At 34.4% G+C, this 72,089-nt stretch overlaps 2 protein-coding genes and 1 long non-coding RNA gene across 5 annotated transcripts; 1 reads left to right on the forward strand and 2 right to left on the reverse strand.

Annotated features, from left to right (window-relative positions):
- Positions 1-20,725: 20,725 nt before the first annotated feature.
- Positions 20,726-25,895, reverse strand: LOC121216054 (uncharacterized). The gene is made up of 3 exons (XR_005912071.1): positions 25,769-25,895; positions 23,301-23,443; positions 20,726-21,266 (listed from the first exon to the last, which is right to left on the reverse strand). It is a non-coding gene; the product is annotated as an uncharacterized lncRNA (long non-coding RNA).
- On the forward strand, positions 25,763-30,823 carry LOC107899211 (F-box protein At3g58530). Of its 2 annotated transcripts, XM_016824860.2 has the most exons (12): positions 25,763-25,982; positions 26,069-26,128; positions 26,308-26,391; positions 26,698-26,828; positions 26,941-27,016; positions 27,812-27,882; positions 28,199-28,285; positions 28,382-28,454; positions 28,537-28,604; positions 28,690-28,758; positions 29,177-29,282; positions 30,412-30,823. In XM_016824860.2, exons 1-12 carry the CDS (start codon positions 25,818-25,820, stop codon positions 30,475-30,477), a joined length of 1,056 nt encoding a protein of 351 aa, XP_016680349.1. In that variant the 5' UTR covers positions 25,763-25,817; the 3' UTR covers positions 30,478-30,823. The 2 variants fall into 2 exon arrangements, with proteins under 2 accessions (XP_016680349.1, XP_016680350.1); XM_016824861.2 differs by lacking the exon at positions 28,690-28,758 and having other exon boundaries at positions 25,764-25,982.
- Positions 30,824-44,072: 13,249 nt separating this feature from the next.
- Positions 44,073-50,119, reverse strand: LOC107899210 (carbon catabolite repressor protein 4 homolog 1). 2 transcript variants are annotated; one of them, XM_016824858.2, is made up of 12 exons: positions 49,457-50,119; positions 47,045-47,798; positions 46,512-46,598; positions 46,345-46,428; positions 46,183-46,269; positions 45,993-46,079; positions 45,485-45,538; positions 45,297-45,388; positions 45,070-45,184; positions 44,737-44,881; positions 44,469-44,623; positions 44,073-44,387 (listed from the first exon to the last, which is right to left on the reverse strand). In XM_016824858.2, exons 1-11 carry the CDS (start codon positions 49,612-49,614, stop codon positions 44,478-44,480), a joined length of 1,809 nt encoding a protein of 602 aa, XP_016680347.2. In that variant the 5' UTR covers positions 49,615-50,119; the 3' UTR covers positions 44,073-44,387; positions 44,469-44,477. The 2 variants fall into 2 exon arrangements, with proteins under 2 accessions (XP_016680347.2, XP_016680348.2); XM_016824859.2 differs by having other exon boundaries at positions 44,073-44,376; positions 49,457-50,113.
- Positions 50,120-72,089: the final 21,970 nt, after the last annotated feature.

Consider the following 72,089-nt stretch of genomic DNA (forward strand, 5'->3'; position numbering starts at 1 on the left):
ATTTTTGTCCCCGAAAATCTTACCGGTAAATAGGTTTGGGTATCGTTCTTTCATCGAGCTCTCGGTTCCCAAGTAGCTTCCTCGATCCCGTGTTTGAGCCATAACACCTTAACTAACGGAACCCTTTTGTTTCGCAACTCTTTCACTTCACGAGCTAGGATACGAATCGGTTCTTCTTCATAACTCATATCGGCTTGAATTTCAACCTCTGATGGGCTAATTATATGCGATGGATTAGATCGATAGCGTCGAAGCATCGAAACATGAAAGACATAGTGAATCTTTTCAAGCTCAGGGGGCAAAATCAATCTATACGCAACTGGCCCCACTCGTTCGGAGATTTCGTATGGCCCAATGAATCTCGGGCTCAACTTGCCCTTACGGCCAAACCTAAGTACCTTTTTCCAAGGCGAAACTTTAAGGAACACTTTATCCCCACCTGATATTCAATGTCCTTTCATTTCAGATCCGCATACGATTTCTGACGATCTGTGGCTGCCTTCAGACTTTCGCAGATTACCTTTACTTTCTGTTCGGCATCTTTAATCAAATCAACTCCGAAAACTTTACTTTCACCGAGCTCGGTCCAAAACAATGGTGTACGGCATTTACGACCGTACAAAGCCTCGTAAGGTGCCATCTTAATACTTGATTGAAAACTATTGTTGTAAGCGAATTCAATCAAAGGTACATACCGTTCCCATGAACCACTAAACTCGAGGATGCAACATCTCAACATATCCTCAAGTATCTGAATTATCCGCTCGGATTGACCATCGGTTTGTGGATGAAAAGCGGTGCTAAAATGCAGCTTGGTACCCAAAGCTTCTTGCAATTTCTTCCAAAATCGCGATGTAAATCTTGGGTCTCTATCTGACACAATAGAAATAGGTACTCCATGTAATCTCACAATCTGAGAAACATACAATTCGGCTAGTTTATCCAATGAAAAATCCGTACATACGGGGATAAAGTGAGCCGACTTAGTCAGTCTATCGACAACAACCCAAATCGCATCTTTCTTACTCGTCGACAATGGTAACCCAGATACAAAATCCATCGTGACTCGATCCCATTTCCATTCAGGTATCATGATTGGCTGAAGTAATCCCGAAGGCACTTGATGTTCCGCTTTCACTTGTTGACATATTAAACACCTTAAAACAAATTCCGAAATGTCTCGTTTCATGCCCGGCCACCAAAATTGACGTTTCAGATCGTTGTACATTTTAGTACTACCCGGGTGGATAGACATTCGGCCACTATGAGCCTCATTCAAAATCATCGAAATAAGTTCTGAATTCCTTGGAACACACAAACAACTTCTGAACCTCAAACAATCATCATCATCCATTTGAAACTCCGATTCCTTGTTCGGAACACACTCAGCCCATTTTGCAACCAATTCATCATCAACTTTCTGGGCTTCACGAATTCGATGAATCAATAATGGTTTGGCTTTTAATTCAGCTACTAACACATTGTCGGGTAGAATAGACAAGTGCACATTCATCGCTCGTAAAGCAAACAGCGATTTCCGGCTTAAGGCGTCCGCAACCACATTAGCCTTTCCCGGGTGGTAATCAATGGCAAGCCCGTAATCTTTCAACAACTCAAGCCAACGTCTTTGTCGCAGATTTAGGTCTCTTTGAGTCATCAAATATTTGAGACTTTTGTGATCCGAAAATACATGGCACTTTTCGCCAAACAAATAATGTCGCCATATTTTCAAAGCAAATACGATGGCGGCTAGCTCGAGATCATGGGTGGGATAATTTCTCTCGTGTGGCTTCAATTGTCTCGACGCATAGGCCACAACTCGACCTTCTTGCATCAATACGCAACCCAACCCGAGTAGGGATGCGTCACTATAAATGACAAACTCTTTGCCTGATTCGGGTTGCACTAAAATTGGAGCTTCAGTCAAATGAGTTTTCAGTTGATCGAAGCCTTTCTGACATTTCTCCGTCCATTCGAACTTAGCATCCTTTTGAAGTAGCTTCGTCATTGGTGTGGCTATCATCGAGAAACCTTTGACAAATCGTCGGTAATAACCGGCGAGTCCCAAAAAGCCCCGAACCTCAGTAATATTTCTCGGAGGTTTCCAGTTAAGTATGGCTGAGATTTTGTTCGGGTCAACTCGAATACCCGATGCGGATACCACATGACCCAAGAAGCTAACCTCTCTTAACCAGAACTTACACTTACTGAACTTAGCATATAACTTCTTATCCCGCAAAACTTGCAACATTAATCTCAAGTGTTCAGCATGTTCGATCTCATCTCTTGAATAGACCAAGATGTCATCAATGAACACAACTACGAACCGATCCAAATATGGTCTGAAGATCCGATTCATCAAATCCATAAATACTGCAGGGGCATTAGTGAGCCCAAACGGCATCACTAAGAACTCGTAGTGACCGTACCTCGTTCTGAAAGCAGTTTTGGGTATGTCCGAATCTCGAATTCGCAACTGATAATAGCCCGATCTCAAATCTATTTTTGAGAACACTGAGGCTCCCTTCAGTTGGTCGAACAAATCATCGATGCGCGGCAACGGATATTTGTTCTTTATCGTCACTTTATTCAGTTGACGATAGTCAATGCACAACCTCATGGTTCCGTCCTTCTTTTTCACGAACAATACTGGTGCACCCCAAGGTGAGAAACTTGGTCGAGCGAAACCTCTATCCGTCAATTCTTGCAACTGAGCTTTCAACTCTTTTAACTCGGTTAGTGCCATACGATACGGAGCTATCGAAATTGGCGTAGTTCCAGGTACAAGCTCAATACCAAACTCTATCTCCCGAACAGGTGGCAAACCCGGTAACTCTTCAGGAAAAACATCCGGGTATTCACAAACCACCGGCACAGATTCGGGTTTCTTTTCTAACTCTTTGTCATCAAGTACATACGCAAGGTATGCTTCGCACCCTTTTCTCACATATTTCTGGGCCAACATTGCTGATATTACAGCTGGCAACCCCCCTTAAGTCCGTAGACTCAACTCGGATTATCTCGTTATTTGCGCACCTCAAATCAATAGTCTTGCTTTTGCAATTCACAACCGCATCATGCGCGGTCAACCAATCCAAACCAAGAATAACATCAAATTCGTCAAACGGCAAAAGCATCAAATCGGCCGGAAAACAGGATTCTCGGATTATTAGAGGGCATCTCTTACACACTTTATCAACAAATACGCATTGACCCAAAGGGTTTGACACTCGAATTACGAACTCAGTAGACTCAACAGGTAGAGTCTTACTGGATGCTAAGGTTTCGCATACATATGAATGAGTAGAGCCAGGGTCAATCAATGCAATCACATTAGTATCAAAGAGAGTGAAGGTACCAGTGATGACGTCAGGGGAGGATGCCTCCTCTCGTGCGCGGATGGCATAAGCTCTAGCAGGAGTACGGTTCTCGGCTCGAACAGCCGTATCAGAGGCCCCTCTCTGACTACCACCCCTACCTCCCAAAATTCTCGGTGGTCTACCTCTAGTTGTCACTCCACTAGGTCTTGCACCTTGAATCTTATTCTTCTCATCAAGCTCCGTGCAATCTCTAATGAAGTGGTCCTTCGAACCGCATCCGTAACAGGCCCTGTTAGTAGACTTACCCCAACATTCACCTAGGTGTTGTCTTCCGCATTGGGGACATTCAGGTTTCTCTAGACGATTATTGCCCACACTAGCTACCGAAGTAGCTCGGGAGCCCGTCGATGGTTTTGCTCTGATGGAAATTCCCGCAGTCGTCCTCGACTTATTAGTGTCCTCCTTGAACTTCTTTACAGCTGAGAACGGAGCTTTACCCGTCGATCTTTTACGATAGTCTCTAGCTTCAAATTCAGCCTTCTTCTTCTCCTTTCCAAGTTCTTCCGCCTTGCAGGCTCGTTCGACTAGTGTTACGAATTCTTTTATTTCCAAATACCCATTAGTAGCTTTAAATCTTCATTCAATCCTTCTTCGAATCTTTTGCACATAGCAACCTCATCAGCTACACACTCCCGGGCATACCTACTGAGTCTCACGAATTCATGTTCGTATTCTGATACTGTCATACGGCCTTGCTTGAGTTCCAAGAATTCCTTACGCTTTTGATCAATGAACCGTTGGCTAATATATTTCTTTCGAAATTCCGTCTGAAAGAAGTCCCAAGTTACTCGTTCGTTCGGGACTATGGAAATCAAGGTCCTCCACCAATAGTAGGCTGAGTCTCGCAACAAAGATACAGCACACTTTAGACATTCATCAGGTGTGCATGACAGTTCATCGAACACCCGAACGGTGTTATCAAGCCAGAACTCGGCCCTTTCAGCATCATCAGTAACTATGGCCCTGAACTCCTCAGCCCCGCGCTTCCTAATCAAGTCTACAGGTGGCTTACTCAGCCTCACAGGATCAGTAACTGATGGCATTACTGGCTCCGGGGGTGGATTATTCAAATTCGGGAATTGTTGGACAGCCGGATTGGTTCGGGCATACTGTGCGACCCACTCATTCATCATGGTAAAGAAGGCTTGTTTAGCCCCCTCACCTTGATTATTCGCAGATGACTGAGGTTCAATAGGCGGTGTCCCTTGTGCAGGAGCAGCCGCTACACTTTCAACGTCATCCGCTAAGATTCTTTCTACACCGGGATCCATTTACTAATCAAAACATAAATTTTAACCGTCAGAAGTCATCACACAGTTAAACATTAACATTCGGCATGTATAGCTAGACTCATACGTGCTATGGTAGTCCTAGAACCGACTAAACCATAGCTCTGATACCAATCAAATGTAACACCCCGAACCCGAGGCCGTCGCCGGAGTCGAACACGAGGTGTTAACAGACTTCAAACCACTTATTAAAATTTTTCCAGACAAGCTGTCAATCTGCGTACTAGTCGCTTTAAAAATCATATCTTGAGCTCTGGAACTCAAAATCCAGTTCCGTGAATTTTCCCTGAAACTAGACTCATATTCCCATCTACATATTTTTTCTAGAATTTTTTGGTCGGGCCAATTAGTACAGTTTATTAGTCAAAGTCTCCCATGTTACTGGGGTCGACTACACTGACCTTTGCGCATTACGACATGGATATCTCTCTGTACAGAACTTCCATACTGATGCCGTTTGTTTCTACAGAAACTAGACTCAGAGAGGAATCTATAAATATATGGTATGACTCCTAATTATCTCTGGTTAATTTATAATGAATTTCCAAAGTCGGAGCAGGGAATCAAGAAACCGTTCTGGCCCTGTCCCACGAGAACCTGATTATCTCTTAACATACTGTTCATATGATCCTTTCGTTACTTCTATATGAAAATAGACTCATCGAACTTCGATTACATAATTTATTCATCAATTAATTCCACTCCTACTATTTTTAGTGATTTTTCAATCTCTTGTCACTGCTGCTACCAGCATCTGTTACGAAAGCAACTATGCCCACTTCGTGTTTACTCCTTGATCTAACTAATAATTCATCATGCATATCACAAATTATGATCATGACTAACCATGCCAAAGGCTAATCATTGTCAAACTTCCCCCTACTACACTATTGCCATATCATGAATTTTAACACCAAAATAATCAACCATGACGTATGGCATAAAAAGGTCGAATTATCAAGATTTGCGACCTATCGTTATGAATCCAAACCCAACCGAACATTTATGCCATTTTCGCATGGCTAAAAGATTACATACCAAAGTTCAAACACAACATAATAGCCTATACATGCCGAAATGTTCTCCTACGCCAACTAAGAAGAAAGTACCAAAACTTGCTATCCGGTGTGATGACTTCGATGACGGCCCGACCACGCAAAAAGAGACGAGTCCAAGAAACCTAGTATGGGTGACAAGGAAACACCGAGTGAGTTTATAACTCAGTAAGTCATAAGCAATACACTACCATCCATTAATAACATTATCACAAGAGGAAACAAAATGGAACGAGGCTAGTTACTCCGTCCATACCGAACCATACCAGAGTTCCTCCGACCTATCGGTTCAATCTCATACCAAATCATGCATTCACATTCCATATACTCATCAATAGGATATTCGAGGCATTTTCATAAATCATTTTATTTTCGTTACAATCATACAACTAAACGGCCTTTCACCCATTCCATGATAAATCTTATGTACGTGACTTCAAGTATATTCGTCACATGGGTTCAAACTTACCAAGCTCAACTCCAAATATAGACATAGCACCTATTAGCCATGAGCTCAAGATACTTACCCGATCCGCTATCCGTGGACTCAATAGTGTCGCACACTTAGTGTCCATAATGATTCAAGAATATTTATTAAGTCCGCACACTCAGTGCTATATAATCAACTCGCACACTTAGTGCTACATAATCATACTCGCACACTTAGTGCTACATAGTCAACTCGCACACTTAGTGCTACATAGTCTAACTCGCACACTTAGTGCTACATATTCAATTCGCACACTTAGTGCTGCACAATTTAAACCCGCACACTTAGCGCCAATCTCATGGTCATAAATGTTTATACCCGCACATTTAGTGCCGAGATCAACAACTCAATACATCTCACCTCTTTTCTTTTCATTCAACACTTTCATCACCACATACGTACATGCATATATATATATTTATTCATTCCATTCAGCATCATTACATAAACGTTACGACCATTTGAATTAATACCAACTATATGCTTAATGACTTACTTTATGTTGGGTAAAATAATTCCGAGTCGGCTACTCGATGACCTTCGATTTCCCCTTGTTGGACGCCTCTCCTTTAGGTTCTTGAGCTTAAATAATACAAATAAGAGTATTCAATATTTAACCCAATAACATGAATTTATTTATCACATTCGGCAATCACATATCATTAAATTTTCAAACCAAAATGTCATTATATGACCACATATACACATATCCATATACTTAAGCTCAATAATTATAATGTAATATCATGTACCCACTTTAAGTATATTGCCGAATATACTTAATCATACATACACCTAACCAAAACAATTTCCTAAAATCTTTATATCATTTATACACTAAGCCGAATACTCTCACCAAGTTGACCTATATTCTTCAACAATTCCTTCATTGATCAAACACATATTCGGCTAAAGAAATGGAAATTTTAGCAACCTTCGATTTAGTACTTAACTTTTACCACATATCAAATAACTCATTTCCTTACTCATGTGACCACGTATATTCGGTCATGCATACACACATAAAATCAATTTGGAGACTCTATCAATCCAACATACATTCGGAACCTTCATCCACCATTCTACCAAGCATGTAATATTCAAACACAACCAAACTCACATTCGGCCCTAGCTCATAACAAGGTAGCCGATTCTTTTTATAGTTCAAACACTCCTCTATCATCATTCACCTAACTTTAACATGAAACAACAAAACTCACCATTTCTCATCCAAATAACATGAACAACAACCATTTCTTGAACACTTTCTCATGACCGATTGCTCATGTTACCAACAAGATTCAAGATTTGAACATGGGCTATTTAGAACTCAAGTCAATTACTAAAACATGCATGCATCTCAAGGACAACATCAAACATACCTTAGTCTAGCAAACCACCATAGCCGATTTTCTCAAGCTTTTCCCCTTCCTTTCTTTCCTCTATTCGGCCAAAGATGTTCAAGAATGAACACTTTTTTTTTGTTTTCTTTCTTCAATTCACGGCAACAAGGGGGTATGGATGAGACCATATTATTTTTTTTTTCATCACCCTTCCTTTCATTATTTAATCACCATTCTCATTATTTTATTTTTCTTAACATACATCACTAGCATAACATGTTGGAGACATGTTTCCACTCATAGCATGGCCGGCCACTATGCTTTAGTTTGGCTAATTTGACATGCAAGGACAACACTTTCCCACTTTAATACTATTTGGTCCTTACTTATTTACCTATCATAATTTTCCAAGTCTTTCAACTAGATCCTTTCAAGCAAAATTCACATTCCTAATATAAAATTAAAACATCAAATTTTTGTACAAGTACTATCACACATATAAGATATGCAAATAAAATTTTAACTAAATTTTATGACTCGGTTTTGTGGTCCCGAAACCACATTCCGACTAGGGTAAATTTTGGGCTATCACAGTCAGCCAATCCATACCCAGAATCACATCAAACTCATCGAATGGCAAAAGCATCAGATTGGCCGGAAAGCTATAACCCCGAGTCATCAAAAGACAGTTCTTGCAGACTTTGTCGACTAACACATACTAATCTAGAAGGTTTGATACTTTAACCACAAATTCAGTGGACTCAACAGGTAAACTTTTCTTTGACGCAAGGTTTGTACACACATACGAATGAGTTAATCCAAGATCAATCAAAGCTGTAACTTTAGTGTCAAAGATAGAAAAAGTATCAGTAATAACATCTAGAGCAAAAGCTTTCTCACACGTACGGATCGCATAGGATCTATCTTGTGCTTGTTCCTCGTATCTCACAGCTGAGTCCTTAGTCGCACTTCAACTATTATTCATAATTCTAGGGTTCCTTAGCGGTCTCCCTCTCGCAGTTGTATTGCTCGGTTGAACAGTTTGAATTTTTTTCTTTTTCAGGTAACTCAGGACAATCCTGAATAAAATGCTCCTACGAACCACATCTGAAACAAGCTCTGTCATTCATCCGACATTTGCCAAAGTGTCATCGTCCACATCATTGAGAATCAGTTCTTTTGGCCTTAACGCTACCAACGCTTGCTACTGATGTAGATTGAGCTTTAGAACTTGTGTGTTGCTTACCATGATCCCTACTAGGATATCCCACTGAAGTAGTTGAACGATTATGGTAATCCTTTGATCTCTTTGACAATGAATGATATGATTTCCCAGTTGATCTCTTTCTTGAATCTCTAGCTTCAGAATTAGTATTTCTTTTCTCTTTACTAAGCTCCTCGGCTTTGTGTGCTCTATCAACCAAAACAACAAATTCTTTTAGCTCGAGAATTCTGACTAAAAGCTTTATATCTTCATTCAACCCATCTTCAAACTGTTTACACATAGCAACTTCAGTTGGAAAACATTCTCGGGCATACTTACTCAATCTGACAAACTTTTTTTTATATTCAGATGTTGTCATATGACCCTGTTTAAGCTCAAGAAATATTTGACTTATATATTTCTTTCTAAATTCGGTTTGAAAGAATTCTCATGTGATCCGCTCTCTCAGTACTACAGAAATAAACGTTTTCAACCACTGATATGTTAAACCTTTCAATAATGATACAGCACATTTAAAACACTCGATCGATGAACAAGATAACTCATCAAAGACTTGGATCATATTTTCTAACCAAAACTCAGCTCTCTCAGGATCATCATCTACTATAGCCCTGAATTCATCAGCCCCATATTTGTGAATTTTATCAACAGGTGGTGTAACGCCCCCACGCCCGAGACCATCGCCGGAGTCGAGTATGAGGTGTTACTAAGCTTAGTTTAACATTTTTAGAACTTTGGATTATTGTTTCTACATTCACAGCTTTTAAGCTACTTGCGTCACAGTCACAAGAAAAATCATATCTCGAGTTACGAAACTCGAAATTAAGATCCGTAAATTTTACCTGAATCTAGACTCATATACCTATCTTCCAATTTTTTTCTAGAATTTTTGGTTGGGCCAATTAGTACAGTTTATTAGTTAAAGTTACCCCTGTTTCAGGACTCGACTGGTCTAACCTCTGTTTACTACGAACCACATTTCTCTCTGTACAAAATTCATATGACTATGATATTTGTTTCTACTAAACCTAGACTCAATAAGGATTCTGAGGATATAAAATATACCACCTAATTATATCTTTATAATTTATGATGAACTTCTAAAGTTGGAACAGGGGATTCAAAAACTGCTATGACCCTATTTCACTAAAATTCAAATATCTGCTAACATATAATTCCTTTACCTGTTTCATTTGTTTCATGTGAAACTAGACATAATAAGCTTCAATTTGATATGTAGTCCATCACCAAATTCAATTACTATGATTTTTAGTAAATTTTCAAACTTGCGTCAGTGTTGCTGCAGTATTCTGTTTATGGCAAATTTCATCCTTTTATGAGTTTTTATGCACTAAGTATCTTAATAGTTTTCCTTAACATCAAACATAATCTACACTAACCATTTTCATAATTTGTCATTATCAAGCATTTCCTCAACCATTCCACAACCATACCATAAGATCATTTTCACAAAATAGGTATATTGCTATACATGCCATACTTAAATTTACAAGCCATTTACCAAAAGTCTTCCGGATAGTGTGACTGAGCCTTCGACCTATCCCGACTCCTGAGCTGGCTTGTCCAAAACTACAATGAGTAAGAAGGAGTGAGTAAGCATAAATGCTTAGTAAGTTCATATGCAAATAATAAGTAACATAACAAACAGTTATACCAATCAACATTAGCATACATCACTAAAACACATATCACATTTCTAAACATCATTCCTCATCATCTTATTACCTTATAGTGGTTGTATCAACACTCAACCCGAGGGTTAAATACATACCTGTCCAAAATAACCATTTCACATCACTCACCAATACTTCTCTTTACATCTCGAATATTCCTCCATTGAGTAGAACTTTACCCGTTGAACACATCGGAATATAATTCGGATACATGGATAATTTGCATATAAGTGCCACATATTCAATCAAGCAATCATGTAACCCGCCCATAAGTGAACTCGGACTCAACTCAACGAGCTCGAGCGTTCGCATCCATAAGTGAACTCAGACTCAACTCAACGAGTTCGGATGCCTAGTTACATCTCACGAACTCGGACTCAACTCAACGAGTTCGGACATTCGCATCCATAAGTGAACTCGGACTCAACTCAACGAGTTCGGATGCTCAACCATCCTAGTGACATGTCACTTGTATCCTAATCTATTCCTAAGGTTCAAACGGAATTTTTCTCGAACACTTATCCTTGCCGTCTTCCGTAGAATGCCGAAATCAATACTCGGTAACAATTATATTTAACAAGTAGCTCACATAATTTACATATTATTTGAAATTAACCACAAAGCATACATTTCATAATGAAATTCAGCATAACACATAATTAATATCAATAACTTAAAAATAACAATTATGCTACATTATTTACACATGAACTTACCTTGGTACCAAAATACAAAGATTTTGCAATTTAGTCCACAATCTTTTCTTTTCCTCGATTGAGGTCGATTCCACGTCTTTCTTGATCTAAAATAACACATTTAGCTCATTTAATACTCACATTATCAAATTAATCCTTAACTCAAATTTTGGCAAAATTACAATTTTGCCCCTAAACTTTTGCATATTTACATTTTTGCCCCTAGGCTCGGGATTAAACTTTATTCCTTATTCTTATGTTTTACAACATGCTGATCACTTTTCTCTTCTATGGCAACATCAAATTCTCACTCTAACATGTACTTGTGACTATTAGGTATTTTTATCGATTAAGCCATTTTACTCGTTTTTGCTTAAAATCGAGTAGTACAAGTTGTCTAACATAATTTAAAACCCCATATTCTATCATAAAACATCAAAATACACAAATTTCACCTATGGGTATTTTTCCAAATATAAACCCTAAGTTGAATTATTGCTAACATAAGCTTAATCGAGCTACCGGGATTCCAAAAACGTAAAGAACATTAAAAATGGGGCTTGGAATCACTTACTATGGAGCTTGGAAGCTTGAAACAAACCCTAGCTATTGAGAACCCTTGAAATTTCGGCCTAATGGAGAAGATGGACAAAAATTGGCTTTTAATTTTGTTTTTAATTCATTTTAATAACTAAATGACCAAAATACCCTTACTACTCAACTTTCCAAAAATTCCTTCCATGTCCTAATTTTGTCCATGAACTTAAAATTGGTCAAATTGCTATTTAAGACCTCCTCATTAATATTCCAAAACAATTTCATACTAAAAACTTCTAGAATGCAAGTTTTGCAACTTATTCGATTTAGTCCCTACTTTCAATTTAAGCACTTTAGGCATAGAATTTCATCACGAAATTTTCACACAATCATGAAATCATATCATAATCATCAAAATAATTATAAAATAATTATTTCTATCTCGAATTTGTGGTCACGAAACCACTATTCCGATTAGGCCCTAATTCGGGATATTACAACTCTCCCCCCTTTAAGGATTTTCGTCCTCGAAAATCTTACCTGTAAACAGATGTGGGTATTGATTTCTCATAGTTTCTTCGGATTCCCATGTAGCTTCTTCTACTCCATGCCTTTCCCACAACACCTTCACAAGTGCAACATTTTTATTCCTTAGTTGTTTGACCTCTCGAGCTAAAATCTTAATCGGTTCTTCTTCGTAGGTCATATATGGTTGTAGTTCAATTTCTGTCGGTGAAACTACATGTGAAGGATCCGAACGATACCGATGTAACATAGATACGTGGAACACATCATGAATCTTCTCTAATTCAGGTGGTAATGCTAGCCGATATGCTACCGGTCCAACTTTTTCAATTATTTCATACGGCCCAATAAAACGCGGACTTAATTTGCCCTTCCGTCCAAATCTAAGGACTTTCTTCCACGGAGACACCTTTAAAAATACTTTATCACCAACTTGAAATTCAATGTCCTTTCGTTTTAGATCTGCATAAGATTTTTGTCTATCTGAAGCAGCTTTCAAACAATCTCGAATTACTTTCACTTTTTCTTCAGTTTCTTTTATTAGATCAACTCCATAAATCTGATTTTCCTTGAGTTCAGTCCAATACAAAGGCGTTCGACACTTACGACCATACAATGCTTCATAAGGTGCCATTTTCAAGCTCGTCTGATAACTATTGTTGTAAGCAAATTCTACCAACGGCAAATATCTTTCCCAACTTCCTTGAAATTCCAATACACAACATCTGAGCATGTCTTCAAGAATCTAAATTACTCTCTGATTGTCCATCAGTTTGTGGATGAAAAGCAGTACTAAAATTTAACTTTGTACCTAACGCGTCTTGCAACTTTTGCCAAAACCGCAAGGTAAACCTTGGATCTCTATCTGAAATAATTGACAATGGTATTCCGTGTAATCTAACAATTTCTCTAATATACAGTTCAGCCAACTTGTTAAGAGAATAATCGTACGTACCGAGATAAAATGAGCCGACTTAGTTAATTTGTCAACTATTCCCAGATGGCATCTTTCTTTCCTGGAGTCAATGGTAATCCTAAAACAAAATCCATAGTAATCCGATCCCATTTCCATTCAGGAACCATAATAGGCTGAAGTAATCCCGAAGGCACTTGGTGTTCAGCTTTCACCTGTTGACAAATTAAGCATTTGGACACAAACTCTGATATATCTCTTTTCATTCCATTCCACCAATACATTTTCTTCAAGTCATTATACATTTTCGTACTACCCGGATGAATCGAGAAATAACTACTATGAGCTTCCTGTAGGATCTTTTGAATCAATTCCTCATTCTTCGGTACACAAATCCGATCTTTAAACATTAAGCACCCATCAGAACCAATTTTGAAATCTGACTCTGTATCAACTTCACACTGTTTTCTCTTGGCTTGCAAATCTTGATCATCTTTCTGAGCTTCAGAAATCTCTTGCAAAAACATTGGTTTTGCTCTTAACTCTGCTAGAACCAAACCATCATCTGACACTTTCAACTGAGTGTTCATAACTCTCAAAGCAAACAACAACTTTCTGCTCAAAGCATTAGCAACCACATTCGCTTTTCCCGGATGATAATCAATAACAAGCTCGTAATCTTTCAATAATTCCAACCATCTTCGTTGTCTCAAATTCAAGTCTTTTTGTGACATCAAGTACTTAAGACTTTTGTGGTCGGTATATACCCGACATTTTTCACCATACAAATAATGTCGCCAAATTTTCAAAGCAAACACCACCGCAGCCAATTCCAAATCGTGAGTAGGATAATTCCTCTCATGAGGTTTTAACTGCCTCGAAGCATATGCCACCACTTTTCCTTCTTGCATGAGCACACACCCCAAACCATTTAGAGAAGCATCACTATACACCACAAATTCTTTAACTGATTCGGGCTGTACTAACACTGGTGCCTCTGTTAATAACTTTTTCAATTCTTCAAAACTCTGTTGACATTCTTCCGTCCATTCAAATTTAACATCCTTTCGGAGTAATCTAGTTATAGGAGCAGCAATTATAGAAAATCCATTTACAAACCGCCGATAATACCCAGCTAGCCCCAAGAAACTTCTAACTTTGGTTACGTTTTTCGGTGGTTTCCAATCAACAATGGCTGAAATTTTACTAGGATCAACCCGTATACCATCACCTGAAACAATATGACCCAAAAATCCAACTTCTCGAAGCCAAAATTCACTTTTACTAAACTTAGCATACAGCTGCTTATTTCTCAAAGTTTGCAAAACTATCCTCAAATGCTCAGCATGCTCTGTATCATCTTTTGAATAAATTAAAATATCATCTATAAACACCACAACAAATTTGTCCAAGTATGGCTGAAATATGCGATTCATTAAATCCATAAACACAACAGGAGCATTTGTCAATCCGAATGGCATAACTAAAAATTCATAATGACCATACCTTGTTCTAAAAGCAGTTTTAGGCACATCCGACTCTTTTACCCGTAGTTAGTAATACCCAAATCTCAAGTCAATCTTTGAAAACCATGTCGCTCCTTTTAGCTGGTCAAACAAATCATCAATTCTTGGCAACGGATACTTGTTTTTGATTGTCACCTTGTTTAACTGCCGATAATCAACACACAACCTCATAGAACCATCCTTCTTTTTCACAAATAACACGGGAGCACCCCAAGGTGAAAAACTCGGTCTCACAAAACCTTTATCAGTCAACTCTTGCAACTGCGACTTTAATTCCTTCAACTCTACTGGTGCCATTCTATACGGAGCAATCGAAATCGGAGCTGTTCCCGGTATCAAATCAATACCAAATTCTACTTCCCTGACTGGAGGCAAACCCAGCAATTCTTCTGAAAATACGTCCGCAAATTCACACACAACCGGCACTGATTCAACTTTCTTTTCAACTTCTTTTGTATTAATTACATACGCCAAATAAGCTTCATAACCCTTTCTCAGATATCTTTGAGCCGACATTGAAGAAACCACACTAGGCAATGCCTCTGATTTATCTGATTCAACCCGCAGGGTTTCACCATTTCCACACTTTAATTCTATAATCTTTTCTTTGCAATTTATTTTAGCATCATGCAATGTCAACCAATCCATACCCAAAATAACATCAAACTCATCAAACGGCAACAACATTAAGTCGGCCGGAAAGTAATGATCCCGAATCATTAAAGGACATTTCTTACATACTTTATCGACAGTCACACATTTGCCTAACGGATTCGACACTCTAATCATAAATTCTGTGTTCTCAACAGGTATATTCATACTAGACACCAATTTCATGCACACATATGAATGAGTAGAACCGGGATCAATCAAAGCAATAACATTAACATTATAGAAGGAAAATGTACCGGTAATCACATCAGGTGAGGAAGCATCTTCACGTGCTTTAATAGCATAAGTTCTAGCCGGAGCCCTTCCTTCAGGTCTAACTGGTGCATCCCTGGCTTCATTCTTACTGCTTGCTTCGCTCCCAGCTTTTCTTGGATATCTTCCTCTCGAATCCGCCCCACTTGTTTTTGTATTCTGAAATTTTTCTTTTTCAGCTCTCTCTGGGCAGTCTCTAATAAAATGATCCGAAGAACCACATCGAAAACATTCATTTGCTCTACACGGACCAAAATGATTTCTACCACACCGCTGGCACTCAGGTTTAACAAATCTCGAGTTCCCTACACTGGCTGCCGAAGTAGTCTGGGATTTAGGACCCACATTTTGCTTCTTATAATTCCCATATGATTGCCCAGCTGAAGCTTGGGAACGAGGATTCATATTCCTTGACTTTCTAGGTTGCTGTGAAAATGAACCGCTCATCGGTCTTTTCTTCCAATTTCTAGTCTCAGCCTCTACCTTTTTCTTTTCTTTAAGTAATTCTTCGGCCTTACAAGCTCGATCAACCAATACTACCATTTCTTTTAATTCAAGAATTCCAACAAATACCTTGATGTCTTCGTTGAGCCCGTCTTCAAATCGTCGGCACATATTGGCCTCTGTAGGAACATACTCTCTGGCATACTTACTTAATCGAACAAACTCTCTTTCATATTCTGTAACCGTCATATTACCTTGCTTCAGCTCAAGAAATTCTTTATGCTTTTGATCAATAAATCTTTCACTAATATATTTCTTCCGAAACTCTTCTTGAAAGAATTCCCAAGTTACTTTCTCTTTCGGTACCACCGAAATTAAAGTCTTCCACCAATTATAAGCTGAATCCCTCAACAAAGATATAGCGCATTTCAAACATTCTTCAGGTGTACAAGATAATTCGTCAAATACCCGGATTGAATTTTCAAGCCAGAACTCTGCTCTCTCGGCATCATCATCAATATTTGCTTTAAATTCTTCGACCCCTTGCTTGCGAATTCTATCAACTGGAGTTCTGTGAAATTTCATCAGATCCATACCTTGAGGCATCGGGGGTACAGGTTGAGGAATTGGGGGAGGTGGGGGAGGTTGTACATTTGGGTTCGTACGAACGAACTCAGTGTACCATGCACTCATCATTTGGAGAAAGCCTTCCCGACCCCTTTCTCCTCCTCCTTGACCAACAGTAGGAGGTGGATTTTTCAGTCGACGCTGCTCCTTCAGCCGGAGCTGGCGCATTACTCTCTACTTCATCTGCCACAGCTGGATCGGGATCCATTTACTATAAAAAAATCATTTAAAAAGGTCAGAAGTCGTCACACTATCACAATTTATACATATGGCATGTATAGCAAAATCCGTACATACAACATGTAGTCCGAGAACCGACTAAACCTGCTCTGATACCACTAAATGTAACGCCCCCACGCCCGAGACCATCGCCGGAGTCGGGTATGAGGTGTTACTAAGCTTAGTTTAACATTTTTAGAACTTTGGATTATTGTTTCTACATTCACAGCTTTTAAGCTACTTGCGTCACAGTCACAAGAAAAATCATATCTCAAGTTAGGAAACTCGAAATCAAGATCCGTAAATTTTACCTGAATCTAGACTCATATACCTATCTTCTAAATTTTTTCTAGAATTTTTGGTTGGGCCAATTAGTACAGTTTATTAGTTAAAGTTACCCCTATTTCAGGACTCGACTGGTCTGACCTCTGTTTACTACGAACCACATTTCTCTCTGTACAAAATTCATATGACTATGATATTTGTTTCTACTAAATCTAGACTCAATAAGGATTCTGAGGATATAAAATATACCACCTAATTATATCTTTATAATTTATGATGAACTTCTAAAGTTGGAACAGGGGATTCAAAAACTGCTATGACCCTATTTCACTAAAATTCAAATATCTTCTAACATATAATTCCTTTACCTGTTTCATTTATTTCATGTGAAACTAGACATAATAAGCTTCAATTTTATATGTATTCCATCACCAAATTCAATTGCTATGATTTTTAGTAAATTTTCAAACTCGCGTCAGTGTTGCTGCAGTATTCTGTTTATGGCAAATTTCATCCTTTTATGAGTTTTTATGCACTAAGTATCTTAATAGTTTTCCTTAACATCAAACATAATCTACACTAACCATTTTCATAATTTGTCATTATCAAGCATTTCCTCAACCATTCCACAACCATACCATAAGATCATTTTCACAAAATAGGTATATTGCTATACATGCCATACTTAAATTTACAAGCCATTTACCAAAAGCCTTCCGGATAGTGTGACTGAGCCTTCGACCTATCCCGACTCTTGAGCTGGCTTGTCCAAAACTACAATGAGTAAGAAGGAGGGAGTAAGCATAAATGCTTAGTAAGTTCATATGCAAATAATAAGTAACATAACAAACAGTTATACCAATCAACATTAGCATACATCACTAAAACACATATCACATTTCTAAACATCATTCCTCATCATCTTATTACCTTATAGTGGTTGTATCAACACTCAACCCGAGGGTTAAATACATACCTGTCCAAAATAACCATTTCACATCACTCACCAATACTTCTCTTTACATCTCGAATATTCCTCCATTGAGTAGAACTTTACCCGTTGAACACATCGGAATATAATTAGGATACATGGATAATTTGCATATAAGTGCCACATATTCAATCAAGCAATCATGTAACCCGCCCATAAGCGAACTCGGACTCAACTCAACGAGCTCGGGCGTTCGCATCCAGTGAACTCGGACTCAACTCAACGAGTTCGGATGCCTAGTTACATCTCACGAACTCGGACTCAACTCAACGAGTTCGGACATTCGCATCCATAAGTGAACTCGGACTCAACTCAACGAGTTCGGATGCTCAACCATCCTAGTGACATGTCACTTGTATCCTAATCTATTCCTAAGGTTCAAACGGGATTTTTCTCGGACACTTATCCTTGCTGTCTTCCGTAGAATGCCGAAATCAATACTCGGTAACAATTATATTTAACAAGTAGCTCACATAATTTACATATTATTTGAAATTAACCACAAAGCATACATTTCATAATGAAATTCAGCATAACACATAATTAATATCAATAACTTAAAAATAACAATTATGCTACATTATTTACACATGAACGTACCTTGGTACCAAAATACAAAGATTTTGCAATTTAGTCCACAATCTTTTCTTTTCCTCGATTGAGGTCGATTCCACGTCTTTCTTGATCTAAAATAACACATTTAGCTCATTTAATACTCACATTATCAAATTAATCCTTAACTCAAATTTTGGCAAAATTACAATTTTGCCCCTAAACTTTTGCATATTTACATTTTTGCCCCTAGGATCGGGATTAAACTTTATTCCTTATTCTTATGTTTTACAACATGCTGATCACTTTTCTCTTCTATGGCAACATCAAATTCTCACTCTAACATGTACTTGTGACTATTAGGTATTTTTACCGATTAAGCCATTTTACTCGTTTTTGCTTAAAATCGAGTAGTACAAGTTGTCTAACATAATTTAAAACCCCATATTCTATCATAAAACATCAAAATACACAAATTTCACCTATGGGTATTTTTCCAAATATAAACCCTAAGTTGAATTATTGCTAACATAAGCTTAATCGAGCTACCGGGATTCCAAAAACGTAAAGAACATTAAAAATGGGGCTTGGAATCACTTACTATGGAGCTTGGAAGCTTGAAACAAACCCTAGCTATGGAGAACCCTTGAAATTTCGGCCTAATGAAGAAGATGGACAAAAATTGGCTTTTAATTTTGTTTTTAATTCATTTTAATAACTAAATGACCAAAATACCCTTACTACTAAACTTTCCAAAAATTCCTTCCATGTCCTAATTTTGTCCATGAACTTAAAATTGGTCAAATTGCTATTTAAGACCTCCTCATTAATATTCCAAAACAATTTCATACTAAAAACTTCTAGAATGCAAGTTTTGCAACTTATTCGATTTAGTCCCTACTTTCAATTTAAGCACTTTAGGCATAGAATTTCATCACGAAATTTTCACACAATCATGAAATCATATCATAATCATCAAAATAATTATAAAATAATTATTTCTATCTCGAATTTGTGGTCACGAAACCACTATTCCGATTAGGCCCTAATTCGGGATATTACAGGTGGATTACTCGTACGTAAAGGTTCTAAACCTTAAGGAACTACTGGGATCGTTTGGGGAATAAGTGGGGTTAGAGGTCGTTGAGCAACCAGATTTTTTTGAACAAACTCTGTGAACCACTCGTTCATCATTTGGAAGAAGGCTTCCTTAGCCTCTCCTCCCTGTCCCTCAAATGCAAGCCTAGAACTAGTCGACGCTGCTCCGTGAATGCAGGCTTGCGCATTACTTTCTACATCATCGGAGTCTGCTTGATTGGAATCCATTACTATAAGAAAATATAATTCAAAACATGTCAGGAGTTATCACACTATCAAAGTTTATATAATGGCATGTATATCTAGACTCACGTACACTACGTTTAGTCCGAGAATCGACTAAATTGTTGCTCTAATACCAATAAATGTAACACCCTTAGCCCGTATCTGTCACCGAATTAGGGCTACAGAGCATTACCGAAGCTTAACGTAATACAATGAACAACTTATAACCATAAACAAATCACAAGTTACATCATGGCAACATCAATCAAAAACATTCACACAGTCCCTAATACGAGCCCTCGAGGGCCTAAAATGACATTTGAAATCGGGACTAAATTAAAAACATATGAAATTTTATATAAAAAGTTAAAATTTTTCAAATTGCAGGGGTCACACGATCGTGTCCCAGCCCGTGTCTATGCTCATGTAACTCTCTGACTTGGTCACACGACCAAGCCACACACCCGTGTGCTAGGCCATGTACCCTTCGAAGTAACCTCACACGCCCCTGTGCCAGGCCGTGTGCTAGGCCATGTAACAGCCTGACTTGCAACCCTTTTTCAAGCTAAAGGGGACACACGGCCGTGTCACCTGGCCGTGTGTCACACACGTCTGAGATGCACGTCTGTGTCTCTGCCCATGTGGACGAAAAATAAGCTATTTTCAACCCATTTTTCTCACCCAAACTCACACTATAATCAAGCATTTAAAACACACTTTACATATACATAATCAAGCTTACACAACATAGAAACTTTTCATTCAACCAATATGCCAAAATGGCACCTCAACTTGCACAATCAAATTTACCTAAGGAACTATCCAATTCAATCACCATTTAACTACCAAATGAACAAATTCACTAACACATTTGTCATAATGATTTTATACCAAAAACTCATAAAGAACCAATGCAAAATGACCATTCTCAACTAACCTGTACCAAACTAATTTGGCCAAAGATGCTCACTTCCAAATTACCAAAAACTAGCCATTTTCAACATTATGCCACATTCATTCCACACTAACCATTCATTGATATCTTATCATTTCCATCAACCAAGATAACATATATATACAAGCCACACATAATGGCTAAATTCATAAAACAAAACATTTATACATTTCATTATAACCATGACTCAAAATCATCAAAATATACCGATATAACCGATGGATAGTGTGATGAAATCTCCAAAAACTTCCAACTCGAGCGAGCTTTCGATTATCTAAAATCACAAAGGAAAATAACACGAAGTAAGCATACAATGCTTAGTAAGTTCGTAATTCATAAACAAATCTTACCATTTCAATTTATAAGCATAAAACAATTTGGTACCGAAATAAATTTTTTGACATCGGATTTGTGGTCCCGAAATCACTAGTTTGATTTCACTGAAAACGGACTGTTACAAATAGAATACTGATTTGGTACCGATTTTTCAAGCAATACCGATACCATGTAAGAAAATTATTGATACCTTAGTCTCAGTATCGACACCTACGTGATTGTTTTGAAATTTTTTCTAAGTGGTCCTAATGCATGTTTAATTTCTATTTTAAGTTCGATTGATGAATGTTTAGCACGTTTAAATGATTACTGAAATATGTATGATTTGTAATTATTACAAAAGCTAAAATAGAAGATGCTTGCTTATTAACGAGATCATTTGTAATGAATATGATGTGTGACGGTGGTGTGGCATCCTGATATTCAGGCTCAACGACCGAGCCAAGTATATGGTGTTACAAAAGAAATGAAGAAAAATGGTGGAGATTGAAAATTGTTAAGAGATTCAAAAATGAGAGAAATAAGGGTTCTCTTTTTTTTTTCTTTCTAAGATGATATGATTAAGCCTTAAACTCTAAAAATAGCTTAATACGATCTCTAAGAACTTCCCAATAGACCAAAAATAAATTTAATACACTAAAAATGAATTTTCTCGTCAGATGTACGGATAAAGTTTTTGGAAACTCATATGGGGAACCGAAAAATTTTGGGCATTACATTATTGGTGTCGAGTACAAGTGTCTATGGGCCGAGTCAAGCTGAGGTTTGGTTCCAGAAAAATTTCAAGCCCAGGCTCATTTTTAGGTCGGTCTGATCCGTCCAAAAAGTTAGTTTTACTATTCAAAAAATAAAAATATATTTGTAGTTGATATTTTATATATTTTTATAATTGAATTTAAATTTTAAAAAATATATTATTTAAATTGAATTTGAGCCTATCTGAGACACAAAAATCTTTGTCCAAAGGCGAGCTACCCAACCCTTGGACAAGTCTAGCGGTGAGGTCAATTTAAATTTATGTTTCCCCTTTCAATAATTGGTTACAACTACAATCAATGTTTTTACAAAAATTTCAACATCTATAAATGTAATGTAAAACTTGGTAGTGTCAATGTGTTTTTTATACAATACTGAGATGGGGATGAAGGTGATAGGATTTAAACTGTATCAAACGATGTCTAACAAGAATTTTAAACATCACTCAATACTACATTCTTTAATCATTCTACTATAGTTATTCTAATTCCAATGACACGTGTAAAAATAAATTAATTGAATTCATTATCTATGATTATTGAATATCGTTAAAAAGAAAATATTGTGAAAAAAAAACTAAACTTATTTCAATAAATACTAAAATATTGAAATATATATTGTTTTGAAAGCAAAAATATAAAAACCTTAATGGGCCAACAACCTCTTTGCTTAGTGGCAAAAGTATTACATTGTAGGTACAAGTGATTAGGTTCAATCCCAAACAATCCTATTCCTCATGCTTAATTATAAAAAAATAAAAACCTTAATGGACAGGAATGGGTTAATTTTGCGGAATTAAAATTTTCATTAATAAATAATACGGGTAAACTACACCACAAGTCACTCTAAAATAGCGTTGTTCCTATTTTGGTCACTTTAATTTTTTTTATCAATTTAGTCACTCTAATTAAGATAACTGCTTGAATTGGTCACTGTCATTAACAAATCTATCAATCCACTAACGAATTGTTGATGTGGTGTAACACCCTAACCCGATTTGATGAACCAGATCCAGGTGGATCCAGGTGTTAGGTGCCACACCCTAGTATGAATGTAACTTAGTTTTGACTTTTATAAATTTCTATTTATGACTATTACAAAATTTCAAACTTCGAATTGAATTACCGAATTTCATGTGATGAATGATTTCAAGTACGATGCAAGATGATTAAATCATAGTGATAACTATGTTTAATTCCAGATCTAACGTAAGTACCTTAAAACACTGAATTTTACCAACATGCATCCATGCTTTGAACACATCGCTTATCATGCTCTGTTTGCATAATAGTCTGTCTCGCCACTCCTTTAGCGAAGCCCGGGCGTTATCCCTCCAAGCGTAATCCCAAATTAGCTTACCTGAAACATAAGGCACAGAAGTAAGTTAATGTGAACTTAAATGAGGCAAACATCAATAACTGAGTCGTATTTGATAATTCCTTTATTCATCTCTTCGTCCTTAACCTTTAACTTAACTCTGGCGAATGAATACCCTTCTAGGATTTTGTTCTTTATACCATAAACGTCATGCCTTATTCTGATATCATACCTTACTTATTCACCTTTTCGATACATTACTCTCGTTCTTCACCTTGCTCCTTCATGTTTCCTTGACCATTCCCATTTTAAGAGTCCATACTGACAGAGTATCGTTATTATTGTGTACATATTCTAAGCCATCATTTCTTAGTCATTCACGAAGACCACACACACAAATAGAGATTTCATTTCTTACCTCACCTAACATAGTCCTTACTCAGATTTGTTCTTTAAGTTTAATTGACTCATTCTTTGGATTTGCCACATATTCTGGCGAATACTTTCTTACCTTTCCTTATCTACTCCTTGACTAGAGATCTATTCGCCCAAATGACTACCATTTTTACTTTCATAATTCCTAGGTTGTCAATCCATTGAGACTCATAATTGGTTACACACATAGTTAGTTAATGCCCTTACCAATTTTATGATTTAAATCCTTTCTAGGAATTATGCTTCATGAGCTAACTTATAACTTCCCTATCTACTATCAATCTATTATCCTTATAGGACCAAAATCTAGTACCCTAGTTTATTGAAGTTCATCGATTCTGAGTCATACAAATCGTACTGATTACACTTACAAGTCTTATTCGTGCCACATCCATTTGACATAGAGTTCGCCACAAGAGATGTTTCTTACTATACGCCATTGAGAGTCCTCTTATTACGTACCATGACTGCATGCCTTTCAGAGTTCGCCACCAGAGCAATGTTGATAGAGTACGCCACAAGGGTCATCCCCTTTAAAGGTCTCCATAATGACTTTTGTTTCTAAAGTTTACTATGCTTACCGTTCTTTCAGTTTCTGCCATATCTATAGTTTCTTCAGAGTTCGCCACAGAAGCTTTTCTTTCCCACCACGCCATAAAGGCACTTCTTTTCATGATATGCCACAAAGACTTTCCTTTCACATTGCGCCACAATGGTATTTCATTCAAGAATCGCCACAAAGGCATTCCCATCAGATAGTTGCCACAAAAGCTATTCCTTAGGATGTGCCACGAAAGTGTTCCTTTTCAAAGATCGCCACAAAGGCTTCCATTAAAACCCATTCAAATAACCTTTCCCATCATCTCAAACACAAATAACCTATATACAAGGCCATGCCTGTTAAGGCATTCATGCAGATCTACCCTCTTAGAGCTATGAACTTACCTCAACACAGAGAAATCACTAATAGAATCTAAGGTTTCATATCCAACTTAAAGAAATGCTTCCGTTCACTTAACCCTGGATCTTAATTTTTAAAGAAAAAGGGAAGAAGATAACTCCCCTTAACCCAACCTGAGTTCTCCCTTTAACTTAACCCAAGTCTTTATTGAAACCTAGTAAATGTCACATCCACACTAAGTTGTCTTATCCAAAATCCACCACTTCCAAGAAACTTACTCGATTATTTCCTTAGCATTTAACTTTTCTAGTTCTCGTTCGGTTAGTTCCTAACCAGCTTACCTTGTTACTTAACTAGCACAGGACCACGGTTACAGGGTGTACTATACCACTGGTGTAAACTTATACCCTCAAAACCATTTTACGTAACCACAATTATATGCCAATAACATAATAATCCGACATGGAACCCTCATTCACTTATATACATATCTAAATTCGTCCACTCTATACACCAAAGGGAGCATTTGGGCGAATGCTACTTCTCTAATAATACTTCTTTAATACTATGCACTAGATCTTATATTTGCCAGAACCAGGGTGTTATATATGGCATTTATTTTTTTACTTTTGACTAAAGTTATGGACCTCTGTGTAATTAGTTCAAAACAATTTTTTTTAGTTTATTTGCAGCATAAGACTAAAGCATGTAAAGGTTTCTTTCTTTTTTTTCTTTCTTCTTGTCATTTATTTCCTGGGGAAAAATAATAGATAAATAAATAAGGTGTTTTGGACAAATTACAAAGAAGTCTCTAAGTTTATACAAAAGTTAAGAAAATGTCATGTGAACCATCCGTTAATGGGTTAACAAAATTTTTAACGATAGCGATCAATTCGAACAATTATATTAATTAGAGTAATTAAATTAATAAAATTAAAATTAAAATAAACAAAATAATAATGATACTATTTTAGGCTCAGGGATATAGTTTACCAAATAATAATTATAATAAAATTGGGGAAAGGACATACAATAACTAAGAGAACCGAACATCAGTTTTGGGCTAAATTTGCAGAGAAGATGGAAGGCGAAGGGGAAGAGCAGACATCAATATGGAACAAAGAAACTGTACCAAAAGTGATGAAAATAGTGAGCACAAGGCTTGCTCAAAGAGACCTCATTTCTCTCCTCCTTCTCAGCCCTTGGATTCACCGCACTCTCATTTCCTACCCTTCTCTTTGGCTTGTACTTTTCTCATTTCTAAATTCCTTCTTTCTTTGTTAAAATTTTTATTGCTTTTGAAGATCTCACTATTTCTTCTTCTCTTTCAGTCTATTGATCTACGTGAGATGAATAATGCTGGAGGTCGACTCATAGCTGCGCTTTCACTGGTTTCTCAATTTCTCATCTTCTTTTACTTTTTAACTTCTGAAATTATAAGTTCTGTTTTTTAATCCGTTTAGTATCGGTACGTTGGGTTTATGTTAGCAATTAGATAAAAGGTTGTTGTATATAAAGTGTTAAAGTAACTCTCCTTTTTTCTTTTCTTTTTTTGCTTTTTTCTTTGTAGCCAAGATACCAGCATGTGAAACAAATAAGCCTTGAATTTGCACAAGATATAGATGATGATCATCTAGAAGTCATTAAGAGCAAGGTAAAATATTGTGCAGTTCTGTTTTGTATTTTTTATATGGTTCCTTTGTTGTTGAAGAATTCAGAAAGATACAGGCTAGATGATTTATGTTGCAATTGGATGGAATTTATGCCATTGAGATCTTAGAATCAAACCTGATTTCAAATTATAGTGTTATGCTCTGAATGGATTCATAGATGTAAAAGGCTGTTGGATATTTCTGGATCCTATTAGTAGTTCACTTCACTTATAGTTATCTTGCTTATGAAGTGTGGTTAATTGTTCTATTATCTCCTGAATTTTTTTTATAATATTTAAGAATTTCAGTGTTTGGGATCTCTTCAAGACCTTGAGTCTTTAAATCTGAATGGCTGCCAAAAGATATCTGACAAAGGAATTGAAGCTATAACCAGTTGTTGTCTTAAATTGAAGGTTTTTTCTATTTATTGGAATGTAAGGTATTTTCAGATTTCCCTTGTTTAGTACAGATATATTCTGACTTGTGTTCTTATAAGCAATATTTCATTAATTTATAATTCTAATGCATCTTTTCATGGAACTGAACTTCAGGGCCACTGATGAAGGTGTGAAGCATCTGGTGAAGAACTGCAAATGTATAGTTGATTTGAACTTTAGTGGCTGTAAGGTATTTGATGACACTGATGTAGATTCTACTTATTTTTCTACAATATAAACATCAATCCAATGAGGGGGACAGAGATTTGACTCAGCTTACGTTACACCTTTGTTTTGTATGTCCTACAAGGCCTATTGCTTGAGGGTTGCAATACAGTCGGTTTAAGTTACACTAAGGATGATTCTATTGAATGAACTGGAGAAATTCCTAGGGATAAAGTTTGTGAAACCTTGTCTTCCTAAAATAGATTTTGGGACGAATTTGAAGTGTCAATGGGGGTCCGAGGGAAAAAGATGCAGTTAGGAAAGTTGAGGGATGAAATGATTTATATACAAAAAGAGAAAAATTGCATTATTGTTCATTGAAAGAGTGATTGGAGATTTAGGTGTTCTGGGTATCAAGAGAATGGGGAAAAAGCATATTCAACTGGAGGCTGCACTAAAGATACCATGGCCTATGATTTTATGGATCACATTAGAGTGGATAATGAAGAGAGATTGCATACATCCATTTGAATGTCGGTGCAGAATAATGCCTTTTTGTTTTAGTTGATTTGAATATCCAAACATGATTATTTGCAAACTTGGTTTTCACCAAAAAAAAGTTGTTAGTTTGTATATTACCTGGTTTATTGTGCAAGGGGTTTGGTTCACTACTTTACTGTGAAACTTTTATCAATTTGGTTTCATCCATTTAAATAGTTTATGGTTTGCACATTCTTGTCACTATTCAGTTGTGCAAGTCAATGTATGGTATCCTTTTTTTATTTTCTTTGAATGAAGTACTTTGATGTGGCAATTACAGCATTTATCAGACAAAAGTTTGCAATTAGTAGCTGACAATTATCCCGAGCTGGAGTCTTTGAATCTGACGAGGTATGTTAATCTTCTTGGCTTAGTTTTTACTGGGTGTTGTTCATTATTATTTACTAATGTCTGGTGTGATATCGGCTTTTACATATCTTATATACTCTGCTGCTACTTTTTCAGTTATAGTTCAGCAATTGTTTTTTTAATGTAGGGACTAGATGATAAATGTCAGTAGTTAACATGGGAGTTCAACTCTCACAAAAGAAATTGACACTTCACTCTGTTGATGTTGTTTTCACTTCGTTTTTGAAGATTTTTATGGAATACTTCTTGTTTTTATACCTGTTGGGGAGGCTTGTGTCTTATTATTATCTGGTTCCAGGTGTGTCAAGATGACAGATAGTGGCTTGCAACAAGTATTTGTCAAGTGCTCCTTTCTCCAAAGTTTAAATCTTTACGCACTCTCCAGGTATGCTATAATGGCCTCCCACGGTAATCTTTGGGTATTTTTCTTTACAGGCTTGAGATTCCTAACTTGTGTCACTTTATTTCATTGCCTGTGCAGCTTCACAGATGAAGCTTACAAGAAGATATCTGTTCTATCTCATCTAAAATTCCTAGATTTATGTGGTGCCCAGGTAAAAACTAAGGTTTCTGAAAATTTTCAACAGAATGAAGTTTGTAGAAATGGATACTACTAATGAAATATTTGATCACCAGAATCTCTCGGATGACGGACTTTCCTGTATAGCTAAATGCAAGAAACTTGTGTCTCTCAATTTAACATGGTTAGTGAATCGTCTCCTATACAAATCTGTATTCTAATCTGATACAATGTAAAAGCCAGGGGGTCTTGTTTCTTTCTTTTAATAGGTGTGTACGAGTCACTGATGTAGGGGTCATAGCTATTGCTGAAAGTTGCACATCCCTGGAATTTCTCAGGTAAATCTTGAGCGAAATATTGTTTAATTTGTAAGGACCATTACAAGTATTTTGTGTCTGCAAATATTGTCATCATTATTATTTTAAACTCTGCATGGTGATACCTCTCTCCTCTATAGGCTTTAATTTTTTAATGTCACTAAAATTAGATGCCTACTAATAATTTCAACTTTCTTTGATAATAGCATGAAATAATCAGTTCTACGATATAGTAAGTTGACAAGCTGAGAAAAAGCCATTTCTCCATACTCTTTTTTGTTGTCATTTGGCTGAATAAATTATAGGGAAGCATGTAGATATGAGAATGGTTAAATTTATAAGCACATGAGCATCTGATGCTGATATGTAGATGATCCGAAAGTCGCCCTTTAGCCTATAAATTCTTCTCAATTAAAAGTTTTTATCTGATGTGTTGCAGTTTGTTTGGGATAGTTGGGGTAACTGACAAGTGCCTTGAGGCCCTTTCCAAGTCGTGCGCAAATACGATGACGACTCTTGATGTTAATGGATGTATTGGTATTAAGGTAAACAACTTTTCTGTCTATAAAGCATTCTGTTTGTCCTCTGCTTATTTATAGGAAAGTTATTACAGTTATTTTCTAATCAAGAATCTTTATTGTTGTAATCCTATCAAAGACGAACTCCCTTGCTTTTAGATATTGTTCTACTCTCAAGATGTGTTTGGTCGAGGAATTTTAAATTTTTGAAGATTTTTAAAACGGCAATCACTTTAAAATGCTAGTATTTCTAATTATTGTGTTTGAATAAATATTTTTTTAGAAAATTTTGGGCTATTGGAATTTCATAAACTAAAAGAAAATAATTATAAAAGAAGAATAATGATATTATAAATAATATAAAACATATGTAATATGGATATAACTAGATTTGTAAAAATATATAAATATCTTTTTATAATATAATATATATATAAAAGATGTATATTGGAAATTTGGAATTAAATAAAGATGATACTTTGAAGTTTAAGTGTTTTTTTTTTATAGTTGGACCATGTGTATTAAAGGAAAAAAAGATTATGAGAAACTTTGAAAACCACCACTTCCGGTGTGATTCGCATATTCAATTCCCCTTTTGAATATTTTTACAAATTTTGAAATTCTTCATTATTTTTATCCAAACAAGTAAATTCATTTTTGAAAATTTAAAAATCTTGATAGAAATTAAAATCCTCTTCCAAACCTCTCATTCAAACACACTCTTAGGTAGATGAATATACCCGTGTTGCTCTAACTTATTTTTCTTGGAAGTACCCATGTCAAACATATCTGGAAATGAGGTTGGGGATATGACCCATACATGAAAAACTTAGCAAAAATTGGACATATCTGTGTTGGACATATACCAGTATCTGATACTCCAACCGTATCTGAGTAACATAAAAATATACCCCATTTGGAATGGTATTGCTCAAATGTGAAGGCACAACAGAACATGCACTATTGGAAACTACTATATTACGGGGTGCTCAAATGTGTGTCCATGCCTGCAGTACTCAAACCCCACAGTAGATAGCTATTTGTACATGATGGCACTTTTGAGAAGCTGCAACATTTCCTTCCTACGTAAACTACAAAGTTTGCTAATAATTTCTGTCAAATTCTTTTGCTAAATGTTTGTTGATATTGGTTGCAGAGACGGAGCCGCGATGATTTACTTAAGTTGTTCCCATATCTGAGATGCTTCAAAGTGCATAGCTGATCTGATGGTATGCTAAGTTTGCAAGAGTAACATCAAAATGATGATGCATTCTTCAAAGAGGGGGAAGGGGGGATTATGTAGCATAGGCCTCTGGTATTAAATAGAGAATTAATCGCATTGCCTTGTTGTAGACATGTAAATTAATTATAATGATGACAGTAGAACTGCTTTTACTGGAGTGAGGCCTCAATTGAATTTAGGAATAGGAAAGGAAAAATGACAAATTTTCTGAACCTTTACCCAAGTCTGTTGCTGCATTTTAATTTCTACATGAATTGTATCTGACTGCCTGTGATTCACATTTGACAGTACTCATCAATGGAAATACTTTTGTTTACAGTTTTAATGGCTCAGTTGTTATTTGCGTTGCATATATTCCCCCAGGGCACAACTCAAGTCTTGTTATATATATTTTGCGATTTGGGAGAATCTAACATTCCCATAAACATACTTAAATTTATTGGTTAAATTATTTTATTAGTCATTGTACTTTGTGAAAGTTATAAAATTAGTCCTTGTACTTTAATTTGATCAGTTTTAATTTATATATTTTCCAATTTATTCAATTTTAATTTTTGTACTTTTGAAATGAGTTATCGAACTTTTTGTATCCATGAGACCTACTCATCATTGCGCATGAAAATAAACAATGACAAATTAAGTAAACTTATTATGAAATGTATATACGTGTATATCAAATGAATAATATGGATCATTGTCTCTAATTCATTACTTAATACTTTATAATAAAATTTATATGATTATCTCAATATATCTGCAAGGCTTTATACTATCATATCTAATTTCATCATTGAGATTCAAAACATAGCATCATTATTATCTCAAACACATTTTCATAATGTGTCAATTCGTAAATCTATAATAGTACTCAATGTCTTATAATCCATTTCTTTAGTGATTTGTTATGAATCATCATTCGATTTACAACTCATATATGTGTTGAGAATTAAGTCAAAGTAGTGGGTTGTTTAGTTGACCAAGTATCTCAGTAAAATCTTTGTTAGTTCCAGATTTTCAGTTTAATTGAATAAGTTATTAGCTATTTTTGTGTTGAGGTAGTTTCTTTGTAAGCCTATAAATAAAGGCATTGATGCTTTGTTTTATCATTTCAGTGTTCATCAATAATAGAATAACTTTCATGCATATTGTAATTGTCTCTTTCACGTTTCCTTCTTCGATAAATTTGGCATCGGAGCAAGGTTCAATCTTTTAGGCCATTGAGTGAAAGTTAGGTTTGGATCCACTGGGTATTTGAGAGAAATACCTTTTTGGGTATTTGGGAAACACGAGAGAAGAGAATGTGTGTTCTTGGAATGGCATCAGCTGATTTTTCTTCCTCTCAACCACTCATACCCTTTTTCAATGGTGAGAAATATGAGTGGTGGAGCATCAAGGTGAAGACATTACTCAGATCAAAAAAGCTATGGGACTTGGTGGAGTACGGGTTCGCTGACATACTTGAACCTGATGAAGAAGAAGAAGAAAAGAGATTGAAAGCAACCAAGAAAAACGATGCTAAGGAATTGTTCATTATCCAGCAAGCGGTTCATGACTATTTTCTCACGAATTGCTGCAGCAACCACATTGAATGAAGCATGGTCAATTTTGCAGGAAGAGTATCAAGGTGATTCAAAGGTTATAATGGTGAAATTGCAATCACTACGATGTGGTTTTGAAACCTTGATGATGAAGAATGGTGAATCAATTGCTGATTTTTTGTCACGAACAAGGACAATAGTCAGCCAATTGCACTCTTACGGCGAAAAAATTTCAGATGAGATAATTGTAGCACAAGTTTTTCGAAGCTTGACAAAAAAATTTGATCATGTTGTGGCTGCTATAGAAGAATCCAAAGATCTGTCAGTTCTCTCCGTTGATGAACTGATGGGGTCCCTTTAATCTCATGAGGCGAAAATTAGCAAATCAGCAAAAAAGAGTGAAGAGCAGGCATTTCAAGTGAAGGAGACATTCACAAATCAAAGCGAGAATGACAGTTCAACAAACAATAATTGAGGAAAAGGAGGATTTTGTGGTGGTCGTGGGTTATGATAGAGGTAGAGGAAGGAATAATGGACAGAGGCAATACAATGAGCAAGGTAGCATAAAATATGGCATACAATGTTATCATTGCAACAGATATGGGCATATAAAAGTAATTGTTGGTATAAGGATCAAAAAATTAACTTTGCAGTAGAAAGTGATGAGGAAAACAAGCTTTTTATGGCTTGTATTGATGCTAACCATAAGTCAAGTGATTTGTGGTTTGTGGACAGCGGCTATTCGAATCATATGACAAGCACCAAATCCTTGTTCAAGGTGCTTGATGAGTCACAAAAGATAAAGGTGCAGCTTGGGAACAAAAGGGAGATGCAAGTTGAAGGAAAAGGCACGGTGAAATTTTTTACTAGCCATGGAGAAGGAAAAATTTTGGACAATGTTCAATTTGTTACAATGTTCAATTTGTTCCTGATTTAAGATACACTTTATTGAGTGTTGGACAACTAATGGCTGGTGGATATTCTGTCATATTCGATGATGATGCATGTATCATCAAAAACAAAAAGTCAAGCAAACAAGTCCATGTCCACATGACTCCAAACAAGATGTTTCCGTTGGATGTTTCAAACATGGAGAACTTTGTTCTTACTGCAAGTGCAAAGGATGACTCGAAGCTATGGCATTTGAGGTATGGACATCTCAATATTAAAGGCCTAAAATTGCTAAGTGATAAAAGTATGGTTCTTGGACTACCAAAAATTGGCTCTCTTGATTTATGTGAGGGGTGAATTTATGGAAAGCAAACTAGGAAGCCATTTCCTGTTGGAAAAGCATGGAGAGCTACTGAATGTTTAGAATTAATTCATGCTGATCTATGTGGTCTTATGCAAACCGAGTCCTTGGATAGGAGCTGATACTTCTTATTGTTCACTGATGATTATAGCCGCATGAGTTGGGTGTATTTTTTGGAAAACAAGTCAAAAACTTAGGAAAAGTTCCAGAAATTCAAGGCTATGGTAGAGAACCAAAGCGACTGCCATATCAAATTTTTTCACACGGATCGAGGAGGAGAGTTCGTGTCCAAAGAGTTCAATCTATTTTGTGAAGACAATGGCATCCGTAGGGATTAACAATTCCCTACATTCCAGAGCAGAACGGTGTCGCTGAGCAGAAGAACCAAACTGTTGTGGAAATGGCGAGAATCATGTTACAAGCAAAGGGACTCTCAAATCAGTTTTAGGCAGAAGCTGTGGCAACATCAGTCTATCTACTGAATCTCTCGCCAACAAGGGTTATCATGAACAAAACTCCATATGAAGCTTGGTGTGGTAGGAAACCCAATGTAAGTCATTTAAGAATTTTTGGGTGTGTTGCTTATGCTTTGTAAAATCTCATGCTCGTAAAAAACTTGATGAAGAATCTGAAAAATGTATTTTTATTAGTTATTGTACTTAATCCAAAACATATAGATTGTATAACCCTCATAGTGGAAATTTTTCAAGTAGAAGAGATGTAGTGTTTGATGAAAATGCATGCTGGAATGTGACTATAGAGCAGGTACAACAGGAGATTTCTTTTCCCATTGAAGATTCTCCAGATGAAAAATAAGAGTCGGCACCAGCAACATCTATAACACTTTAAAAGTCTTCTGAAGAACCAATTCCACTAAGGAGATCAACAATGGTCGGAAAGCTGAACCCGAAATATACTGATGACACTTATGCATCCTATCAATTTGCTCTAACTGTTTCAGATCCTCTGTATTATGAAGAAGCTGCTGATAAGGAAGAATGACAAAAGGTGATGATGGAGGAGATGAAATCCATCGAAAAGAATGGAAATTGGGAGATGGTCGACTTGCCGAAAGACAGAATTACAATTGGTTTGAAGTGGGTGTTTAAGACAAAATTTGGTACAGATGGAAGCATCCAAAAGCACAAAGCTCGTCTTGTGGCGAAAGGTTATGCATAGCAATATGGTGTTGATTTCGAAGAAACCTTCTCTCCTGTTTCTATTGAAAAGAATGGAACTTGGGACATGGTCGACTTGTCGAAAGACAAAAATGCAATTGGTTTGAAGTGGGTGTTCAAGAAAAAATTTGGTGTAGATGGAAGCATCCAAAAGCACAAAGCTTGTCTTGTGGCGAAAGGTTATGCATAACAATATGGTGTTGATTTCAAAGAAACCTTCTCTCCGGTAGCTCGATTCGAAATGGTGAGGCTTGTTCTAGCATTGGCTGCACAATTGCAATGGCCTGTTTATCAATTTGATGTCAAATCAGCCTTCTTCAATGGAGACTTGCAAGAGGAGGTTTATGTAGCACAACCAAAAGGTTTCATAGAGAAGGGCAACAAAACAAAGGTGTACAAGCTGAAAAAGTCATTGTACGGATTGAAGCAGGCCCCTCGAACATGATACAACAAGATTGATGGGTATCTTCAGAAGAAAGGGTACATGAGAAGTGAGAATGAGTCCACCTTGTATGTGAAAATAGAAGGTAAAAATGATTTCATTATTGTTTGTCTTTACGTTGATGATATCATTTATACTAGTTCCTCTAACTTTCTTATTGATGACTTTAAGTCTAAAATGATGAATGAATTCGAGATTTCAAATATGGGTTTATTGCATTATTTCCTTAGTCTTGAAGTTCATCAAGCTGAAGATGAAATTTTTATCTCACAAAGAAAATATGCCAAGGATCTTCTCAGTAATTTTGGCATGCTTAATTGCAAGCCTGCAGCTACACCCATGAATATCAATGAGAAATTTCAGCTAGAAGGTGGAGAAGAAATGCAGATGCAAGGAGGTTCAGAAGCTTGGTTGGAGGTTTATTTTATTTGACTCACACTAGGCCCAATATTGCATTTCCTATTTGTGTTATTTCTAGGTTTATGCAGCAACCTTCAAAGGTTCATTATGGAGCAGCAAAACGAGTCTTGCGGTACATTGCTGGAACTTTGGAGTATGGCATTTGGTACTCAAAAACTTCAAATTTCAGATTGTGTGGGTTCACAGTGATTGGGCAAATTCTTTAGATGATAGAAAAAGTGTATCAGCAAATGTTTTCACTCTAGGTTCAGGGGTGATCACTTGGAGTTTTAAGAAGCAAGCTACAACAGCATTGTCAACCTCAGAGGCTAAGTATGCAGCAACAACTACAGCAGCTTGTCAAGCTATTTGGCTAAGGAGAGTGTTAGCTGATCTTCAACAAAAGCAGAAATGTGCAACAGAGATATTTTGTGACAACAAATAAACTATCTCCATGACAAAGAATCCAACATTTCATAGTAGAACAAAGCACATTGATATTCATTATCATTTCATTCGTGATTTGGTAGCAAAAAAGGAGATATCTTTGGAGTATTGCAACACCCAAGAGCAGTTAGCAAATGTGTTAACAAAGCCTTTATCAAAGGAGAAGTTCATCTATTTTAGAAGTCTACTTGGTGTCTGCAACTTTGAATTAAGGGACAGTGTTGAGAATTAATTCAAAGTAGGGAGTTTAGTTGACCAAGTATCTTGGTAGAATCTTTGTAGTTCCAGATTTTCAATTTAATTGAATAAGTTGTTAGCTATTTTTGTGTTGAGGTAGTTTCTTTGTAAGCCTATAAATATAGGCATTTATGCTTTGTTTTATCATTTCAGTGTTCATCAATAATAGAATAACTTTGATGCATATTGTAATTGTCTCTTTCATGTTTCCTTCTTCAATAATATGAACGATTTCAGTATTACCATATCTAATCTTACAATAATATTTCAATTCCTGAACCAAATAGTAGCAGTTAAATTGTTTGATTAAATCCAATTATTAGTTTTGTACTATGCATACAATTGTAAATTTACTTCATATTTTTCAATTAGATCATTATAAATCCTTTTATCTTTCGAATTTTAAAATTTCAATTTTGACACAAACGACAATTAGTAATTCATTAATTAGACTTTTAGTAAGTAATATATGAAAATAACAAGTTTACGTGGCATTACACATGATATTATGTTTGTTGCATTAGATTTTAGAAATAGCCTAAGTTGAATTTAATGATTACCATTTGATGAGGATTGAAATTTTAAATTTTAAAAATACATTAATTAAAAATGATTAAATTAAAATATATGGGCTAAAACTACATGTTTTGTAAAGTATAAGGACTACTAGCAGAATTTAACCAAATAAATTTAGGGTAAATTACACCAACAGTCACTCAACTTTGGGATAGCTAACAAAATAGTCACCTAAGTTTCATTTCAATCACTCAACTTTTAAAAAATAACAAAACAGTCACTAATATTATAAAAAAAGTGACAAAATTTGAATTACTAATTGGTGCTAGATGCTTAATTCAGAAATGATTTATCGGGCTTGCGAAGTCTTTTAGGCACTAGCTACTGCATTTTGAGAGAAATAAAGAAACGGGTAAACTCTAAGAAGGTCACTAAATTATTTCCTTGCATTCGATTTTCGTCACTGAACTATTAATTTTTTATTTAATTATTAAATTTTTCGAAATCAAATATTTTGGTCACTCAAAATTGATTTGAGCTTTTTTATTGTCTAATAACAAATTTACTCCTTCAATATTTACAAAAATTTTCATTTTAGTTTGAATTCTAAAATATTCATATAACTTTATCTATAACTAAATTTTATCTTTTGTTTTGAAACTAGAAATGACAACTTGAGCTCACTTTTTTTTCTTTTTCCTATTTCAAGTATTGAATTTTGTTGTTTGGTGATTTTTTTTATTATAACTTGGTTGGCTAGTATTTGCAGCCTCTACCAAAGATTTGTAACTCAACTTTACTTCATCAATTGTAATGTTTTAAATATCATTACTATACAATGTTCTTTTCATTCCTTTCTTCTCTTTTTCATGTTTTGGGCTGGTAAACAGGGTGTATAGAAACAATTTATGCCAAAGACGATGTTAGAAATTTTATATTGTAGGATAAAAATATAAAATTTTGAAACCTAAAGCTAATATTTCTGGATTAAGAAGCTTAAATTATTAATTTTTGTAAATGACCAAAAAATAATTTATTAATTTTTTAGAATTAGAACTAAATTGACAAATTTTGTAAATTTTGAGGACTAAATTTATTGAACTTTTTAGAATTCAAACTAAAATGACAAGTTTTGTAAACATTGAGTGCTAAATTTGTTGAATATTTTATATTTAGGATCAAATTGATATAACATGTAAATATCGGGGGCTAAATTTGTTATTAGACCAAAAAACCCAAATTAGCTTTGAGTGGTCAAAATATTTTATTTCGAAAAATTTAATGACTAAATCAGAAAAAATAATAGTTTAATGACCAAAATGGAACAAATGAAATAATTTAGTTACCATTTTTATAGTTTACCTGAAATTGTTATATCATGTATTCTTTATTGTTTCAAGTTCCAACGTTTGTGCTATTTTTAAACTCTTCAAGGGTCCGTTTGTTTACATGTAAAAGATTTTACGAAAAATGTTTTCTGCATTTTGATAGTATTTGTTTCACAGAAAATAATTTGGTCAACAGAAAATGACTTACAGGTTAACGTAAAATAAGTCATTTTTCCTGTAGAATAACTTATCATTTCGAAAAGCATAAGTCATTTTCTAGAAAATAGTTCCTCTATAGGTAATTTAATTTTTTATATATAAATTAACTTAAAAGGTAAATGTTGTATTATGAGATTATGAGAGAGAGATTTAGCTCCTTTCAAGATAACCAAAATGTTTTGAATAAGCAACGATTGAGTTGACTATTTTAAAATAAACAAATTGTTTATTTTTTAAAAATATTATTAAATGAACATTCAAAAACAACAAAATATTATAGTATTAGAAAATTCTAAAATTTTCTTTAAAATACTAATATTGTATTTTTAAAAAAGCCAATTTTTTTAAAAAATTTCTATATAAAAAAAAATTCCAACTTCTCTTCATAAATTATACTGGTATCACTTATAAATTTTAAAAGTTCTGTCAAAAAATTCGTAATAATATTTTTAACTAAAATATTAATTGAAAAATATTTCAGACTCTTCCCGGTTTTTTTATAAAAATAATATTAAAAAATTAATTAATTATAAAAATAAATTAGGGAATAAATTAATTACGACGGTAGGGTGTTTGTTAGTGTTCTTCGGTGTCATTGGTGTGTCAGACGGTATCACCTCACTTTTTGCCCAATCATGCTACAATCATCAAGTTATTAAAAAAATTTTATTGGTGTCGTCATTGTGTCAAGCGGTACCAATATATATTTATAAAAATACCCATGAAAATATGTGCATACCCAATGGGGAAAAAATGAAAAAAATATTTTTTTATTGGTGTTGCCGATGTGTCAAGCGACACTACTTGATTTTTTTTTAAAAATAAAGCCTATTAGAAAAAATTTTGAAACGAAAAAAATAACTTTTTTTATTGTCGCCAGTGTGTCAAGCGACACCTCTTGAATAACTCTACCACCGACGTGACCAATCAGTCATGGCTCTCCTCCCCCCCCCCCCCAACAGCTATTTTTATCAACTTTCATTTTTTTTCCTTTCTCTTTTTTACTACTTAAACCCTTGATCCCTTATCTCAGTTCGAAACTGAGGAAGAAAAACAAAAAAATTTGTTTACTCTTTTTTTTTTTTTTGAATGTTGGAATTTTGGAAGGAAAAGTGTGTTTCTAATGGAGCTTTAGGGCGAAAGTGTTAGAGTCTTAAGGTATGTTTTTTTATTTTTTGTTATAATAATTTTTATATTATATATATGTTTATATTTTAAATTTTTGTTAATTTTTAGATTTGATATTTAAGATTATATTTTTGTTTGTAAAGATTATATTTGCGTTTAAGTTGTAGGAATAGATTATGACAGTTTTAACGTATGTTTTTTTATGTTTGTAATAATATTTTGTATATTATAATATTTTACTAATATTTAGATTATATCTTAGTTAGTAAAAAATATTTGTTTGTGTTTGAGTTTTGGGGAGAAAAAAATGTTGGTTTGTGTTATATTTATATATTTTTTAATAAAGACACTTAAATTTCAATTGAAAAAATATAGGTTACTTTTATTTTTATTTTTTTTGTCTAGTTTGTTATTAAAATTGTTATTATGTGAATATTTCATTTGAATATAAAAAAAATAAAATTATTAATGAAAATGGGTTGTGGTAAATATTATTATGTAGAAGCGTTTATGTTTTAAAATGATATGTTTATTTAATCTTGTTTGTGCAAATATCGAAATGGGTTCTTTGATCAGAGCAACTGATTACACAACCATGATTATTAATGTGCCGGTTAAAAAAATTGTTACTTTATATTTATAAAGTTGCACGTCATTATTTTTTTAATTGGCATATTTTACTAATACGTTAATTTATTATGGACTGGGTGAGTATCACGTCTTAAGGGTGCATGTTCATGGTCCGAGCTACCAGCAGGACGAACGTCTTTTTCCCTACTTGGATGCCGTCAGATTTGGAATAGTGGCATTGATTAGGATGTTTAAGTTGAGGGCTAACTTAATATCCGCTTTAGTTTAGCGGTGGCGCCCGAAGACCTACACATTTCATTTGTCATGTGGGGAGTGCACCATCACCTTAGAAGATGTCGTATTGCAACTCGGGCTCCTAGTTGACATTGATGCGATCACGGGTTCAAGTAAAGTGTTTGAACCTACAACGCTCTACTATCAGTTGCTTGGACGATTGCCAAGTGATGGTGAAGCTAAGATTACATGTTTGAAATTTTCTTGGTTAAAGCAAAATTTCAAAACCTTATCAAGTAATGCCACTGAGTGGGAGAAGATGTGCAATGCTCTGGCATATATACTGCAGCTGATAAAGGGGGTACTCATGTTGGACCCAAATAATAATAAAGTCCACATGATGTACATACTTCTATTGGTTGATTTGTAAGTTGCCCGTTTATACAGTTGTGGTTTAGCAGTATTAGCAACATTATATCGTGACCTTTATCGGGCAGCAAAACAAGATACACAAGATATAGGCGGGTGTTTAATACTACTGCAATCTTGAGGGCTATACAGTATGTTATTTCTAGCTCAATGAGTCACCAGCAACCTGTGTTCCCACTTGTAAATAGGTGAAAAAAAATAAAACTTGGATCAAGAATTATTTTTTATGAAAATATTATCCAACAAGTTTGTTTTCTTTTCAGATGGTTTACTTGTCCGAGGATCGAAAAATCCAAAAACCTCGTTGACTACAAATAGATGATTGAGGCATGCGCTAGGGAGGAGGTAATTTTTTTTCAAAATAAAACTATATTCATGTCATGTACTTACTTTAGTTATGTTAGTTTACTCATGTCACTATAATCACATTTTAATTTTACAATTCGTGTGGGTGTTATATGTGGCATCAAACATTGCGGTTGTCATTTCCCGTCGGCTTACAATCATTCACTCATGTGGTGCATTAACGCACCGGTGTTGAAATTTTCAATCGTTGAGTAGTACAACGAGGATTGAGTCCTACGACTAGCGGTGAAAAATTCTTCTCCCCGGTTGTAGTTGGTCATCCAAGTCGTAGAAGGTAGTGTCTGCAAGTCAACCATAATCCCTGGCACATGCTCCTGCATCGCGGCTAACCACCCTTGAAGTTCATTGTACAACATATCTCAATTTCCGTACAACTGCTCAATCGCCATCTATTTAGCCCACCATGCTTTCCTGTATTACATTTTGTATTGAAATTGGGATTGCATGTCGAAAATCAGGACCAATACAAGAATGGTGGGCATGTCTTTGACTAGTGGTATGATGCAGCTACAGAGTGTTTTCGCATCAAGTTCCCGATGGTCATGTGTTATCTATGCAACAATGCATCTATGAGGCCCTACAAATTTTCGAATCTCCCATAGTTGCGATCTCTGGATGAATGCAGCTTGTACCCTCCAGTTGCAACTTGCTGCAACCCTCCAACACTCTCCAAGATATAATGTCAGTTTAAATACAGTGACTTTGTAGTCCATCGAAACTTCCATGCTACACCACTTGATGGCAAATACACATTCCTCCTTGTTTGCAAATTGTTGACCTACGAACAACTCTTCTGATTCAAAATATGTCACCAGCCTGTGAGAAGGTATTATATTTGGGTATTTAGGGAACTCAACATGTGGGCCCCAAGGTCATTGCGTATGACAATGCCATGAGTTAGGTTCCCAAGGGAAGGGGTGTATACATTATCATCATCGTCCGCGCCTTTGTCATTGATATCATCTAAGATCTTATCAAGATCGGGGTCACTAAAATCTTCACCCTAGTGATTAGAATGACCATCATTGTCAAGTCCTTCTTCACCATCTACAATCACTAACATATGTGTCTATAAACGGGGACCCAAATTAGGGTTGTCATACACAATCAGAGCATTATGTGGATTCTTAACCCCTGTCGATGTCACTCCATAATCACACAGTTCTACCCACCCAAGATTCAAATCAAAGTCAAAACTGTCTACAAACGATCGCCTATCGATAGATGCTCTTGGAACCTTCGTATATGGGTTTTGAACTCCATATTGTTTATTTAATAAGTGACATTTTGAACGGGCTCAACATCTGCTAATTTAGTGAACAACTCAAATAGTTTAAAGTTCCTAAGTGAACAATAAAGTGTGATCATAGTCTCCATATGTCATCATGTTTCATTTCTGTATATTTGCATGAATTTGACGAAATTGGAAATTTATAAAATAGTTTGGACATCCTCCTCCCACAACATTAAGCAATCTTCACACCAATCTTTTGTTTCATATCATCGACTTTTACATTTTTGTTAAACCTCATTCCTATTTGATGGTGAGATTCAAATATACAATTAACTGTTGTTTGTAAAATTACCCCATGAAAATGAACATATATGAAGAATTAATTATTCATCTTTGATACTAAATCTGTAAAATAAATTAAAAATAAAAAAAATATTAGTTACTATTAAAACAATTCAAATCATTTTATAACAACAAAATTACTTTATATCAAACAATATAACTTGCATATCATATTACTAATTATCAATATAAAATACAATATAATATAATTACATAAAAATAATTACAAACTAATCTTATAAACTCGAACTTGATTTTTAAAGTCTAAAATAAAAAGCAAATATGTTGATCTTTAATTTTGATTTCTAAGAACTCATTTTTCTTTCTTGATTTGTTAAACCAATTTTTTCCTCTCCCGTATTACTAAACAATTTTTTTTTTGTTATCTTCCCTTATGTTAAACACAATTCTTTTTCCTCCTCTTTTTTTTCTCTCTTAAACACATGGACTTGGTCGAGGATAAGGGTTTATATGGGGGAGAGGTGCTGCTTGATAGCGTTGCACAACCCAACTTTTCAAATCAATGCCGCCTGACACACCGACAATAGCATCTGACATAAATCACTTTGTACAATTCAATTGCATTTTTTTTGATGGATTTTTTAAAAATTCAAGTAGGTCAGGTGGCACCAATAAACAAATATTTTTTGTCCCACCTTATATACTCATATTTTCACGGGTGGTTTTATATACATACCGGTGTCGCCTGACATAGTAGCAGTACCAATAAAAAATTATTAAAAAAACATGACTATTATATGATTGGCCAAAAAGTGAGGTGGTGCTGCCAGTGTGTCAAGTGACATCAGCACTGTAATAAACAATACATTTTCGTAATTAATGTCCCCCAACTCATTTTTATAATTAATTAACTTTTTAATATTATTTTTATAAAAAAAAGCCTCTCTTCACAAATCAAAATATCAATGTAATATTTTTTTTATAATTAGGAGAGGAGAATAAATTGCTTGAGATCGAACTCAAACTCTCATGCCTACACCACAAGACTCTTGCCATATGAACCTAAAATTTTATTCAAACTTGTCCATATTTATAAAATACCAACCCAAACTCATTTTAAACGCACTCGTATTATCTTTTAGATCTTAAAATTTATTATTATATTCTTTTATATTCTTTTAGTATTTAAAAATTATATATATAATTACCTTGACATTATTTCAATATTTACATTAGAATAATATTATACATTTAATAAAAATTTACCTTTTTTAAATGTGTCCTACATTACATAATATATAATATTATAAATTAAAAAAAGGGACCAAACCATACTCCAATCTCAAATGTTCAAGCCCAACCCAACCCATATTTTAAAGGGATCTAATTTTTTAACTTGAACGTAATATTTTTCTGAATACTAGATATATTCTAATTTTCAATTTACTTATAGAAAATTATTTAAACCCTACAAACAACCCCCTTATAGCAATAGTTTAATTTCTGGTTCTGTAAAATTTATTCAAAACACTTGTATGACCTAAAATTTTAAACTCTATCTTCAACTTAAAATGATGATGGAAACACCTTAATCTTAGAAAATGAAGATCAACAAATCTGATGTTCAAATATCAAATTTTAACATTTGCAATCTCCTTTTCTAGATAATCAAATCTTTTTTTTTTGCAATTATCAGAGTACCAGCTTTCATTTCCCCGAGACCCCAAAATGGAAGAACTTAGAAGTACAGTTCATTGATTATACTGAACCGCTGGACCCATCATATTTCTATTGAAAGGGGAAAAAATATATGAAAATGAAAAAGGCATAACAATGATTTTTCTATGAAACAGAGCTGTGTGACAACATATTACAAAGCAGCAGATCACGGCAAGGATCCCTCAATGAGATGCCTTGAAAAACAAATGCGGAGGCATGATCTACCCATTCTTACAATTTTACCTTTTATATCTATCCATCAGCTGCTCTTCTCTCGCCCCATCTTCCAACACCTAAACAACCAACAATCTTTCACTACACCTCCGGCAATTTCATGTTCTGCACATACACTGCATGTATTGGTTTACGAATCACCGGCTCAGTTGGCATATATTGTGTATCATTTAAAATCAAATATCATAACTGCATACCTTAAAGTGTCAGCGTCTAGGCCTAGGCACACACCGAAATTCAGCTAACAGAGCTATATGATCAGAGGACCACTCTGGAGAAGGAAGTGCTGTATCTTTTCTCAAGCTATCCTCATCCAAGAGTTCCAATAATGACTCAACTGTCAACGAATCCGCTGAAACCACAAAAAAAACTGGGTCATAAACAGCTGCAATCACTACATACAAATTAATTACACAAAAATAGAAATTTGTATACAATCAATTGATTCAGGTAAGATAAACCGACCCGTGTAAAGTATGTAGTCTAGAGTGCCAATAAAATCTCTCGTGCAATTTGTGAATAAAGGTTCATTGGTTGTGGGGTCCATTCTTCTCCTCTGTTTCTCCAGACCCAGACCAACACCTCTTAGAAAAGATGAGTAAGCACTAACCTGTTTGAAAAACTTTAGAATGTCAAAGCAGAATCTGTGGTACGTTTTATAACCCCGCCACCCTTTTTCAACTGAAGGTTGTTTCATTAGTTTTCTTAAAACTAATATCGAAACATCACTAACAGTGACAGTAAGGCTAAAAACATGAGCAAAATCTGGAAGCAGTTCCTGAATATAAGAGAGTTTACCAGTGGTAACTGATGAGTCAACTTGCTGTGAGGTCGCAAAATTGCAAGAGGATCTACCAATAAATCTGCATGCATTGGATCTACCTTTCCCATAGCAAGAAGTGAATGGGGTGCACTGCAGAAAATTAAACAGTGCATTAAATGTTGCTAAAGTAGCCTAACGCATATATAATGGATCTGAAGAAGTACTAAATAATCTCACATCATGTTAAGGATAATGATTTTACCTCCCAGGAACAGAATTAAAATCCCCACACACCAACATTGGAATGTCTGCACTTGCAGCTATTTTCTCCAATCCCTTTAAGAGCGTATGCACCTAATTTAACATTTAAAACAAAGGGAACCAAACCGAGTAAACCTTTGCATTATAGGAATATGCAAGTAACTATAAAAATAAGAGAAGAATTAGAACCTGCCAGATTTTGACATCCTTTAGCTCTTGTGGAACATTTACATGTGTGTTTGCCTGTATTCCAAAACCAGGAACAGTAGGAAATAGTTACACGAAGCACCTAGAAATTATGAAAGAGTTGCAAAGAATATCATCATTTAATCGAGTCTACTTTCATGAATCTAAAGAATAGCCCAAATGCTAGAAGGAATAAGCATGCTCAACATTTCCATGTCGTTCTGAAACAATTTTGGGTTCTAAAAGAATCAAAATGCCAACAACCTAATAATCAAATATCTTATCCCAATCAGGAGTTGGTTAGTTATAATGAGATAGGGGGAAGTTCCATGGATTCTGGTAATTCTAATTGCTAGAATGTGATTGTGCATATTAACAATTAACACTAACAATATGATTCATATTTTTATCATAAATAAGGCACTAAAGAAAAATCATGCACATTACAGCAGACAATAATAGAGAAGGCTAGAGATATACAATAAAGAAGAACAAAATTAACAATCCTTACCACACAAAGAAGCTGCCGCTTCCCAGGATTGTCAGCTCCCTGATTACTAAACTTTGCTTCCAAAACCACAATTAGTGCAACATTATCCTGCAAACAAAGAGTTTTTATCGTATTATTAGCATTAGCATTAGAGAAATATTTACCATAAGAGAAAGGATATAGATTAAAATTAGTTGCAAGTATTTATTACCTTAACCAAACGATTTAAAGCAGCTTTCTTCTGGGTAGTTTGAACGGCAACCTCAGTCAACGACTGAGCAGCCTTATTAAATTCAACCTGCAAAGACATGATTTACTTTAGCACAACAAATGCATGTATAAATTCATACTCCACATAAAAATACTTCCAAACCTCATATTTTTTGACATGGGAAAATCTATCTCTACGGAAAAATGTGGCACAACCATCAATTGTATGGATATTTCCACTGTAAACCTGCATTATGAACAACATAAATTATACAATAAAGAGTAACATTATAAACCAGTGAAACGAGGATCATGTAGCTCTTAAGCAACCTCATTTGTCTTTCTCTTGTATAAAGCTTGATATCCATGTTTGTCCAGCTCAGGGGCAAAAAATTCCTCAAAATGGTCATTTTGCACCTGCAAAGATGAGAACAGTTGATACTGAGACATGTCACCTAGATGCCCAAAAGATGAAGGCAATTTCTAGCTGATGATTAGATTAACCTACCGACTTAGAAGTTCTAGCATTCAAAAACATTGCTTATCGTTTAACTAAGAACTCTTCTCAGTTTTTAAAACTCAAACCTTTATTCTTAAAAAAGGTATAGGGAGGGTAAAACGATTTCCTTCCAGCATCACTAGTAAGTGTCTGTATGTTTATCATCTAAAAAAGGGAATAAAATCGAGCATAAACCCAAATCTAAGTCAAGACAGATGAAAATGCAGGTCAGACATCTCCGATCCAAAATATAGTAAATATCGAGCATAGCAACTATTTGTCATTCACTAAACTCCAAAGCTGCGTCTCAGAGCAAAATTAAACTTCTGAAACAAACTACCATCAAAATATAACTGAGTATTACCTCCTGAAGACAAACAATGTCTGCACGATAACCAACAATTTCCCGCAACAAATTCTGCCTGCGATATGGCCAAGAAAGAGCCCATGAAGGGCAATAACTGTATAACTCACTGCTTGCATACGAGTCAGACAAGATGTTGTAAGAGAGGACAGTAAAACTTCCAGAGGATGAAACACGACCATCTGACTGTAGATTTCCCAACATATCAGCTCCGCTTACAGGGATCAAGCGCCTAGGACTAGGGGAAGGTGCCGGAATAACACGAGATGTCAAAATAGTATTGGGATGTCCAACAGGTTGTTTCGTCTCAGCATCTACAATAACACACTCAAACTTGAGAACATGGCCAATATCATCAGCTGTTGGTGTATATGTTTTAGAGCGTCCAACTTCAAACCAGGTTTCACCACCACTCCTCTGTGTGACTGCAGCAGGATACAGAGGTGTTGAACCATTTGTCAAGCTAGTGCTTGATGCCGAACCTGTTAAGCTAGCATTTATAACTCCAGAACCTGAGGAATTGTAACGACCAAATATCTCTTCCTCCTCATTTCCATTTTCATTTACAGCACTTGCAGCACGGTCATGCAGAACACGGTGATGCTGCCACGCATCTGAGAAGCACTTTGGAGAGCAATGATAACTTTTAGCAACAGGTATTTTAGCCTTAACACAACCAAGGCACTGCAGCGTGGCTTGCTCAGAGGGATGTACACTACACACAGCAACTTTTTTATCACTTTGTATGCGACACCTGCAAAACAAACACAGGGAGAAAAATTAGACAGGTAAAATGAACAGAGAATTTTGAAACAATCAACTTTTCGAAACAATCAACTTAATACATAAACACCCAGCAAATCCCACAAGCAGACAACAAATTCTAGCGAACACTTGCAATAGGGGCACAAGATAAGGTAAAAAAATGCATTCTCCAATATAAGAATCCAGCAATCACAATAAGAATGTAATATTACTGTCTCAAATTTTAGGTAAACTACAACGCACCTAAAGCATTTATCAATCAATAATAAAGATTGTATTTGATAGTGGTTAAAGTTTGTCTTAAAATGAAAAGACCTAAATACCATCCAAGGACGGAATAATCAATAAATTTAAGCTTATTATATTGCTACATGTAAGTGATGACAAAACATAAGTATAAAGTTGACCTAAATACCATACAAAGACTGAACAATCAATAAAATCAACTTTATATTTTACTAAACATCTTTATTATATTACTACATGTAACTGAAACCGAAACCAAAACCAAAGCTTAAAGTTCTAGGATCTTTTGTGATGAGGCAACCATTATAAATTTCAAGTTTCTATTACCTTTTCAGGAGTTTCTGGTGATTTTTGAAATAAAACTAGACTTACTTGTTCAACCCCAAGTTACTTTAAATAGCAGAAGCTTGATAATTACCAGTAGCACATTAAATGCCTTAGGAGTACCTTTCTGGTAATTCTTTCTTCCTACGATCAAATATTAAGTGTAGTTACTCTCAGTCTAAGTTGAAACGTTCTTACAAGCTTTCATAGGAGTAGTGGTGCTAGGTGGCCACAAGAATGAAAACAAAGGAAACAAATTATTGCCTTCGATGGAAGATTCTAGCTCATTGAACCTAGTTTTGTCTATGACGCATAAAGAGACAGAGCTCAATTGCAACATTCTTGACTCAAGCAGCGAAAACTAAATCCAAGTAAAACCAAACAAAATGGCATGAAACTCAATGCCATAATCAGAATCAAGAAACTACTTCTTGATCCTTCAAGAATTTAAAAAATAAACACATCACTAAACGAACAAGATAATCCAGAACACGGAGTAACAAAAACAAATTGCAATCCAGTAAAAAGCAACCACTCTATCTCCAAATGCACAGGTCGAAAAACCCAACTTATAGACCTCAATTCCACGCATCCCTTACGGAAACACTCAGACAATTTCACATATACTGTATTTACTACAAACAGTCATATATATCAAACCCCAAAACCAAACTCAAACCCCCATTGACCAAAATGAGAACTACACAAAGACCAAAACACCAAAAAGTAAAAAAAGAAAAAAGAATGAAACATAAAATCTAAGAAATTGTCTTATAATGCAAACACTTGCCACCTACAAAAAGCAGTTCACACATTTAGTAAAAAGCAATCAAATAATAACAAACCCAAAAGAACTAGCTCAAAATCCACTTGGCCAACATGACAACTAACCAAAATACATAAACCAAGAAATAATAAATAAATAAATAATAAAGGGTTTAATTGTTAATTAGCCATAAAAAAGTTCATACCACTTGAAAAGTTAAATGAAATTAGCCTAGCCATTGGCATAACCCCCGCCACCAACCAATAAAAAACCTAAAAGAAAGATTCTTCGACGGATTTAAAAACACTTACCACTTGTACCTCAAGAAGTGGCCATCAAGAGGGGCCGACTCAGGCACATCATCGGTTGTAACGGTCTTGTCAGGTCGGCGTAAGAGCACGTAAGGCGTGAGCTCGCAGCCAACAATTGGTATATCAGAAGGGAGGTGCACACGTAGCACGCTCAGCATGCTTTAACTTCTCGGGCTTCCTTGGTCGGTCACAGTTCGCAACGGTCACCACTTGGTAAACCTATCAAATCCAATCCTACACTAACAAGAGCAGCAGAGCAAGAAATGACCTCGAAATGATGCGCAATCTTATCGAGGCGGAATCCAGGCGGATCCGCCATTTACTTGACCCGAAAACCCGCCAGCCTTGACAATCGTCCTCTTTTTTTTTTCTTTTTTTTTTCCGATTAAACAAACCCTAGAAGACTTGTTGATTAATCCCAAATATAAACATGCAAGAACCAAGAACAGATCTTGTAACGGTATTTAGGGTTTTGAAATAGAGAATGATTGAAGGAATGAATCGAAGAAGAGATACAGAGAAAGAAAGGGGGGAAATGAGGAGATCGAATGATAGTTAGGGTTTTACAGAGGACATGAAAAAGGAAAGTCTTTATTTATAATATCTGTTTATTATTTATAGAGAGAAATAAATTTTTTCAAGGATAAAAATTAAAACATTTGTAATCTTTCCAGCGATATATCCATATAAAATTGAGGTAATTTTAACTTTAATATTTATTCTTAAAAAAATTAAAATTATGGCAACACATGTCTATTCATCTAAAGGAAAGTTGAGGGTGAAAAAGTCCATAAAATTGATTGTGCTAAGTAAATCCAATCGATTTAATTAATTTATATGGTAAGATAATCGGTTTAGGTTTTTTGTGTGGTGTACTTTTGGTATTCAATTTTCAAATTAATTTAAATTTATTCAAAAATTACTCATTGTCTAGACTTGTCCAAGGGTCCGATAAATCCCTCTTAACTAGGGTCAAGTTTAAACAAAAATTTTCACACCTTGGGTCGACCTGGCTTAGTTCAATTTCAACAACGAAAATTATTTTTAAATTTAATTATAAAAGTATATAAAATATCAATTAAAATATAATTTTTAATATTTTATTATTTTTTGAATAGTGAAATGGCCTTTTTGGGTAGACCAAGCTTGGCCAAAAATGAGTCTGGACTTGAAAAGTTTTTTGGAGCCGGGTCTCGACCTAGCCCGTGGACACTTCTACCGTAACCCCACCCCAATAAGGGATGACAACGGTGTGAGGCAGGATGAATTTTTGCCTATCTCAACCCAAACCTGAAGTTTGACCAATTTGCCCCGACCTGATCCCGAGTCTTAAGAAAAAACTCACCCTAAACCCGAACTTAAAATTTAATAAAATTCCTAACTCCATCTCGATCCAACCCGAAATTAATTTAATTATTTTATTTTTTATTTAGAAGCAGATAAGAATAATTTTTTAATTTAGACTTAAATATTAATATATTTATTTTTTTATATATGTATTTATTGAAAGCAAATATTTAGTATATGTATATATTAGGGGCAATTTTTTGTAAATATCTCAGGGCAAGGCAAAGCGGATTTACCTCAAATCCAATCTCAACACGACTATTTTTATAGTTTCACCCATTTGAATCCTCCTATTTTTCAAAAAAAAAATCCGACCCTCATGGATCGGGTTGGGCCGAAACCTGTCAAATTCAATTTTTTTTGCCATCTTTAATCCCAACTCTTAAATAGGAAGATAAGTGTGCTTCAATGTGCTTGAACTCACATTCTCTTGTACCGACAATAATGACGATGCCAGCTGAGCTAAGACTCAATCAACAAAAGTAATTTAATTTAATTCAACTAATTTTAAAAGAATTCGATTGGTGATTAAATCAACTGCATTATCAATTTTCAATTCAACCAATTTAACTAGTTAAACCATCTATTCAATAAGGGATAAATCCCAAAACTATACATAAACTATGGTTTAATATACAATTGTATACATGAACTTTGATTTTGTGCAATTATACATAAAATTTTGATTTGATCCAATTCTTGTAAATTATTAACACAATTATTGATATAACATCATTTTATGTTTATATATTGCATGCATAAATAATTATATTTATCTAATATAAAAATAAATTGATGTATTTATTTCTTTAAATATGTATAATTAAATCAAAATTAAAGTTTCAAGTATACATTTGAACAGCAATTAGAGTTTCACGTGTATAATAACATGATCCGCAAATTAAAATTCATGTATATAACTACACATTAAATCAAAGTTCATATATAATTACTTATCTCATTCAATAATTACAAAATAAAAAGTTTCAAAAAAATATAAAAATATATATAAATAAAAAATCCCAATAATAATAACATGACCGGCAAATAAAATTTATTTTCTCTTGTCCATTTATTTTGCTGATTTGAACCAAATTTCATCTGAATGATAATTCATTGATTGATTGATAAAAATACAACAATTTACCGAATCATAAGTTTTATCAATAAACTTTTAATTAATTATTAGGTAAAATTAACAAATTAGTTATTATAGATTAAATGAATTGGACTTTTTATTAAAAATTTCAATAATTTTTATTATTAATAATGATGTGGCTGACAAAGTAACCAAACAACGACACTGATATGCCACATGTACCTCATATTGATATGGCATTGTTGTTATGTTAGCAAATATTTAAAAAATAAAAATTTCTAAAAGTTAAATAAATTTTTAATTATTATTTAAAAAAAACATACATGTTTATTTTGAATGTGGTTTTTTAAATAATTATAAAATTATAAAAAAGCATTAAAAATATAATTCTTAATATTTTTAAAATAATTTTTATAATTATTTAATAATATGGACAAATGATTATTCTAAATTCATTCTAGCCCAAACAATTATTGTCCAAGTTCATCATAGACATTGCTTTTACTATTTTTATTTTTATGAATTTTTAATAATTTTAATAATTTTATAAATTCTTATAATTCTTTATATATATTTTTAAATATTTTTATATTTTTTTATAATTATTTGAAAAATCATGTGTTGAATTGTAACTTCTCAAAAATGTCAATTTGACACATAGCACTATTCTTGTAGAAGATACAAATAATTGGAGAGAAAATTTGAAAATCAGTCATATATAGGAATCATATGAAAGCAAATTTGATAATTGGGTAGAAAATTATGAAAAGAATTTTTTGAAGTGAAAAATATGAAAAAAATATTAAATAATAAATTTTGAAAAATTTAAGGATTAAAATACAAATATGATCAAAATGAGAAAAGAGAATTATTATTGATGAATTAAAATAAGTATAAATTGAAAAAAGTATGAGTTTATAGTGAAAAATAACTTTTGAGACTAAATTGGAAACATCGAAAAATATATGAACTAAGTTATAAACTATAAATAGAAAAATATGTAATTTTCACATTCATATTAAAAGATTATAAGTGATTATTAGATTTGGTTTTGATTATTACCTATTATTGTGATGAAATTATACAAAGAAGGAACAAAATGATAAGTTTATCATAAAAGGATATTTTATGGTAGAAATATTATGAAATTCATTTGTATCATATGGGCCATGAGTTACAACATGAGCCACAATTTATGAAATGTCAGGTTTAAAAGTTGGACTTGGGCTTTTAGCCCACTTGGATGCCTTTTTTTTTAATTGAAAAAGGATGAGGACAACCACCTCCCCTCAATTTCAGCTAAGGAGCAGCCAACCATGCCTTTCATGGGAGCTCTCTCTCCCTTACTTTCTCCTTCATTTTTTTTTATCAAAAATATCTTCACCCGTTTTGAGATTTTGTTGTAGTCATTTATAAAATTACCTTCTAACCTCATTTTCATCATCAATCATATAATTTTTAGTCTAGGTTTTTAAGAGTTTTTGAGAGAGAAAATAGAAGATATTGAGAAAAATCTTCAATAACATAAATAATGATGTTTTTCATATTCTTTGATATGATATTTGAGTTTGATTTTTACGAGAAAGCTTGGAAATATTATATGCTAATTTTTGTTATATTTTTTAATATGAGAAAACGATGAATTGATGGAAATGAAGTTTTCAAGTTTGGTTGGAAGAAAATTTAAGGTATTAGGAAGCTAATATTTGGTTTTATCTTTTTACACATGGAAAGAAGTAAGTACTTTTGGACTTTTGGATTAGCTGAAGTGAAATGTGAGTGCAATTATTGAAATCCATTGCTAATAATTTGAAATAAATAATGAGTTAATAATTATTGATAAAAATGGTTAATAATTTGAAAGTGTTGTTAAGGTAAAATTTGGTCTAATCTAGTAATAATAAAATTTAGAAAGTGTCGAGAGAACATTAAATACTATGATATATGTAGAGAGAGAAAAGAGAGTGATAATAAGAAGTGATAAGTGACTAAATTCCAAAAAATACAGTATGCTAATTCAATACAACGAAGTGAAATAATGGTAAATGATAAAAGTTAAACTATCGATAAGGTTAATAATGTCTTGTAATGTCTTAAAGTAGAAAATGTAAAATGTCTAAAAGTGGGGGATAAAATGATTATATGTTAAGTGTTATTAGTGATATTGTCAAGTGATGGCTATAAAGCCTCATTGAGAAAAGGATATTGCAATTTATATAAATGTAAATACCTGCTTGAATATGTTTTGGTGATATAAATTACCTAAGTGATATGTGAAATAGTGAAAGTGCATAAAGTGACATTGAATGGCTTCCTAAGTAGTCCTAGGTGAACTTGGTTAACAAATAATAATAAGTGTTTAATACAAAATGAGAATATGTGTGTATAAGAATTGTTGTATGGAAATGATGTGTGATATGGATTCTGTAATGAAATAAATAATCTTATAAGCAAATTACCTTTGTAACCTTAGTGAAATAATGAGGGTACAATTGGCATGCCATAGGGATTAGTGTGCGCACTTATGTTGAACACAATGTTAGTGTGAAGATAGCAGTTTATGCCTTATGGCATAGCACGTAAGTGCATATTGAAGATCCTAGTATTTCGTGTGATGGTTGGGTTGCACCTTTAGTGCAACAAGTGTATAGTGTTTGGTTGGAATCTCAAGTACTCGAGTGTATTTTACTAAAGTTTATTAAATGTGAAATGTTAAAGTTAATTAATAAGAAATAATAATGAATACATCTGATTAAAAGTGAAACAAAAGTGAAATGTAATAAGTGCTTGTAATAAGTGTTGAGTGATATGAGTAATAAGGGAGTGATAAATGTAAATGATTGATGGTAAGTAAACATAATAAGTGAATGTTAATGTTAGTAGTAGTGAAACTAGTGAACTAAAAACTTAATTAAGAAATATTGAGTGAAATAAGTTTGAATGACATAGTTATAAGCTCTGTAATAGGAGAAGTTTGTGAATCTATATATAATATACAACCAACTCCTTTAAGAGCCATTAGAATAAATAGAGTTAAAATTAACTTTTTAGTTTAGTTTTTTTTTATTTCTACATAGAGCTAGTTTCACGAGGCTAGAACTTTATTCTGGCAATCCGTACAGCCTTAGGCGGTCATTTCGTTTCAAACACGCCTAAGTCAGCCTAACCACCAAACAATTTAGGATTCACAAAGAATTCCTCCAAGGCATTAATTTATATAACGGAAGCAACACAAATCAAAAGAAGGCTTAATGAACAGAATAACCACAAAAAACAAGTCACGAGAGGTGTTTGAGTAAATACTCTCAATTGTATTCACTCTCAAAGAATACAATGGATACAAATGGATGGTTTGCAAATGATGGGAGACTCTCTATTTATAGTTAAGCTCCCCAAAATCGACAGTCTAGATCAAGTTATATTGATGGGTGATATGAAGTCTATCTCTACAATCAAGGGATTACAAGATTTAAAATATCAAATCAAATCAAATCTTATCATATATGATTCCCCTCAATTTTCTAAGATTAGTTTCCCTATTGGCCAAGGTGGCCTAACTTTCCATATCCGCATCATTGGGCCACCCAGGCTTCAAATGGACAGACTTCCTTAATAGCTCTTTGAATCGGGCCAGCTCTTGTGGGTCAAATGATTCCCATCTAAACGATGACCTTCATGGGATGCATTTTGTGCAATGGTCACGGGCATTAAACTGCGGCCCGTGACACTAGTTTGATATTTTAAATAATTATATAAGGTTAATTTAGTATTTTAACTAAATAAGGATAAATGTATTTTTATTATGTATTATCATTTAATAAAATACACTACATTTGCCTACTATTGGGACACTCAAATAGCAAGTCAGTTGGCACCGAAATGGGAAGTCATCCGCAAGTCCTACCTTTCGGCACAACCATCTGAACAAGAGCAAGCCATCCACTACTCAAACCTTCAGTCTTTTGTTGCGAATGCTCAACTGCTGTATACCATCAAGTTCGAAAGAATGACAAGATTGTCCCATCAAAGACATCCGCCCTACACGTTCCATAATGATGACTAGATGGTAAGTCCAACACGTTAGCATCACCTTACACGGGACTGTCCCCTATAAATACCTCTAGGAACAATGAGAAAAAGGTCAACTCTCCAAAGATACCAAGCCTATACTCTGCCAACTTACCTTAAGCTCTCAACCTTAGCCTTCTCTTCACCTTCACTCTTTACAACCTCCGATTCTCTACCCTGACTAGGTGAATTGACCTCCATAACAATCACCACCCTTTCCTCTATAGCTCTTCCTTGTTGTATCACATATACATCCTCATTGTTACATCTCTGTATCAACATTGGTGCTGTGAACGTGGACAACTTGGCTTCACAATCCCAGAATGGTATCCCAGTTGACCCTACCAACCAGACCAATGATCCAGCCAATCATATCAACTCCCTCCTCCATCTAACATACCCATCTTGCCTAGTTCAGGCGCTTCTCCTAGTTTGAACCCTACTTAGACTCCTTCTTCTATCCCTGCAGGAAATCCTTTTATAGTACGCACGTATCTTCATTCTTAGGGTTGAGCAAAAAAATGATCAAACTGAGAAACCTAATTGAACCGATAATTTGGTTTGGTTCAAATTGAGTTTTTTTTATAGTTCAATTCGGTTTCGATTAGATAGTGTCATTGAACCACATCAATTTGGTTTATTCCATTGGACACAGAAAAGTCCAAAAAGAAGACCATTTAAAAATTTAAAAAACAACCCAATATATTTTGAACATATAAGCTAAATATATAAACCCATTTAAAACCTAGAACAAAACTCATTACTTCTAAATTCTAAATAACGCTTTTATTATACTTTTACCAATTGAATTAGTTTATTGCTAACCCATATATTAAATAATGCATAAAAATAATGCTCCTACCAAATGTAGCTTAAGAGTTATAAAATACAAAAAAAATTAATATTTGATTATGTTCTGTTCAATGAACATTTGCATTAATTTCAGTAAAAAGGAAGAAAGATAGTATTTTTATTTGTTACTTTAGATATAGCTTAAACATTGTTTTATTTGAATTTGCACAAAATTTTTTTGACTTGGTTTGATTAGTAATTGATTAACTTGTAATTAAATTGACAAAAACATTTTCCGACGATCCCTTGGGTTCGATCCTTAAAATGCTTTAGTGTTCCATTGACACTATAAATATTACAACTAACATTTTATGCTTGCAGTTAAATCCACACTTTTAAATTGTTTTATAAATTTGTTTGTTTTTTGTGCACACGCACATGTGGAACAACTAGAAAAGATTGAAGCTCCCTATCTCCCCTTTTAGCTTGTTGTACATCACATTCCCACCCTTTTACGGGAGTTAATGTCATTGAGAAAAAGGGAATCGATTTGGAAGACCTTGAGGCTAGACTTGAGACCCAACTCCCTAATGCGTAACCAATAGAAACATCAGAGCCTATCCACTTATACTAAGAGGAGCTCGAGAAAATCACCTAGACCGCCTCGACCTTCCCCTTGAAGAGAAAGAAAGTTTGAAGTGCCTAAGACAGAGTGTCGAGACGTCTTTTTTTGGAAGGTGATGAATATGCCAAGAATTCACCTATCCGTCATTCAACACCCCTTAGGAGTGGATCCGAGTGCCCGACCAGTGAAGTAGAAGAAATGAAAATTCTCCAACAAGAATGTCACAACTACTAGAGAAGAAGTAAATAAGCTATTAGCTGTAGGTTTCATTCGAGAAGTTACATACTCGAATTGGGTCTCCAATGTAGTAATGGTATCCTAATCCACCCATCCATAGATCAATTGGTATATGCTTCCATGCGTGATTGTGCCTCAGTGTGCGTGTACCAAGGATATAGAGCCAATGCAGATTAAATATATATATACGGTATACTGCAAGTGAACATGTCAAATTGTAACATATATTTATTTACAACGAAATACTGGAGTTTTCTGAGGATTGTACCCAAGGGAGGTATGACTAAAAATCAAATTAAACAGTAGTAAGGAGCATGCAAAACTAAGTCTAAGTAGCTACTAATCTACTTAATATAGTACGACTAAATTTAAATTAAAGGTGTAAAATTAATTACTTCTAAAGGACCTAATTGCATAAATATTGAAACTAGCAAATTAATTATCAAGAATGAAAAACAAGAGTTTGATTAATATCCATTGTTGTAATTAACCTAAACTTAGGGATTTTACCGATTAATTACTAACAGACCTATTAGTACCTTTCGACCTATAATTACATCAATTAATCAATTTTGTCCACTTATCTTTTAACTTAACGGATCTAAAAAGGGACAAATTAACTTGGTTCTAATTAGAATCTCCTTTTGATCTCGTCTACCTAAATCACTACCTAGAGGCATCAATTCTAGGGCTTAAGTTCATTCGATTTAATCTAATTAATTAGTTTCAAACCTTAAATCCTGTTAACTATTGCTCACCTCACTACGTGTGAGCATCGAGAGTGTAAATACTACAACTAAATATATGAAATAGGTGGTGTCTGCAAGTATACAGGTTAGGTTGTAATATAGTTTTTTATAATGGAATACGGAATATTTCGAGGATCGTATCCAAGGGAGGCTTGATTAAACTAGTAATTAACTTCTACACTAACAAGTCTAAATAGTACTCAAGCAAAATCATAGTACGAAGCATCAAAGCTAAAAATATATTAGAAAATAACATGGGAAACAAGAAAACAAAATAAACAATCGAAAATCACTCAATTAAGTAAACAAAACACTAACTCATTTTATTGTTCATAATTAACTACCGATTTAGGGTTTTAATTAATAACTAGTAATTAACCTAGATATTACCGTCTGGCTTCTAATTAAATTAACTAGTCGGTAGGAACTACTTATCTTTCGAACTCACAATTCAAACAGAGGCAAATTGAGAGATGCACAATAGATTTATCCTTCTGGCCTATCTACCTAAATGACTTCCAAGGGTCGTCATCTTAGGGTGTAATTTCACTCAACTAGATCAAGCTAATTCTAAGAGAAACCCTAAAATGTTTGTTAGTTAATCCCTCGTCCACTCGTTAATCTTCCTAGGTCTAGTTACCCATGGATCTAAATGCGAAAATCCATAATTTGAATTCATACATTAAAGTAAACATCAAAACACAAAAGAGAGAAAAGAGAAATTGGATCCAAATATGTCGATTGTGCATAAGAACTGAAAATCCCGCGACAGATGTTGAGCAAATTGCGATCTAGAATAGAAAACACAAGTAATTAAAGAAAGAATTAAGGTGAAATTGAAAATAACTTAAGTTTGAACAATAAGAACCATAATAATAAAACCTTAATCCAAAAACTAAACTAAAAATTAAGGAAAGAGGTCCCCAATCAGTTCTGGAGCAATAATATTTATAGAAGTCGTGTTAGATGACTCATTTAGTCCTAATACAAGTGACTAATCATAACTGATTGTAGCTGTATGAATGAAAACACCCTTGACATTTTAAGTTGCCTTATCTATAAGACACCAAACCCAATCCTTTAGAAAGATCCAAGTATGACGTGTCACTACTTAGAAATCATCTTAAATTCAAAACCAGTTCTGACGAAAACTTTGTAAAACTTCAATGTTTAAATTAAACCATTGTTGGATTAAATATAATGTTTAAATCTTATAGCGTATAAACTCAAGTATAATAACTTTATTAAACAACATATAATACTTAATATCCAAAGCATGAAATATCATTAAGATTTCATAAAAACAAAGTCTTAATAGAGATAAGTTATTTGTACATTTTTTGCTCAAAATACACTTAGATGTCACCCCCATGTGTCATACATAGTACTAGCAAAACAATTATCTGACAGAAACAACAATGCTCTGGCGTAGTCCTTTAGAAAAGTCTTCATTCAATCAACAAGCTTGAGAAGGAAAAGGTAACGGAGTAAGTTCGTATGAACTTAGTGAGTTCCAAAGAGATCTTAAGCATGCCAACTGCACAACTGAACCTTTAAAAAATATTTCACACATTAACATAGAGTACGTCCAATGGTGCATATAGAACTCAGATAGATTCAGTACGTCAATGGCATATCACATAGACGAATACTATACGCCAACTCAACATAACTCAGAGAATCCATTTTTATGCCAATCACGTACCTAAATTTCAAAGCCAGATACATAACATACGGTCTCATTCATATACATTCTTTAGCATATCTTTTCATATCATTTTCACTCAGTATAGAATGTTTTATTATGTTCTGCAAATCCAGTTTGCAATATACTTGCCCTATCGGAAGCTACACAAACATATCTTTTCATCTCTATCTTCACATATCAGTTCATATCAGAAGTAGTTGGTAGTGGCTTAAACATGAAAAACAACTCGTACTTCATATCACAGACATATTAAACTCAGACTAATGACTCTGGATAACAATTTTTCACACGCATACACTTTTCATCCTTTACAAAGAAAGAATACTTACCTTATAGAACTATTAAATAAAGAAGGCTACAAAACATGGAAATAAGAAGGAACTCACCACAAATTATAGTAAAGTCTATAAAGTAGGTCTTTTGCCTTTATCACTTAGACCTTCAGTAGCTTTTTGAGCTAAAAATGAGGATAATTAAGCATATCTGATCACCAATCTATCAAATCTAAACATGCATGCAAGAATCATTAACACTTAATCTAGAATCAGGAAATTTCCTTCCTTACACACCATTCTAATACTTATGCTTGCAGAACTAAAAAAATGTAAATAACTCTGAGGATAACCTAGGATTCATCAATAATTACCAGTGAGCTGTTACAAACGTATAAGTTAGCTGAATACAATGAACTCAACTTTGGAGAGGTTTTCTGGACTTAAGTTTTTAAAGAGTCCAAAAAAAATCAAAAAGAAAAAAGAAAATAAAGAAGACGTAAAGATTTTTAGAGAAGCCACCGCTATTCTTATATACTTAAGCACGGAGACAAGGTTTAGTGGAAGATTAGATAATTCCACTAACACTTTTGATTCTCGTGATTAAGTGCGCTTATAATAATTTAAGTCTTTTCATCTACAGTAGCTTAGTTCCATTCTAACTTACCTTACTAAAATAATAAAAAATCTAATCAAATGGGAACTTGACTAGTTCACCAAAGCATCTGGGGTGGCATATACTTAATAGAAGGGTCCATTAAACCATAGATCTCGCCAAAGCTAAAAGTTCGCCAATCGGTGTAACAATCACCACTCTATACTTAACCATAACAAACACTTACTCTTATCTACCCTTATTTTACCAATTATAAGCCAAACAATAATCAGATACAAAGACTTCACCAAGTGGGATGTTACATCATCGTAGTGCTGTTGCGACATTGAAGGCAGTATACTCTTTTTGCACATTAAGGTTGGGTGTCATGATATTGTGTGGTTGGTGTTGTGACATCGAAGACAGAATGATCTTTTGAGTCCATTGGAGTGGGTGTTGCGACATCCAGGATTCGTGTTGCAACATCGAAGGCAATCCGCTGACTCTTCGGCCTAAAGTGATGTTTTGCACATTTAATCAGTATGTTAGTCTTCCCTTAGGCTCGGATTGGCCTAAAAGGTCATAAAACACTCAAAATTTCTCATTTTATTAACTTTTTACTAAAACAAAAATCTAACTAAAATAATACTAAAATGCTTAGAAATAAGCTCATTAATTTTCAAAAAGATATTGATTCACCACAACGAATTGTGGCATATCAAACACCCTCGTACTTAACTCATTGTTTGTCTTTAAGAAAACAAAACATGTCAAAAGCAAAGACAATTAAAGAGACGACACTTGAGAATGTAACATATAAGCTGTTAGTTCGAAATATAGTTGATATGAAATTTTGTTAACATGCAACTTCAACATGATATATAACTAACTCTCAATTTTGAACTTCAAGCAGGTTAGTTCATTAAATTACAATGTGAGCAAGTGAAAAGACCATTAAATACATTACTTCATCAAAATAACTACACAAGTATCACATTTATTTTTGGGGAATACAAGTAACTATCATTTTACATGCTTAGTTTAATTTTCATTCATAAACAGAGTCGCCTAAGTCACATAGGACTTTTCGGCTTGTAACATTCTGAGGCTTAAGGTTGGCTCAAATTTCAAGGATAAGGCACTACAAAATGGTTCAAGCATGAAAATAGTTTGGCACATCATATTGTATTCTATACACGATATGATATGGATTTAAGCTCACCTCTTTTTATCCCCTTCTCTCACCTTCCTTTTCTTTCCTTATGTAAGACACGATATGATATAGGCAACTTAGCGAGTTTCTCATGCAACATGAATAATATTTTCCTACATTTTTATGATTTTGATTTAACCACTTTATTTTGCTCATTTTCACTCACACCGCTTTTAATCCATTTTATGCTTTTATATCACTCGCTTTGCTTTTAACCCCCACTATGCTTTTGTTCTTTCACTATTATCATTTTAGGCACTTTTTCTTGCAAGAATCTTATACTTACTATATCATATTGTTTCTTACTTTTCACTCTGATTTTTATTTTGGAAACCTCCTTAATGTATCTACCTATCCCTCAATATGTATAGCCCAATGTCTAAGTGGGTTTAGGGACCAAAAAAGAGAGAAATAAAAATTATTTTCAGTAAGGTTTCTTATGAAGGTTTATACAAGAAGTGGGTTTAGGTGCAAGTCACGGTACTAGGGTATACATGTATCTAGTTGGCTTTTTGGCTCTAGGGTTTACCAAATAATGCCTTAGGTCATCCTTAGGCACCTAGGCACCTCAATATTCATGGATTTAATGAACTAAGTTATAAAATGCTAACTACCTACCGTTCAACGAAACATGCATGCCTCTCTATGTATTCATTCATCATGTGGTATAGTCAATTACTTTTTCTTATTCACAGTGTAATATATTGAACTTACTAGTTTAAAAATTAAACATTTTAGAATCTGTTACTGTCATGCCAAATTTATAGTGTATACAATCAATCCTATTTAGATGTTTCCAACCAATCACTTGTATTTCTACAAACTCAAGCACAAATCACACACAAAACATAAAAAATTAAGCGAAAAATAACTAAAAATACTAAAAATAGTAAAGAAAATTATTAAAATTTTCTATGTTACCTCTACACTTTTTCCCCAATGTGCGTCCCATATAAGTAAGAGAAAGATACTACTCATTTCTTCGTGAAGGTGCCACGAGGTATGTTAGGTCGTTCTCCTCTCGTTCATTTTAGCTCAATATTGTAGTCCCTCCTTGTATGCGGTTCCTACACAAAAAACATATTTTTTTCTATTTGTTCATAATAATAAAAAATTCCTACTCTAAAGAAAAAATTAAAATTATCCATGTTTAAAACTATTTACAAGCCTCCCAAAAATAAAAATAAAGTTAAATTATTTTTGGAATCGATTTCTAACCATTCTTCCATGCGTGCCTTCCCCTTGTCTCTTCCAGCAACCTGTTTAGATGCTCTTCCGCTTGATAAGTAGGCTGGGTGGGTTAGGTTGTGGATATGCATACCTTTTACAGAGGGTCTTTCTGACTGGAATGCCTCATCATAATTATAGGCAATAGGGGAATCTTCCTCCATCTCTTGTTCTTCTTTTTTTTCTTCTTCCTCCTCTTGTTCCTCCTCCTCCTCATCATCATCTTCCTCACTTTTTTCCTCATCAGATTGGTTGTTGAATTGCATCGGGGCATGTTTATTCAATGGAGGCTTGGGTACTCACAAATCTTGCCTCCTCGCATAATCTTGGCCAATTGGCCTCATCTGCTGCAACCACCGTATGATCTATTCTAAGTTGGGAATGTTAATTCCGTCTTGGCTTTGTCGAGCCTTTACTTTACCCTTTATTTTTAGGGATTGTGCTACGTCTATGTTTTGTTTGCGTCATTGGTTCCACTCATTGATTTGCTTTCTTTGAAGCTTTGTGAACTGTGTATAGATAGTGTCTCCAATTAGAATCATTGTTAGCTTCATAAATTGCTCTATCGCGGTCATATGAACCTTTTCCTTTTTGCACAAGGCCATAACAAGGTGCCAGAAGAAAATCCCAACCTTCTGGCTGTAAACACATTGAACCATATTTCTGTAAATCCATCTCCTTATGCAAACCCTTTTTTTCTCGATTATGATTGCTTCCATGATTCTAGAAAGATTGCTTGTTGTGGAGCTTTTAATCTTCTTAACCTGCAAGATAAGAATTGAAAATCTAGATATTTCAGTTGTGCATAAGAACTGAAAATCCAATGACAGAAGTTGAGTGAATTATGATCTAGAATAGAAAACACAAGTAATTGAATAAAAGAATTAAGCCAAAATTGAAAATAACATAAGTTTGAACAACTAGAACCCTAACAATAAAACCATAATCTAAAAACTAAACTAAAAATTAAGGAAAGAACAATCAGTTCCTGAGTAATAATATTTATAGAAGTAATGTTAGATGACTCATTTAGACCTAATACAAGTGACTAATCATAATGGATTGTAGCTGTACGAACAGAAAGACCTTTGACAATTTAAGTGGCCTTGTTGCGACGGTGTCGCGACATCTTCAGGCTGGTGTCCCGACATCAAAGGCAGTATACTCTTTTTGCATGTTCAGGTTGGGTTTCACGATATCGTGTGGCTGGTGTTGTGACACCGAAGGTAGAATGGTCCTTTGAGTCCATTGGGGTGGGTGTTGCGACATCCAGGCTTGGTGTTGCAACATTGAAGGCAGCCCACTGACTTTTTAGCATGAAATGAAGTCCTACACACTTAATCAACATGTTAATCTTCCCTGGTTTATGGTATATGGACCAATTCATCTTAATTTTAGCTTTCCAGGGAATAATTTAAATCTTGAACTAAATAACAACACTTTTTGTCCAGGTAGGAACTCTCGCTTCTTGATCTTTGCATCATGCCAAAGTCTGCTCATTTCTTTGTATAATTTCATATTTTTATATGCCATGAAACAAAATTCTTCTTGTTCCTGTAATTGAAATAATCTTTCTTTCTTGACTAGACCTGGATCTAAATTCAATTCTTTGATTGCCAAGTATGTTTTCATTTCTAATTCAATCAGTATGAGGCATTTTTCCATAAACTAATTTGTAAGGAGACATACCTACCGGAGTTTTGTACACTATTCTATAAACCCATAATTCATCATCTAATCTTGTTGCCTAATCTTTTGAACTCGAGTTTACGGTCTTTTCTAAAATGCTTTTAATTTCTCTTATGGGTACCTCTACTTAGCCATTAGCCTGAGAACGATACACTGTTGTTATTCGATGTCTTACACTATATTTGGCCATAAAAATGTGAAACTTCATCACTTACCAATGCACGAGGTGTCCCAAATCTAGAAAAAAAATATTCTTCCTTCAAAATCTCACCACTGTTTAGAGACAATCAATAGCTAGCAGAATATATTGGTTCCCAAAAGAACTTGGGTACTGTCCTATAAAGTCAATTCCTCAAATACCGAATACCTCTACTTCAAGTATCCGATTTGCATCAATTCGTCTCTTCTTGATATACTCTCAGTTCTTTGGCATCTGTCACATCTTTGAAGGAATTTATAAGCATCTTTATTCATTGTCAGCCAATAAAATCCTGATTGTAGTTCTTTTTGGGCAATTATTTTTCCACCAAAATGTCCCCTATATGGGGATGTATGACATCCTTGTAGACAATCGACTACTTCCTCCTGTACTACACATCTTACCAATTGATCTGCACACTGCCAAAAGACATACATGTCTTCCCAAATATAATTTTTCTCTTCGTGCATGATCCTTTTATTTTGTTGTCATGATATTTGTGGTGGAAAAATGCCCTTAGCGATATAGTTTACATAATCAGCATACCACAGAGTGCCATTATTTCTGAACCTTGTTTTGTGGATGCTACTTTAAACAACTGTTCTTAAACAGAAGTCTTTTTTATTTCTTTAGAATTCAGTTGTTCTGGGTCATTCTCTATTTCGGATAGATGGTCTACAATTTGATTTTTTGTTCCTTTCTGTCCATTATCCATAAATCGAACTCTTGAAGCAGTAATACCCATATCATTAATCTAGCTTTTGTATCCTTTTTCTTCATGACATATTTTAATGCTGAAAGATCAGTGTAAACATAAACTCTATTTGCTATCAAATACAACTGGAATTTTTCATAAGCAAACACAACGACAAGCATTTCACTATCAGAAATAGCATAAACAATATATGCATCTAACCATTTAAGCAATTCCTTTTTTACCACTTCCTTTGTAGCTGGATTAAACTGGCATTGTGCATCCACTGCAGGTTTTTTTCCTTCTTCTAATATAATCTTATTTTGACATAACACAAGATTGATTCCCTTAATGTCAGCGATTGTCCATCTTATGGCTTTTCTGTGTGTTTTTAAAACACTTAATAAAGCCCTTTCTTGTTTTGAACTTAGCCTGGTAGCTATAATCACCGGTAATGTATTTTACTTACCCAAATATTCGTATTTTAAGTGTTCCGATAAAGGTTTTAATTCTATCTCAGGAGGCTTAATAATGGAATGCATCATTTTTTTGTGCTTCGAATAATTTGTTCTGGTTGCCCCTTATTTTGGTGCCACCAATCTAATTGAAGAGCTATCTAAACATTTTCCCGTTTAGTATCATCCCATTTTTCTTCTTCTGATTCATATTCATGATCCTTCAAATTTGTTGTAATGGTTTCCAGTTTATTGCACTTTTGCTCATTTTTTTGTTCTTTTCCAACTCCCCAACTTCTAATTATTGACGTTTTCCCCAATCAAATTCATTTTCACTGAATCTTTCTAAGATTTCCCTGTCTTCCTTTCCTTTTTTTTCTAGATGCTTCCCCTAGTCATAATATCAAACTTTCGCCTCTTTTGGCTATCTAAACCGTCATAAAAGTGTTGGATTTCAACCACAAAATGTATGCCTTATCCCAATACTGATCTAATAATCATTTTAAATATTTCCCAGGCTTGTCCTAATGTTTCAGCAATATGTTGTTTAAATTGAAATAGTTTTTCATAAATACTGAGTACTTGAGTCATAGACAAGACTTGATGGAGGAATAACTGCACAAAATCAGTCCATTTAGTAATATTATCGGGTGGGAGTGCATCGAACCAAGCTTTCACTTTCCCATTCAATGCAAAAGGGATTAGTAATAATTTGATAGTGTCTGGCGGAACTCTAACATAAGTAACAGTGTTGCATATATATTCAAATTGCCGTAGAAAGGCTATTGGGTCTTTTATCTTAGGATCATTAAATGTGACATTATCAGAAATACATGTTAGTAAGGAAAGATTTAACTCAAAATGCGAACTATAAATAATGGGATGGGTAATACTAGACCGCAACCAGTTCATATAAAAAAATGTTCATAATGCTTGCATCATGCTTCCTGTATTAAAAAAGAATTAAAAAATGTTAGTATTTTAAGATTTAAAATTCATTTATATAATAAATCAAAATTTTAATTATTCTATCCATATCCATAAATTAAATTTAAATTAGCAACGTTGTCTCCCCGGCAACAGAGCCAACAACTTGACTTCCTCCAGACGTACCAACTTCCTAAGTAGGAATCCTACACAAAAGGTATAAAACCTAGTATCCGCAAGTATGCGGGTCAGGTTGTAATATAGTTACAACGGAGTATGTAAGTACTACTAGGATAGTACACAAGGGAGGCGAGGACTAAACTAATTCTAACCTAAGCATGAATAGATCTAATTAATAATTTAATTCGATTATATTACGAAGAATAAAAAGAAAGGTTTTGGTGATCTATACTAATAATAAAAGAAAGTAAAGAGATAAATAGAACACGAGAAATCAAAGAGTAAAATATATCAAATTTGGTCATGGGTGACTAGCTCGCTTCGGTAGTCATAATCAATTGTCACTTCAGGTTTTCTCGTGTAACCAACTAGTCGATATCCCAGCAGGATCTTCCGATCTTCTACTTGAATAATATGTCGGCAAGAACTAATTATCTCTTGACCTCACAGTCCAAACTGGTTTCATGGTTAAGGTGTTCACGGATAGGCCATACCAAATTTGGGTTAATTCCCACCTTAGTGACTTCCTAGGGTTGTTAGGCCTAGGGTTTAGGTTCTTCATTTCCTAAACAGCTGATTCGTTAAGAGAACCTTACAAAAAAGTTAATTAATCATCCCTCTACTTACTAATCCCCCATAGGAGGATTAGTTTCTCATGGATCTAATAAACAATATAAACTTGATAGAAAAACTAAAGCATAAGAAAAGAGAAAAACTAAAGACTAAATCTAAAGAAAAAATATACAATACGAAAGCTATCCATAAAATGTGTTAAATGAGTCTATTTATAGACTTTAAAGTGGTGGTCGTCCTTGCCTAGTATTTGATTATGCGAAACAAAATGCCTCTGGCTCGTAATTTTTTCCCGTACAGAAGTGATGTCGCGACACAACAAGTCCTATGTCATGACATCGAGGGCAGTATGCTCATATTCAAGGGTATGTCGCGACATCCTCTGGCTGTGTTGCGACACCAAAGGCAGTCTTAGAATTCTACTATTCTACTCCCTTTGTTACGACATCCACTGCTCTATGTTACAACACAATGACCAGTATCGAGTTATTACGCCTTCTAGTGGTCTCCTACACACTCATAGAGTATATTAGCTCACCCTTAGGCCTCATTTAGCCCCTAAGGTCAATAAAAGACTAAATTACACACTTTACTAAATTAAACTACACTTACGAAAATGTAATTAAAACTGAACTAAAGTGCTTATGTTTAGGCTCCTAAAGTGTGCAAACTAGTTAATCTGCTACATCGAATTACGACAGATCAGGACTCAGTGTAGAACATACAAGTAGCACAGCGACCAGAACAAACTAGAGCAACATTCAAATGGTTGAATATCGAAGCCCACCTACTATTCTTCGTCCTCTCCAGCTTAGCTTTTCCAAATGCCAAAGCTTCCTTCGTCATGGCAGCTAAGCATGACAAACCATACACCAATTAAACTGAAGGTATTCAAAATTAAAAAAAAAACCCCAGAATCTAGTATCATATACAAGCTTTTCAAAGATTTCAAAAATCTTTACTTATTTTTTTCTTAAATTCACAAATACAAAGAAATTAAGAAGCTTACTAGCTTATTGAATTCTCTACTTTCCAGACTCAACCCTCCCGATCATTGCCCCATGCCGAGCTTTCTTCAACTTTCTCTTCTTTGGGGTAATTAAAGAAGATGATGTAAAAAAGAAGAAAATAAAAAAGAAATGAGAAGAATTCTGCATACAGAATAATCCTCATTATACATATATATAACCCCTTTCACGCATGGTAACCAAAGTCCCGAATAAGTCAATCATTATTAATCATTTTGTTCCCCACTAAGGAACCAATCGGTTCCAACTTAACTGAACCAAAAATTGAGACCCAACTAATTTCCATTAATCCAATAAAATTTCCAAATTTTCAGTAGAGCCCACTGAATTTACCTTCTATTTTAATTAACTCCCAAATCTTACTTAATTTATGGACCTTAATGAAAAATAAGTGGATAGGGGATATGCTTTGTCTTGAGCATCGAAGCGGATGACTCCCATAAGATAGAGACATAAATGTGACCGACTAGAACGACAGTACATTAGAGATGACCCAAGTATAATAAATCCTGAATCTGTTTATGGATTTAGTCACTTGTGATGTTTATAGTCTGACATACCTTAATCTTGAGTGGATGATGGACTATGTATGTGTGACTCGTATACTTTGATGTAAGTTACAGCTTGAGTTCAAATAGATAAGGAACCGAAAGCTATTGCATTAAGTATACAACTTCTGTAATATGTAGCATCATTCACAATAGGGGAATTCATAGCCTAAGAAATAGGTAAATGATATCATCTCATTGACATTACATGATAGATGACAAGTAAACATGGACATGAGTCATTTGTCTTTGTGATGAATGACTTAATTAATATTTGATAGTAATTGAGTTTTCATGAAGGAAGATGTAATGGTTACCATGAGATAAAATAGGATAATATTGAGAGAATGAATTTATACAAAAGAGATAAAGTATATCCTATAAGTGTAACACATTTATGATAAGATCATTGGACAAGCACTGATCAAGTAGATTTCGTAATGGTATATAATTGGGGAGAGCTTAGTCAGGATACTATAATGGAATGACTTCATGACTAAATGAATTTATAATTAATAGGTGAATAGATGAAGCTTAATTATAAATGACTTGAGCCCTAACTATTTATGTCCAATCGGTCCCTCCACTAGCTCGTTGAAACAAAAAATGAATTGCATATAGAATCAAATGAACAAAAATGGATAGAACTGATAAAGTTAGTAAAAATGGGTACATCAAGAAATGAAAGTGGTTTCTCACTAAGTTTAACGACCCAATTTCTAGTGCTGTCAAAAAATATGGTTTCAGACCTTATTTTTGTAAATCGAGTCCATAAATAATGATATTTACGGAGTTATTGTATAGATGAATTGAAATTTGGTTAAGCGATTCAACCGAAATTGTGAGTAATTTTGGCTTAGGGACTCAATCGTAAAAGTTTAATTGTTATAAATTTTTAATTTGATTAAGGCTTGGGGACTTAAATAGTAATCTTCCAAATGACTAAAATGGCTAATAGACAAATTTTCAGTGGATGATAGTGGGATGTGATGTTTAATATCATTAGCCTATGTTAATTAAGGATTATGGTTTAATTAATTATGATTATGTAAATTAACTAAGTTTAATTAAAATTAATCAAACTATATAATTTTATTAAATGAAAATAATATGACAAGGTCATCACCTTTTTACCTAAGAACCACCATCCACTATTTGATAAGAAAGGAAAAAGCTTTCAACCTAGTTTCATATTCGACCCTTAATTTCAAGTAAGTCCGTAGCCATTTTTCTTTAATTTTTGTAGGTTTGAGGTCATGGAAGCTTGATTTAGCTAGCCCATGTATCAATCTGTAAAATTGTTAAACTTTTTAACATCTATTAGAGAAATAACATGTGAAGGGTCTGACCAATACTGTCGTAACATAGATACATGAAAGACATTATGAATCTTTTCTAGTTTTGGTGGTAGTGCCAATAGGTACGTAACAGGTCCGATTCTTTCAGTGATCTTATATCACCTAATAAATTGTGGACTCAGTTTTGCTTTACGGCCAAACTGAAGTATTTTCTTCCAAGGTGAAATTTTCAAGAATATCTTGTCGCCAGCTTGAAATTCTATTTCTTTTCATTTAAGATCCGCATAGGATTTCTGGTGATCAGAAGCTTCTTTCAAACTATCTTGGATCACTTTCACTTTTTCTTCGGTTTCACGGATCAGATCAACTCCATGTATCTTTTTCTCACTGAGCTCGGTCCAATATAATAGAGTTCTACATTTACAACCATAAAGAGCTTTGTACGATGCCATCTTTATGCTTGACTGATAATTCTTATTATATGTAAATTCGAGTAACGGTAGATACTTTTCCCAATTGCCTTCGAATTCTAAAATACAACACCGAAAAATATCTTCTAGAATCTGTATCACACATTTGGATTGACCATCTGTTTGAGGATGGAATGCAGTACTGAAATATGATTGCGTACCTAGAGCTTCTTGTAACTTGTTCTAGAATTGGGATGTGAACCGTGGATCTCTATCTGAAATAATAGAGACTGGCACTCCATATAGTCTGACAATTTCTAAAAAATACAACTCTGCTAATTTATCCAGGGAGAAATCCATACGTACTAGAATGAAATGTGCAGACTTCGTTAAATGGTCGGTGATTACCCAAATGGCATCTTTCTTTTTCGGAGATAGGGGTAACCCCGATAGAAAGTCCATAGTAACTATTTCCCATTTCCATTCCTGTATTGTCACTAGCTGTAATAATCCTGAAGGTACCTGATGTTCAGCTTTAACTTGCTACATATCAAACATCTAGATAAAAATTTAGAAATATCACGTTTCATTCTCGGCCACTAGTATATCTGTTTCAGATCATTGTACATTTTATTACTCATTGGATGAACAATCATAGTACCATTATGAGCTTCTTGCAAAAATTTCTGTACAAGCTCCG

Source organism: Gossypium hirsutum, chromosome D04 (assembly GCF_007990345.1).
Source record: "Gossypium hirsutum isolate 1008001.06 chromosome D04, Gossypium_hirsutum_v2.1, whole genome shotgun sequence".
Taxonomy (NCBI): Eukaryota; Viridiplantae; Streptophyta; class Magnoliopsida; order Malvales; family Malvaceae; genus Gossypium; species Gossypium hirsutum.

Excerpts from the sequence above, each read along its gene's own strand:
- LOC107899211 (XM_016824860.2), top strand. The coding sequence starts at position 25,818 with ATGGAAGGCGAAGGGGAAGAGCAGACATCAATATGGAACAAAGAAACT. Across the intron at positions 26,829-26,940 it reads TCTATTTATTGGAATGTAAG|GGCCACTGATGAAGGTGTGA; the intron begins GTATTTTCAGAT and ends ACTGAACTTCAG. Across the intron at positions 27,883-28,198 it reads GAGTCTTTGAATCTGACGAG|GTGTGTCAAGATGACAGATA; the intron begins GTATGTTAATCT and ends ATCTGGTTCCAG.
- LOC107899210 (XM_016824858.2), bottom strand. The coding sequence starts at position 49,614 with ATGCTGAGCGTGCTACGTGTGCACCTCCCTTCTGATATACCAATTGTT. Across the intron at positions 46,080-46,182 it reads CTTTAAATCGTTTGGTTAAG|GATAATGTTGCACTAATTGT; the intron begins GTAATAAATACT and ends CTTTGTTTGCAG. Across the intron at positions 45,539-45,992 it reads AGCGGCAGCTTCTTTGTGTG|GCAAACACACATGTAAATGT; the intron begins GTAAGGATTGTT and ends TTTGGAATACAG.